The sequence below is a fragment of the Notothenia rossii genome (genome assembly GCF_949606895.1).
Source record: "Notothenia rossii genome assembly, chromosome: 5".
Taxonomy (NCBI): Eukaryota; Metazoa; Chordata; class Actinopteri; order Perciformes; family Nototheniidae; genus Notothenia; species Notothenia rossii.
The window spans coordinates 44,549,409-44,621,497 of NC_136903.1; the positions used below are offsets into that span (position 1 = coordinate 44,549,409).

General features: G+C 42.1%; 2 protein-coding genes and 2 long non-coding RNA genes across 7 annotated transcripts in view; 2 read left to right on the top strand and 2 right to left on the bottom strand.

Annotated features, from left to right (window-relative positions):
- The window catches only part of sntb2 (syntrophin, beta 2), a 64,529-nt gene extending 63,048 nt beyond the window's left edge, over window positions 1-1,481 (bottom strand). Inside the window, exon 1 of the mRNA XM_079681527.1 lies at window positions 456-1,481. Within this exon, the coding sequence (XP_079537653.1) occupies window positions 456-1,185 (730 nt within the window). The 5' untranslated portion in view covers window positions 1,186-1,481. The remainder of the gene's footprint in view (window positions 1-455) is intronic.
- Window positions 1,482-24,017: 22,536 nt separating this feature from the next.
- LOC307040456 lies at window positions 24,018-28,465 on the top strand. Its single transcript, XR_013808498.1, has 2 exons — window positions 24,018-25,945; window positions 26,501-28,465. It is a non-coding gene; the product is annotated as an uncharacterized lncRNA (long non-coding RNA).
- Window positions 26,006-38,694, bottom strand: LOC307040455. 3 transcript variants are annotated; one of them, XR_013808495.1, is made up of 3 exons: window positions 38,556-38,694; window positions 27,258-27,974; window positions 26,006-27,078 (listed from the first exon to the last, which is right to left on the bottom strand). It is a non-coding gene; the product is annotated as an uncharacterized lncRNA (long non-coding RNA). The 3 variants fall into 3 exon arrangements; XR_013808496.1 differs by lacking the exon at window positions 38,556-38,694 and adding an exon at window positions 28,365-28,809; XR_013808497.1 differs by lacking the exon at window positions 38,556-38,694 and having other exon boundaries at window positions 27,258-27,831; window positions 27,914-28,358.
- LOC307040454 (proteasome subunit beta type-3-like) lies at window positions 36,203-44,640 on the top strand. 2 transcript variants are annotated; one of them, XM_079683303.1, is made up of 4 exons: window positions 36,203-36,810; window positions 42,205-42,389; window positions 43,891-43,998; window positions 44,100-44,640. In XM_079683303.1, exons 2-4 carry the CDS (start codon window positions 42,211-42,213, stop codon window positions 44,317-44,319), a joined length of 507 nt encoding a protein of 168 aa, XP_079539429.1. In that variant the 5' UTR covers window positions 36,203-36,810; window positions 42,205-42,210; the 3' UTR covers window positions 44,320-44,640. The 2 variants fall into 2 exon arrangements, with proteins under 2 accessions (XP_079539429.1, XP_079539428.1); XM_079683302.1 differs by lacking the exon at window positions 36,203-36,810 and adding an exon at window positions 40,670-41,134.
- The last annotated feature ends 27,449 nt before the right edge of the window (window positions 44,641-72,089 follow it).

The window sequence follows — 72,089 nt, forward strand, 5'->3', positions numbered from 1 at the left end:
AAGCACCCTTTAGCTATTGTTTTATTTAATGCATGTCTAAAGTAATGGAATGTAATAATAATAATAATACATACATACATGCTTTATATATATAAAATATATTAATATACTTTTTATTGCATATTGCATTTTTGTCATCTTGCTTTAAATAATAATATTTCCATTTAAACTAGCCTACTTTATAGTTGTACTCAACTACATTTAAAAAGGGAAAAAATGTAATTTTACTCCACAACATTTATAACAGCTTTAGCTACTTTTAACCAAACTTGTACTTAAGTAAGATTAAAAATGCAGGACTTTTACTTGTAATTAAGTAGTTTGACAATAATGTATTGGTACTTTAACTTCAGTAAAGCATCTGAATAGTTCTCGCACCGCTGAGGTGAACAGCCTGAGCACATGAGTCTCATCTCGGCCTCTGCAACTCCTCGCTCTCGCGTTGGCCAACTTACCCTCCAGCGTGACTTCTTTCCCCGCCTTCTTAAGCGCCTGGACCGCGAGGTCGTGTGTAGCCTCCCGGAGGTCGTTCCCATTAACGGACAGAATCGCGTCTCCCACCCGGAGAGCCCTGCTCTGGTCAGCGGCGAGCCCCGGGAAGATCTTGGAGATGAGGATGGGCATCCGGTTCTCGCGCCCCCCCTTAATGCTGATCCCCAGCCCGCCAGACTCCTGTTTGACAACCCGAACTTTCCGCACAGCTTCCGAAGGGCCGTCCGCACTGACAGGCATGTCTCCTTGTCTCGACCCGAAGCTGGACCCGGGACTGCCGTAGCTGGATCCGGGGCTTCCAAAGTCAGAGTTTGTGCCGTTATTCGGGTATTTCCCGGGGCTATTTACACCGTAGTTGCCGTCGTATTGACCCCGACTGACACCCCCGAGCCCCGGGCTGCCGCTACGCCCCATAACCCCATGGTTCCGGTTCTGGTGTTGGTCTTGACCCGAGGACGGAACCCAACCATGGTTCCCCGGACTCTGTCCCGAGTCGTTTCCGTTCAACATGCCATTTCGCAGGCCCACCGAAGAGTTGTTGTAGTCCCAGTGGTTGCCCCCCTGGCCGCCAGCCTCCGCTTCGGCCGTTAAAGTCAGCGTTTCTCGGGTGAGTTCGGCGGCCACTCTGATCCAGCGGTCCCGGAGGAGAAGGTCCAGCTGACCGTTTTTGTCTGCTCTGGTCCAAACTGCCATTCCTGATCGGGTAGCCTGCTCCGAGGCGGGCCGTTCTCACACTGAACTCATCATCAACTTGTTCCTCTTTTCAGAGTGCGCACAAGCAGCGACTAGGCTTCACTGGCCCGCAGACACACCCACTCATACACACTGTCTGCAGGCAGGGCAGAAAAAACAGAAAGACTCCCAAAAAAAGAGGGAGAGGAAAAGGAAAAGAACAACTGGCTGTGATGGGCCAGCCTCAGAGGGCTTGTTTTGGAGTTCAAGCTCTAAAACTGTCCGACTTCCACTGCAAAGTTAGCAAGACACGACAGAATATCCGTTCAAACCTTTCAAAACAAAATAAATGCGCCCGAAATGGGTTTTGTGTCAAATTATGGAATAATAAACGGATCAGAAAATAATTGCGTTAACGCAACGGAAGCACACAGCGAGAAAAGAAAGTAGATAAGAACGACTTCAGCTCTCCTAGGATATTGAAAATAAAATGGTATCTCATTCAGTTTTATCTAGTTAAATAAGGGTTACATAAAATGCTATATCAACAAAAGATTAAATAAATACCATTTAAAATATTTTATACCACAAACATACTATTCGTTAGTCGCTAATATTTTTCTTTTTCTTAATAAGGAGTTTATACTTACGATTTGCTATTTTGTTAAGTGTCTTTAATAACCTTTAAAAGAGCCATTTAAACCGCTGTTACATATTACGCTTTATTTTGAAATTAATCAAAACTAACTTCTGGTGTCATTCTATCTCATTCATGCTGTGTTCACGCAGCCTGTTAAACTGCATTGGGAGCCGGATGACAGACAGCCAATAGACATGTTGACTTGAAGATTATTTACTCATGATGATGGAAGAGGCCGTGCATCGCCGCATTACAGATCCACTGACAGCCTGCTTTAATCCAGCACTGTGTTCACTATATCCATCTCTATTGGGAAGGGTTATTGTTCATTTGTAATCCTTTACAATTAATAGTTACCACTTACCCGTGAAAAAAAAGAATCAGTAACATTTTCAAAGTAGGCTACAAAATGATAAAAGCAATGCAACCCGATTACTTATGGGATTAGTTTTGTTTCATAAACATAAAGCAACACTTTCTCAGAATCAAGCAAAACTAAGAGTTTAAGAGAGAAAAAAACTGAGTCAAGCTAAATAAATTTAATTAAAAAAATAAAACTATAAGTTGCAAACAAATCCTTTGTGTGATCATGTAAACTATAAGTATTTTTTCTTTGTTTTAACATAGGTTTTTGTTTGCAGTTCTCTTTGCTTCTTTCTCAATGATCAGACTTTTGCTCTCGCTGCAGCTCTTCTCGTTTGGCTCCCTCATTTTTTGTTTTCGATTCTGACACAAACGTCCAAGGTAGGCGGGACTTTCAGGGGTGCGTCCCCATTGGCTATTCAGTTTTTGAGTGACAGCCCACTACACCACAGCTACTTTGCAACTCGTGCAGCAAACTCCGGAGTCCACTCGGCCATGTTTGTGTTGGTGCCTCCTGGGGAGTTTTCATGAAAATATCGGACTTATCTTATGGATTGCTGTGCATTATACTTGTGTTGTGTAGTTTATACTTTATTCCAACTTTAAATATGTTAATACCTGAACAAACTGCTGCTGTTAAATAATTGTATATTTATTTATTTTATAGATTAAAAAACTAGGGCCGGGACTTTAACGCGTTAATTAAGATGAATTAATTACACAAACATTAACGCGTTAAGAAAATTAACGCATTTTAATGGCACTTATTTTTGCCCTGCGGAACATTTCTCACTGGATGAGTTTCAGGCGTACCGATTATACTGGAGCACCAACTAACGTTCATGACTTCAGACAACAACAAACCACAGTGAACAATAGTCAAACATGAACGAAGAAGCTGATGAGACCGCTTTGGTTGGCCCCGTGGATGGGAAATTTTGTTTTAAAAACGGACGGATGGAAGCGTCGATAAGAGCACGGTTGTATGCAAATTATGCAAAAAGGAATTTGCATATTACCGCAGCACATCAAGCCTCAAGTATCACCTCAATGCAAAACATATAGCAGCTAGCGTGGAAGCTAGCGTTAGCCCGACTCCGAGTACAAGGACCCACACCATAGTTGCCCTCAGAAATCGGGAGCATTTCAAAATGCAAAATTGGGGGGGGAGGGTGCTAGTGGATCGTAGATTAACATTAACATGCTTATTGTAGTTTTAAGTGCACTGCCTTGCGGCCTGTAGCACCGTCCTTGATGGAGCATATGTGTGGACTGGACCTGCATTTTACAGTAAAGGAGTGAGCAGAGAGTAGAGTAGTTGTCGATTCTTTTATCTGTTTTCTGTGAATATCTGCCCACCCTCTCAGACTTTGAGTTGCGCGCGCTACTAAAGAGATGTGTTACCATGGAAACCAAACAATGGTGTAGCTGTATTAAAGTCCGAGTGGAGACAGTCGTGTGTAAATCTGATTTTGTCAGAAATCGGGAGAAATGCGGGAGAAATATGACCCCGGGAGGAAACCGGGAGAGGGCAATGAAATCGGGAGTCTCCCGCGAAAATCGGGAGGGTTGACAAGTATGACCCACACCCAACCCACACTCAACCAGATGACTGGTTTCAGGGCCAGGATAACTAAGTCCACGTCTGAAAAAATAACCAGCTCACTGGATTGCACTCGACTGTAGACCACTTGGAGTGGTAGAAGATAAGGGGCTACAAAAGGTACTACAGATTGCATCGTCTGACACAACATATGAGCTGCCATGCAGAAAGACAGTGACAAAAAGAATCCAGCAGCTTTATGACAATGAAAATGAAGATAAAGAGAATTTATTGGAGAAAGCCGAATGTGTTGCCCTGACTGGGGATCATTGGACCTCGGTAAGCAATTCAAATTACCTCTGTGTGACGGCACACTTTATTGACATCTTCTCACTGTTCTCAGGTCAAATATTTATATGTGATTAAAAATGCGATTAATTTGGATTAATTCATTACAAAACCTCTAATTAATTAGATTAATTTTTTTAATCGAGTCCCGGCCCTATAAAAAAAAACATCGATGTATTTTCAAGCTAAAGGTGATACACAATATAAACGGTATACTGTTATTTATTCAAAGACATATGGCTATGTTTAGGACAAACAATTAAAGACTGCTTTAATTGAACAAATTCTACAATATAAAAGTGGCAGATTTGCTTTATTAAACAGACCAGGGACCTCATTTATAAAGCTTTGCGTAGGATTCACGTGGGAAGGTTGCTTACGAGGACAAAGCAAATAAATACGCACAGACATTTTCCGTTTCATAAAACACTGCGTACCGGCGTAGGCAGTGGCGGCCGGCCCATAGGGGCGCTAGGGGCGCCGCGCCACCTCTTCCCAAAAAAATTCTTTTTAAAAATATATATTTCAAAAATATATATATTTTATATTTTTTATTTTTAATGAACAAGGTAAATATCATACAATTGGTATAGTCAAATGTATAATCTACAATACAATCTTATTTAAAATTGTGTTACGATGTCTAAAGTTACCGATAAGTCACATGTTTCCTGCCTGGCCTTGCCCTTGGCATTAGTTTATCATTACGGGGCGCTGCCCCCGAGCCAAACAGCAGCAACCAGCACGTTGCAAAAGTCTCAATAGTAAACTGTGCCGCCAAAACATAATTTCAGCCAATCAGCGCCGTCAAATATTTTGGTCACGAGAGCGCTCACGTTGGCGCCCACGTTGCTTACGTGCGTTGACGTGAGTTGTTTTTTAGACTCGTGAGGAACTGGGGTAGTATCTATAGTAACGCAGTGTAGGCGGAGCCGTGACGTCATCTTCAATGAGCTCCCCAGAAAAACAACACAGCCGTTAGCTCTTAGCACTCAGAGCTCACAGCTCTTCATATCTGTTCAGAAACTAGACAAAAGTTAAGCAAGTACAAACCACATACTGTCTGTGTCATGGCGAATACAGTCGCTGGTTTATTTATGGTTTTGGTTTATTTATTTTGAAACTCTACATCAGAATGTCCTGATTTTTTCTGAGTGACTAGATGGGGTGTCCTGCTATCACCCTGGAGTGAGATGGATCTATGATACTGGACAGTTTTTGTTTTATTCTCATCTAAAAACAGGGATGATAGCTCATACAATAGAGATTTCAAAGGTCTTTTATTTTGAAACTCTACATCAGAATGTCCTGTTTTTTTCTGAGTGACTAGATGGGATGTCCTGCTATCACCCTGAAGTGAAATGAGTCTTTGATACTGGACAGTTTTTGTTTTATTCTCATCTAAACACAGAGGGATGATTTTTTTTTTACTCTACCGTAATGCATAGGATATTCGCGCACCGCAATATCACGTGAGGGCTGGCTTGACTAGGTTTTCCCGAGTGGAGGCTAGCTTGACCGCAGTTAGTTTAGCATACTCAGCCCAACTCAGCCTGGTTGTTCCTGGCCCTAGAACCACGATTTTATGGGGCCATTACATCACCAGAAGTCCCAATTTAAGGGGTAATTTTTCAATTTTTTTACTCACTATATCAACAGCCCCACCAAAAATATTTTCCACCAGCCGCCACTGGGCGTAGGACTTGCGTGCGGCACGTCCTACGCCGGTTTCCCTTTATAAATCACAATCAACTCGAAATGCGGCGCAGCTTTTGCGGACTTCACGTAACGCCCATATTTGCCTATAAATAGTCAAAGAAACGCCCCGTATTAATATTCATTTTGACTGACTGCATGAAGAAGATCGCAGGAAATTACGACAGAACAGCTAAATAACCCTATCTCCTATTCCTTGACCTCTGAGTGAAACGTCACAGGGTTAAGGGATAGTGGATAGGAGAATTCAAAAGGACTTAGGAGAAGAGACTGCGGTACTTTAGAGAATCCGAATGCAGTTTCACTATCCGACGTGTTTATGATGCACCAGCGGACGTCATTGTGTGCGTCTGCTGCTGTGGGGAAACTATGGAAACTACAGTTTTCTATACAACGGATTACAACATGGATGTTTAATAAGAACGACGGACTAATCTAGAGACTCTGCACCGTGCTCTGATGCTGTTGCTTTACGCTTTAGGAGCAACAGAGAAACATATTCTTCATGACCAAAATTGGAGTTGAAATAAAAAATGAAAGTGAAACTTATGCTCGTCACCCTCTCCCTCCGGTCCACATTAATACAAATGATCCCAATACGTATGATTGTATGAACTATGAAAATATCTTAAAATCAATACAAATGTATTTATTATAAACGTTAGTCTTTAACACCTATCACTGTGTATATCACCATTCAAACATCTTTTAAAAGTTGAACAAACCCCACAGCTCAGTGAAATGTTGACTTTATTGGATAATTTCAGTAAAAACTAACGCTCATATTTCTCTTTTTGATTATAATACTGATGAACGTTCAAAACAAAGCATTTTGGAAACTTACCACATACGTTTTAAAATGCTTAATAAGCACCGTAACTTTCATGATATAATTTCTCCGTCATAATCGTTTGTGTCCGTGAACGGCCGACTGTTGTGTGACGTCAAATGCTGCGGCTGCAAGGCATTGCGGGGCAGCATTTTCTCCTCTCCTTTCGGTTAGGGAGGTCCAGTGGTTCCTAAGCTAAAGGATGTTATAAAGGAAGTTTGAAACCTCCTTTCTAACACAAGTTATTGAGCCGTTTCCGCTCTACATCCTGAACTCCTCCCTTCGATGCAATGCACTTCCGTTTTGGCGGACTGGGTTTGTTTTGCTAGCTAGCTCCGTTGTGCCGACAAAGCACTGATATCGCAGAGACAAAGAGGATATAACAATTACAACATGAAGAAAAGTGGTTCGGGAACTACGTGTGCGGTAGTTGGTTGCAATCACTCGAGAAAGCACCTGAACGAGTGGTTAGATAGAGAGTGCTACGACCACAAACCAGCACCCAGCACCCAGCCATGTTGTTCATTAAATACAGATAAACACAACAAATACTGCATGCATTGTATTTTTTAATATTATATATGAATATTTTCATAGTGATGTAATTGTGTGGGCTGCTTTTATATTTTAATTTGTAATACCTGTTAGGATTAAACATGTGATCTTTCTTGTTGAAGCCATTTCTTTAGTTTCCTCTCAACAATTAATTAATTCAGTGTTATTTATGTACAGTATGAGCTTAATATGAATGATGAACTGTGTTAAAAGAAATTGTAGCACTCTAAGGAACATATGAAATGCAATAATGCAATAATGAAATTAAATTACATCAAACTTTATTTTCACTCAAACAGTACAGGTACATATGATATATTGCACAGCATAAAGAGATCATGTAAATTGTGCATTATGTAAACAACAGACAACTGTTGGCTCCTGTGGGCATGACCTAAATAAGGCAGGTATTTTGGTTTTATGCTGGGCCACGTCGTCATGTTATCCTCCCAGTTTTGCACTGAATTCGGGTGGGGGAGAGTAACGCCATCTCCAGTCAAAGAAGTAGAATCGTGTTCCCAAGCTAGCATCACTGTTAGCATCGAAATCGCTGTGTTTACACCAGTGCCCGTCTGACTGTTTACATCGGTTTACACCGACAGACGCTGTGCAAAAGACTTCCGGCGGAAATGAAGTGCATTTGTGTAGTGTCATGGCGCTACCCGTGTTTTGGCACGTAAACTTGTCTATCATTCTAGAGAATTCGAACGGCACTTATCATGGCTGCCACTGAGGGAGTTCCGGGTCATTTCACTCGGTTAGGAAGGTTCCTAAGCTAAATGGACTATTTGAACGCAACCCGTGTCAGATTTTGGTTCTTTTGGGAAGGTGGAGACAAATCACATTGTTTGGTGGATGCAGTTTGAACCAGAGTAGCAGCATGGAGGTCGGATCGTCACCAAAGATTTATGACAAAATACACATAGGGGAGAGTGGGGTAAGTTGAGCCATTTTTTTGTTATGCTGTCCTCTAAGCAAGGATAAATTACACATAGTAAAAATTAAAACACACACCTATAATTCAGGATGTCTCCTATCAATGGCAATGATAATAATTAATATTTGATCAAGGGCAGGGAAAATATTACTTCTTTAAAAAAAAAGTATTGTGGCTCAACTTGCCCTGGTTGATCCAGGTCAGGGGGTAAATTGAACCACTGTTCAAACCTGGGCATACCTACAACAAATCTTAAAGGTAACTATAAACAATAAATAACAAACCAAATACAAGCTTAGTTTTTCAAATATTTTTAATATACATTTCGATTGAATTGATTACTTTTCCTTTTAATATGTAAAAAAAAAATCAATCTTACAAATGGTGATACAATTTCATACATCTTACCAATCAAACACAGGGTAAATTCAACTTTAAATGTAGCCTTCAATGAGCTCTTATTATCAACTTGGCCTACTTTCATTAACTTCTCCATTGAAAAACTGGTTCAACTTACCCCAAGGCTCATGGTTCACTTTACCCCATAGCCACCAATTTAGAAAAAATAGCCTAGCATTAAAATTCGGAGTCATCTTTAGCTTAATGATTCACATGGTTTAATACGCTGCCAACACATCAACATATACAATATATGTGTTTAAACACAACATTTGACATGACAGCCAGCTGAAAATGTACTTTGACAAGCAAAAAACGTTTTTTTGAAAAAATGTTTACTTACCAGACCACAGTGAGTATCTCTCTTTCACAGGCAATGGGAAATGGGTGGAGCTTGCATAATTTCTGGTCACTTGATTACAACTATAAGGCGTTGCCTGGTTACAGGGGGTGGTTCAATTTACCCACTGGCTCAACTTACCCCCTTCTCCCCTTTTTTTATTTGGTGGTTTGTGTTCCAGCTGTCGATCAGCTTTGCGCAGTCTCCACTGCAGCCTGTGCGTCTCAACCCCCCCGCAGCAACTCTATATCTAGACCCTCCAGAAAAACGCGGGCAAAAATCCTTGATTATGCGGGCTAAATTCCTTGATTATGCGAGCTAAAATCCTTGATTATGCGATTAAACATGCAGGCTTTTTATGTTATTTTATGCGGTGAAACTGCGGGAAGTTGTGAAATTAGCGTAAAGTTGCGAAATATGCGGGAAAAAATTGTCGATCTTATTTATTCTCTCTCACACACAACCTGCCACTAACGTTAAACCCCTTTACTATTCAATTAAACACATTCAATGTTTATTTATTGTAAAAGCAATTGGGCTATTTTAATCTCACACACACACACACTTCTCCGCCTCATTCTGTTTTCATTTACTCGTTCGTTATCTGCAGCTTCAATCTTGTAGGCTACTCACCTCGTTTCTTGTAGCCCTCGAAAGGGTTTTGGAGGTTGATGACTTGGTGAACGTGAGTTGTTTGGCTTTCTTGTCCGCAGCAGCGGAAAGCATTTTCGAATGTTTGAATGAATCAAAGTGGGTCGTCACCGTCAATTTTCTCTTATGCTCCAACACACAGTTGCACGGGGTGCAGAATAGTTTCCCCCCACTTTTTGCCCGGTATTTAGTAGAAATGTTCGTTGGTAAATGAGATGGATTAGATATTTTCATCTTGGTGTTTTCTCTATCGTGTGAGCTCCACACGTTCACTCTATACCAGGGGTGCTGAAGTATTATTGGAGTTATTTGAAGTATTAAAGTAACGTGTTAGGGCAGGAAAGTTCAATCTGGTATATTCATTTTAATGTCACCTTATATAGAATATGTGTTAAACTTGTGATTTCTGCATTGAGTGACTTCTGCCTAGCAGATACCAAGAAGAGGCCCATAGGGTCTCTCTGTTAATTATCAATAGTCCTTGCAATTAACAGGGGAAGTCCCAGATACATTTTCAGATAATGTAGTTAAAGTCTTGTAGAATTAATGTTTATCTCCTACACATCCTGCAGGCCTGGAGACTTGGGTCACCCAGCAGTAACCAAGATAAAAGTCCTTTTGAGCTTATCAATAAAATGTATTCATTCCTAGTAAGCTGACTTTGGGGTGAAGGGAAGTTCAGGGAAGCCATTAAGCCACAAGAACAATTAAACTTCTGTTAATCAACCAAAACTCATGACTTTCAGGGGACAGGACATTCGGACCTATAACAAGGGTCACTTCCTAGAGAATATGTGTGTGTATTTCTTACTGTGATCAGATGTCCTGTATAATCATTTATCAACTATTCCTGTATTGGTGTTTTATTTGATTCCTCGGCTTTTATTCTTTCATATGTGGGTACTGGAGGGCTACAAACAGTGTGGAGAAATTAGCTTAAACATGTTTTATTACTCTATGGGAAATGGAAGCAGCATGTCAAATGATCAGGGAAATCTACTTGTTTTAAATATATGTGTGTGGTTGATTACTTTGTATTAATAATAGCAGTATGTGTAAAGGAAGCTGGAAATATGCAATGTGAAACCTTTTATTTGAAATAAAGATTCTGCAGGGAATATTCTTAAAGAACAATAGCTCAAGTGTCTGGAAGAGCTGCAGGCTAAATGAGTGTGCGGTACTTTTTACTGCTTGAGATCAGAGCTGATGTTTTCCTCTTGTTATTATTGTTTGAGGTTAAGGTAACTCACATGTGTTATTTGTATAATCCAACTATCAAAAACTATATCTTAAAACTATCTTTATAAAATGCCAAAAGTATGTGAAACTTGCAAGGAGGGGTTTGTTATCTCGAATGTAAGGGTTGCCTCTGGCTCGCGCTGATTGGCTGTCTTTTCTAAGTGGAGGACCCCTCGGGGGGGGGGGGGGGGCAGCCGCATAGCTCCTCCTGGGGTTTTGGATATAAGCCGATGTTTTCTTTAGACCAGCCTCTTCTTTTCTTCAAACTGACCAGATCCGTGAGATTGGAGGAAGAGCAGGAAGTACTTCCTTTGTGTTTGTATTTGTATTTGTATTTGTATTTGTATTGTTACTTTTTATCATTAAAACAAGATTATTGTTTAACTTGCATTCTGGGGTTTCTTAATCCCTTCGTTTTTACGAATTTACCCAGCTTATCAAACGACACGCGGAGACGAGGTTGGTTTTGAACATCCTCCAAATCTCCAACAAATGGTGACCCGACGTGTCTGAGTGGGGTGTTTTCGGGGAAGAGACCACCAGCAGCAAGCGGACGGAATAGTCCAGGGCTAAACATCTCGGCTTCTTCTGACAACTAACAACAGAGCTCTGACAATAACAGGTAAACAGATGCCAGTTTAATTCGAAATCTGTGATTTGACCATATTCCAAATTTTAGGGTTGTCAGACGAAGTTTACAGTGTTTTTATAGTAACAGTGCAAATGCGTGTTTTAGTTACAATAGCATATTAAGTGCCTGCAGGCCAGAAGGGTATTACAGTCCCTGCCTTGAGAAGTGGAGGTATCGAGTCCCCACAGTTGAAATAGGATATTAAGTTCCTAACGGGCCAGAAGGGCATTACAGTCCCTGGCTTGAGAAGTGGAGGTATCGAGTCCCCACAGTTGAAATAGGATATTAAGTTCCTAACGGGCCAGAAGGGCATTACAGTCCCTGGCTTGAGAAGTGGAGGTATCGAGTCCCCACAGTTGAAATAGGATATTAAGTTCCTAACGGGCCAGAAGGGCATTAAAGTCCCTGGTTTGAGAAGTGGAGGTATCGAGTCCCCACAGTTGAAATAGGATATTAAGTTCCTAACGGGCCAGAAGGGCATTAAAGTCCCTGGCTTGAGAAGTGGAGGTATCGAGTCCCCACAGTTAGACTGCCTGGAGTAGTCACTTAGTAGTATTAAGTCTCCATATCAGACTCACTCAAAATAACGAATCCACAGCTCGACGGGGCGGGGGACTAGTTATTTATGTTATAAGTGATCCAAAGGAGAGTAACGCAACCTTCAAAAAACAATTTTGAAGTGACCGGACCTCATTAATCCTTTGTTCTGTGAGGGTTGAATCTATGAAGCCAAACGTCACGATAAACAGTTCTGTGAGCCTGGGTACTACTCCATGTCAGCGTCACATCGTTGAAAGACGGTGTTGAAGCGCGCTGAGAGGCTTGCTAAACTTGTTGAAATAAACATCGGACAATAAAAGCTGAATAGACTGTACGGGGAATTTTTCTGTGAATATTTACTGGTCAGATAAAGAAGCAAAGTTTGAGCCTGCTGCTTCCAAAATCATTTCTCCCCTCAGTGAGGTGGAGCTCATTCCTGGTCGGGTGCCGCCATCTGGTGGCAAACAGGGTGTGGCACAGAAAGGACAGACTAGTGGTTCGAGTATTGCTTAATAGTATAGTTTGTTGGCTCCATCTGCTGGACGTATTTTGTAGTATCTCTTGCAATATTGCGTTACACCTGGAAGACGCTTTAATCCAAAACAACTCACAATAACTGCGTTTCACCAGGAACATACAATCAAAGAAGACAGGATCATTAAATTATAATCAGGGTTTATAGGTGCCAAAACATTTCGAGTGCTACTCAAATATTTAACAAAATACTCAGGGAACAGCTAGATGGCGTTTCATTACCAGAGGGGGGTGGTGTTGATCCAGTATGTAGATGACCTTCTCATTGCAGCACCCTCCGCAGCCTCTTGTTTAGAGGCCACCAGGAACCTACTGGTTCGCCTCCATGCAACAGGGTTCAAGGTCTCCAAGAAAAAGCTACAATGCACCCGTAAAGAGGTGACATTTTTGGGCAGAGTTATCTCTCCAGCAGGTACGGGCATGTCAGCAACACATCAGGAGGTTATATTGCATCACCCAAAACCCAGGACAGTCAAAGACATGTTATCTTTTCTGGGTCTCACAGGCTACAGCAGACACTATATCCCAGAGTATAACCCAAGAACAGCTGTACTGAGGACACTGATCAATGAGAAAGGCATGCGCAATCTCACTGTCACACTGGACTGGACACAAGCTGCAGAAGCTGCGTTCATTTCTCTCAAACAATCCATGTCTCAGGTCACCTCTCTCGCCTCTGCATCCTATGCATTGCCATTTTTCCTTGATGTTTCTGAAAATGAAAACACAGTAAATGGTGTTCTATTTCAGAAAAAGGGGGGATGTAGGTCAATACTGATGTACATTAGTATTACACTGGACAGAGTGGAGAACAGGGAACCTCCATGTACAAGACATGCAGCAGGTACAGCACGTATCTTAAACAAAATTTCACACATTGTGATGAGACACCCTTTGACAGTACTGACAACACACAGTATTGTCTCTTTTGTGAACTCAAGTGCATTCACAATGACTTCCACAAGACAGACCAGGTTAGAGAAAACTCTAACGCAAGCACACATCACCTACACACATGAAGGAGTTAACAGCGCAGACACCATTGGCAGCGGAGAACCCCATAGGTGTGAGGAAAGAATCATCCAGGATGTGAAGCTAAGAATAGATCTCAGAGACGAGCCTATGCCACATGCAGAAAACCTGTTCACAGACGGCTGTTGTTTTAGACACCCCACCAAAGGGCTCCAAGCGGCCTACGCAGTCGTGAGTCAAAAAGCTGAGGGAGAGTTTGAGGAAAGATCAACAGGAGAAGTAACAGGGAAAGTCTCAGCACAGTTGGCAGAAGTAATGGGAGTCATTGCAGCATTAGAGCTATCAAAGGGAAAAGACGTAAACATCTATACAGATTCAGCATATGTTCATGGTGTCATACATGTGGAGATGCGCCAATGGATGCGAGCAGGATTTGTAACATCCACCAATACTCCCATCAAACACGAAAAACAGATCAAAAGGCTTGCAGAAGCAGTAATGTTACCCAACAAACTAGCTTTACTTAAATGTAAAGGTCACAGCACGGTGGACAACTATTTGGCTTGGGGTAACAATGCAGCAGACAAGGCAGCTAAGGCCAAAGCCGGGTATATGCCCCAGTTTCAAATGCTGGTCTTAAAATCTGCTGACTTACTGCCCGCAGTAACAGATGATACTCTTAAAGAAGCTCAAGCAAGAGGGTCTCCTCAAGATAAGACAGTATGGTTAGACAGAGGAGCTACCAACAAAGACGGGATATGGTACTCCCCAGATGGGAGACCAGTGATACCCCCAGGATGGATAAGATCAATGCTTAAAGAAGCACACGGCCCAACACATTGCGGCAAAACTCAAATGAACAGACACCTGACTCACTGGTGGCGCCCTTACCTACCTGACATGATAGCTAATTACCTAGAGGAATGTGTAATTTGCTTAACCCATAACATCAGAGCCACTGTAAAACCGCACCAGGGAAAGTTTCCTTTACCTAAGATGGCAGGAGAAGAAATCATAATTGACTACACTGACATGATTGACAAAGTAAGAGGGTTCAGATACTTACTAGTTGTAGTCGATGCATACACAGGTTGGCCAGAAGCTATGCCATGCAGGAGAGAAGATGCAGACTCAGTGATCAAGTTCTTAGTCACTCATTACATTCCACTACATGGGTTTCCTAGGAAAGTGAGGTCAGACAATGGCAGCCATTTCAAGAACCACGACCTACGCACAGTAGAACAGTCTTTAGGACTAAGACACAGTTTTGGAGCTGTCTATCACCCCCAATCTCAGGGAAAGGTAGAAAGGATGAACCAGAACATCAAACAGAAACTCAGCAAAGCATGTGAGGAGACAGGCATGAAATGGTTGGAGGCCTTGCCTCTGGCTCTCATGTCAATTAGGAGCTCTATAAACAAAGGGACAGGCTTCTCCCCATTTGAGCTGACACATGGCCATCAGTTTCCTGGCCCAGGAGCCTTGAGTGTAGGAAAGGAAGTAGAGGTCCTGAGTCCGAAACCTTATTTCCAGCAGCTTAAGGGATTGGTGTCAGGATTTTCCACACAGGTTGCTGATGCCAAAGGGGGACCCGAAAAACACGAGGCCAACACAGCGGAGTTCGTCTGGCTGAAGGTCATCCGGCCCAAGTGGCTCAACCCCAGGTTCACCGGCCCCTACAGAGTGACCCAGCGGACATCCCATGCTGTCCGCCTAGAAGGAAAGGGGGACATCTGGTACCACTGGAGCCAGTGTGCAGCGGGGAAATCACCTGGAAGGACCCTCGACGACATCCGGACGGACCTGGCTATCATCAACGCGGACATCCCTACAGCAGACGACTTGGAAGCAGGCATCAGCGGACTGGAGGAGAAGGACCTCGCGGACATCCCTACAGCAGACGACTTGGAAGCAGGCGTCAGCGGACTGGAGGAGAAGGACCTCGCGGACATCCCTACAACCGACAGCCCAGAAGTCGCCATCAGCAGGCCGGAGCACGAAGACACAGGACTTCACGGGAAGACAGAGGAACCTGCTCCCCTCTGATCAGGTCGCTATAAGCTACACATAGCACCTCATTTACTAACCCATTTTTTGAGGGAAGTGGTATCTTAACCCACAGTTTAAAGTTCTTTTAATAACCCATTTTTTGAGGGAAGTGGTATCTTAACCCACAGTGTAAAGTTATTTTAATAACTCATTTTTGAGGGAAGTGGTATCTTAATCCACAGGTTAAAGTCATTTATTAACCTATAAGAAGACCCCATTTATAAACCCAAATTTAGGGAGTTGTTTTCTAAAAAATCTATATTTAAGGGATTTGTCTTTCTTTTTACCTCATGTAATACTGACACAGGGACCAAAACCTCTCAGAGAAGAATAGAAAATGTCTGAAGGAGCCCTGAATTTCCTGATAACTTGATGGTCACTACTAGTGTTAGGAGTAATAATCTACTTGTTCGCCCTGCTGTATGTACATTGTAACCTTTAAAATCATGGTTGAGTGACCCAGTGGTTCACAGCATTTTTTTAATAACTTGGGGGTTAGAATAGACGTATACTGACACTAGAAGGGTTGGAGCTCACAATATAACTATGTATGGTAACTGGAAATGGTTAGCAGGATTAGCCCTGGTTTCTACTGTGATTGTTACCATTATTTTAATCTTATGTGATTCCATTGACCACCCAGACTCCACTCCTCCGCCAAATGAATCCGTAACTAGAGTCAAACGGGGCCATTATGAGACAGTAGTTACCCCAATGTCTCCTAGACAAACCTTCACTCTCCATGCAGGTAGTGATGGAATAATACAACTCGACCTGTGCAAAATTGCCCCCTGCAGAAGCCTCGACAGTACCTATTCCTACCTAGCCAAATATGTCTGCTTAGCCCCTGCGGTATGTAACAGAACCGTCACAGATACGGTTAAAGGTGCTCCTTACATTTACAGAGGCAGTACATACAGGACCAAAGGCGACCCTTATGTGTCCGTCACATACACATACGGGTGCACCTGCGAGTCCTGGTCCGGTGTCCTAGCAAATTCGGGTCCTGATGACTGGGGATACACGCCACCTTACCGATCGGCGGAAATTGTTAGATCCCTCAAACATAGAATGAAAGTGATTAGGAGAAACCCAAACGTCCCATGCGTTGTCAGGTTTTGTAATCCAGTACGCATAACGCTAAAAAATGTAGTGCTCTCCGACGCTGGACTTTATGTCCTCGCGGTACATGCAGGGGGGGGTTCGCCACAAGGCCTCTTCGAAATTAAAGTTAAACCAAAGGTGGAACGAAACCTTCCTCGTGCAGCATCTAATATTAAATACCTGTCTAAAATTACATGTACGGATAAATGCACGGGGGATTATAGCCAACTTCAACCTCTAGACGTCATCCAAATGGCCACAGGATACACAGATGACAACCTATGGTTAAAATGGGTTGCCCAAACAGCCCAAGAACAAATGGCAGGGGATTGCCTAGCCTGTGCTACGGCCCGCCCGCAATTAGTCACTGACCCTGCGCCCCTGTTTCCCACAGATACCTTGGGGTACAACTGTATGTTACAACTGACTAGGATGGCCAGCCCTCCTAACTGTGCCACCCTAGCCAAACTTTTCCCTCCAATTGACAATGACACTAGGACAGGCCCATTTACGCCTGACATAGGCGCCGGTGGGTACACATGTTTTTCCATGGTTGAAAAGTCCCCACGTTTTGACCTAGGAAATGTCTCTACGGATTGGTGTAACCTCACCATGTCTAGCACTAATATAGGACATTGGGCCAGAGCTGGGCTCTACTATTATTGTGGGGGCCACCGCCTGTTCACCCGTATTCCCGAACTATCTGTGGGATTGTGTGCTATGGTGCGCCTCCAGGCACCCCTAATGTTATTAGGCAAAAAACTGGGGCCCACGGACCCTAAAGCCACCCTTAACACCAACCTAATCACTCGACGTAGGAGACACGCACTGTCCAAACGCCACGCCCCGGGCTCCTTCGATTTGTCTGTCGACTCTCCCACCTACATCGATTCCATCGGAATCCCACGAGGGGTCCCTAACGAATACAAACTAGCGGATCAAATCGCTGCAGGGTTTGAAAGTTTGCCAATTATCTCTGCCTTCTTCCCTGTGACCCCTATCAAAAATGTAGAAAGGATCAACTATGTACATTACAACATACTCCGATTGGCCAATCTCACTAGGGACGCGGTAGACGGCCTGGCTGAACAATTGGGTCCAACGTCCCTTATGGCTGTGCAAAATAGGATGGCGTTGGATATGCTTCTTGCAGAGAAGGGTGGAGTTTGTGCAATGTTTGGGGAGATGTGCTGCACATTTATTCCCAATAACACGGCTCCGGACGGTTCCGTCACAAGGGCTTTAGAAGGCCTTCGCACCCTATCTAAAACTATGCATGAACAATCGGGGGTACACAATTTCTTAGAGGAGTGGTTTGCTAACATGTTTGGTCGATGGAAAGGTTTAATAATGTCTCTTTGTATTTCTGTAGCTACTTTTATGGCCATTTTAATAACATGTGGTTGTTGTTGTGTGCCTTGCATCCGCTCCTTGTGTGTCAAACTAATCAGTTCCACCATTGAAGGAAAAGCTGCTCCTCCCCCACTGTACCAAATGCCCTTGTTGGCTTGGGCAGAGGGTGAGGATGAGTATGATGAAGCGGCAGACAAGGACGCAGTTTGTTAGCGTATTTTGATCTTCCTCCCCTGACACGAGAAACTGTTATGAGGAGCGGTTCCCAAATGTTTGGAGTGCTCTAAATCCCAGCTTCTAATGGATGTATATGCTGTTCGGGAGCAGACACAGTGGCAAGGAATGACATTAGTTGTGTTTCAAATGTCTTATGTGAGTTGGTCTCGTGGGGGGGAGACCAAAAGGGGGATTGAAGTATTATTGGAGTTATTTGAAGTATTAAAGTAACGTGTTAGGGCAGGAAAGTTCAATCTGGTATATTCATTTTAATGTCACCTTATATAGAATATGTGTTAAACATGTGATTTCTGCATTGAGTGACTTCTGCCTAGCAGATACCAAGAAGAGGCCCCTAGGGTCTCTCTGTTAATTATCAATAGTCCTTGCAATTAACAGGGGAAGTCCCAGATACATTTTCAGATAATGTAGTTAAAGTCTTGTAGAATTAATGTTTATCTCCTACACATCCTGCAGGCCTGGAGACTTGGGTCACCCAGCAGTAACCAAGATAAACGTCCTTTTGAGCTTATCAATAAAATGTATTCATTCCTAGTAAGCTGACTTTGGGGTGAAGGGAAGTTCAGGGAAGCCATTAAGCCACAAGAACAATTAAACTTCTGTTAATCAACCAAAACTCATGACTTTCAGGGGACAGGACATTCGGACCTATAACAAGGGTCACTTCCTAGAGAATATGTGTGTGTATTTCTTACTGTGATCAGATGTCCTGTATAATCATTTATCAACTATTCCTGTATTGGTGTTTTATTTGATTCCTCGGATTTTATTCTTTCATATGTGGGTACTGGAGGGCTACAAACAGTGTGGAGAAATTAGCTTAAACATGTTTTATTACTCTATGGGAAATGGAAGCAGCATGTCAAATGATCAGGGAAATCTACTTGTTTTAAATAGATGTGTGTGGTTGATTACTTTGTATTAATAATAGCAGTATGTGTAAAGGAAGCTGGAAATATGCAATGTGAAACCTTTTATTTGAAATAAAGATTCTGCAGGGAATATTCTTAAAGAACAATAGCTCAAGTGTCTGGAAGAGCTGCAGGCTAAATGAGTGTGCGGTACTTTTTACTGCTTGAGATCAGAGCTGATGTTTTCCTCTTGTTATTATTGTTTGAGGTTAAGGTAACTCACATGTGTTATTTGTATAATCCAACTATCAAAAACTATATCTTAAAACTATCTTTATAAAATGCCAAAAGTATGTGAAACTTGCAAGGAGGGGTTTGTTATCTCGAATGTAAGGGTCGCCTCTGGCTCGCGATTGGCTGTCTTTTCTAAGTGGAGGACCCCTCGGGGGGGGGGGGGGGGGGGGGCAGCCGCATAGCTCCTCCTGGGGTTGTGGATATAAGCCGATGTTTTCTTTAGACCAGCCTCTTCTTTTCTTCAAACTGACCAGATCCGTGAGAATGGAGGAAGAGCAGGAAGTACTTCCTTTGTGTTTGTATTTGTATTTGTATTTGTATTGTTACTTTTTATCATTAAAACAAGATTATTGTTTAACTTGCATTCTGGTGTTTCTTAATCCCTTCCTTTTTACGAATTTACCCAGCTTATCAAACGACACGCGGAGACGAGGTTGGTTTTGAACATCCTCCAAATCTCCAACAGTGCCCACACTTTTTTGGCAGGTGAGCTACTTTTGAAATGACCAGCTAACCGAGGTCTACCAACCAAAAATAAAATCCCAAATTGCAAGGGTTGCTGAATAACACGTTTTATTTTTACATGGGATAACTACAATAGGGCTGCAACAAACGACTAATTTGATTATCGATTAATCTATAGATTAATGAAACGATTAATCGACTATTCGGACTACTACTGTGTGCCTTGCACAATTTCTCAAACGCTCTTATTTAGCCATCAACTTTTAGATTTAGTTTGAGGTTGTTTTAGGCATGTGGAAACTAACAATGAAGACAATAAAGATGAATACTTGATTCAAAAATACATATATTATTAAATTAACTTAACAAATTGTGAACAAAATTAACATTGCTTTTTATTTGAATTAAATAAATAATATTTCACATCAAAAGAAACAACAATGTTTTAACAAATCTTATTAAATAATCTGATGACAGAACTGTAAACAGAATAGCTGAAACTTTAACAAAATAAATAACTCAGTTACCTCTAATCATTAACCCATGTTTGTATAATGTAGTTAACTCTGTGTGTTGCTGCTAGCATACATAACACCTGACGTGGAAACGTTACTCGTGGATGGGGCTACAGAGCTACTAGAAAGACAGTCGAACCCGGTGCATTCCTCCGTCTGAATGTGGTGCACTTTTGCTAAATGTTTAGACAAATTGCTCGTGTTACCGCCCTTACATGCTAAACACTTTTGGTGACGAGCATTGTCCACCTCAAGACGGGTAACATGTAACCACACCTTGGAGCGCTTCTCTCCACCATCTCCTCCGTGTGTTGCTGCATGTAGCAGATGCGTGTGTGTAAACTGCACCGCCCCCTTGCAAACAGACGGGGGAGAGAGAGATCTCTTCTGGATTGGAAAGATAGAAAATACACCGACCATAGACGCATTTGTTTGTCTTTTTGCATGTTAGAAACGAGTTGGCGACACTAAGACTAAGAGATAATGTTTGTGTAGCAATAATACATGACCTTTCTCTTTCTCAACTCGCTACTCGGAGGGAAGTCGCTGTCATATGCCTTGTGAACACTCCGATAATGCCTCTCCACGTTACCTTTCTTTGGCAGAGCGACGCTTGCTTTACAAATAAGGCAAATAACCTTTGAATGTGACATCACAAAAAAAGATTCTCCCTCCCATTCTGTGTGGAAGTGGTATGTCTTTAGCTTTTTGCTCGTTCCCGCACTCATTTTGTTGTTTGTCTCTCCCGGCACTTGACTGATTTTGTATCGCTTTGCATTCTGGGTTAACAGACTGGAAAGCAATAGGTCGCTTTTTCTGTCAATCAAGTCAACTCCTGAATTAAGTGGCAGGGAGGCCAAGGGAGGAGGGATCAAAACCTGTTTTGTCTATTTTAACGGAGCTGGATTTTTTTAAATTTATGAATGACTCGCGATCTACCAGCATTGCCCCCGCGGTCGACCGGTCGACCGCGGTCGACGTACTGGGCACCTCTGCTCTATACAGTGTTGTTTACATTCTGTGATGCGCGAGCTGATGACGTCAGGTCAAGACGAGTTAACTTTTTTTTTTCTCAACTTTGTGTGGAAAAATGCGGGGATTATGCGGCCTTTTGATAAATATGCGACCTTTTAGAAATCTGCGCCATTTTGCTGATTATGCTGTAAATTCTGCAATCGCAGAATCGCGTTTTTCTGGAGGGTCTAATATATCCACCAGTTTAAGGGAAATAAAACTAGTGTGTTGAGTTATCAGCTGCCAAATCTACCAAATATATGGTGTTCTTAGCTTCCATACCTCCTGTGTTTTATGAGCGACTTATCAAGTCTTAGCAAACGGCATAAAACATGATAAAACATGATAGTACACTGTAAAACATCACCCCATTTAGTTATGTCAAGTTACATTGTCTCTTTTAATTCAAAGAGCTCTGACAAGTTTTTGATTTTGAACTCAGCTTTTCTAGTTTTAGAAGGTTAAACTTACATTTATTCACTGTCTTGACAACTTAAACATTTTGTCACATTGACTCAACTTTCCTTAGCAAGTTATCAGTTGAAAAAAGAAACGGAAGAAAAAGGCGGGAAGGCAGGTTTGAGAGCCACAGAAAAAAATGTATGCTTCCACATTTGAGTTTTAAAAAAAAAAACTCCTCCCTAAACTGAATGCAATGTTTAAGCATGGATGTAATCAACTGGTATATCCTAAAGATGTCAGGTTTGAATTCGGACTAAAGTAAAGGCACATTTTGATCTAAATGAGGACTACTTCCGCTGGCGGAGGAATTCTGTGCACCTGCAGCGGTGATCCAACGGAGGCGGAGTGATACGTTAACCTACAGTCTGAAACATGGTTGCGTTCCAACAGTCCATTTAGCTTAGTAAACTTCCTAACCGAGTGAAATGACCCGGAAGTACGTCAGTGGCAGCCATGTTAAGTGCCGTTCCAATTCTCCAAATGAAAGGAAAGGAGGTTTCAAACTTCCTTTATAACCTCCTTTAGCTTAGGAACCACTGGACCTCCCTAACCGAAAGGAGAGGAGAACATGCTGCCCCACAATGCCTTGCAGCCGCAGCATTTGACGTCACACAACAGTCGGCCGTTCACGGAAACAAACGATTATGACGGAGAAATTATATCATGAAAGTTACGGTGCTTATTAAGCATTTTAAAACGTATGTGGTAAGTTGCCAAAGTGCTTTGTTTTGAACGTTCATCAGTATTATAATCAAAAAGAGAAATATGAACATTAGTTTTTACTGAAATGATCAAATAAAGTCAACATTTCACTGAGCTGTGTGGGGTTTGTTCAACTTTTAAAAGATGTTTGAATGGTGATATACACAGTGATAGGTGTTAAGGACTAACGTTAATAATAAATACATTTGTATTTATTTTAAGATATTTTCATACAATCATACGTATTGGGATCATTTGTATTAATGTGGACCGGAGGGAGAGGGTGACGAGCATAAGTTTCACTTTCCTTTTTTTATTTCAATTACAACTTTGGTCATGAAGAATATGTTTCTCTGTTGTCCACGTTCATAAAGCATAAAGCAGCAGCATCACAGCACGGTGCAGAGTCTCTAGATGAGTCCCTCGTTCTTATTAAACATCCATGTTGTAGTCCGTTGTATAGAACACTGTAGTTTCCATAGTTTCCCCACAGTAGCAGACGCACACCACGACGTCCGCTGGCGCATCATAAACACGTTGGATACCGAAAGTGCATTCGGATTCTCTAAAGTACCGCAGTCTCTTCTCCTAAGTCCTTTTGAATTCTCCTATCCACTATCCCTTAACCCCGTGACGTTTCACTCAGAGGTCAAGGAATAGGAGATAGGGTTAGAATTTAGGAGCTGATTTTTTGATTATCGGAACGCAACCCCGGACTGTATCTGAAAACCGGCTAGAACCGTTACGGTTACGGAGGGCATTTTATTTCTGCTGTGCAAGACAGTAGCCTAATGGTAAGTTTTAATGATTTTAAAACCTTTAATTATTTGCCTGATACTACTACGGTTTGAAAAAAAAAAAAGTATGAAGTTATCTGTGGACGTTGTGCTTACTAATGATAGATGAACATATTAAAGTGTAAGCAAATGGGTTTGTTTTTAACTGTTAATATTTTTAACTTATCTTAATTTACTTCGACATTTAGGTTTGCTTTGACAATTAAGTGGTACGCTTGCTAGCTTAAATTGCTATTAGCAACGTTTGCTGTCAGCTAGCCACACATTCAGGGATAAGGGAGCGATACTGTGTCACTTTTAATGGCTGTACGTGCACTTTGGGTTTAATATTGACCAGTAAAAAATACATTTTTTTATTATGAACTGTATACACTTAAAGACGTGTAATGTGGCGCATGCTGCAAACCCTGGAGGCAACTCGAATCTTTGGAGGGAGATCTACCTTGTCTCCTTTTTTCTCTCCACTCTGCGTGTGTGTGTGTGTGTGTGTGTGTGGGGGGGGCAGGGTAGAGGAGACACGGAGACGACATTTGTGTTGGGTTTTCGTGTGTCTGATATTCAAACTATTACTTTATAAGTTTAAGTATCATACCAAAATGTCATAAGAATAGCTTAGCTTTTTCGGGAATAGTGCGGTGCGTAATGTAGTGTGGGCATCCAAGAGCAGGGTGGGTGGGGTGTAGGATAGAGAGAGGGGTAGAGAGAGGGATAGCAGTAGCGCTTGAGTTTAAATCTAATGTATGGATCACGCCACAACAGGTAAGGGACAGCGCCGTATAGACAAGTTTACGCGCCAAAACACGGGTAGCGCCATGACACTACACAAATGCACTTCATTTCCGCCGGAAGTCTTTTGCACAGCGTCTGTCGGTGTAAACCGATGTAAACAGTCAGACGGGCACTGGTGTAAACACAGCGATTTCGATGCTAACAGTGATGCTAGCTTGGGAACACGATTCTACTTCTTTGACTGGAGATGGCGTTACTCTCCCCCACCCGAATTCAGTGCAAAACTGGGAGGATAACATGACGACGTGGCCCAGCATAAAACCAAAATAAACTGCCTTATTTAGGTCATGCCCACAGGAGCCTGTTGTTTACATAATGCACAATTTACATGATCTCTTTATGCTGTGCAATATATCATATGTGCCTGTACTGTTTGAATGAAAATAAAGTTTGATGTAATTTAATTTCATTATTGCACTGTTATTGCATTATTGCATTTCATATGTTCCTTAGAGTGCTACAATTTCTTTTAACACAGTTCATCATTCATATTAAGCTCATACTGTACATAAATAACACTGAATTAATTAATTGTTGAGAGGAAACTAAAGAAATGGCTTCAACAAGAAAGATCACATGTTTAATCCTAACAGGTATTACAAATTAAAATATAAAAGCAGCCCACACAATTACATCACTATGAAAATATTCATATATAATATTAAAAAATACAATGCATGCAGTATTTGTTGTGTTTATCTGTATTTAATGAACAACATGGCTGGGTGCTGGGTGCTGGTTTGTGGTCGTAGCACTCTCTATCTAACCACTCGTTCAGGTGCTTTCTCGAGTGATTGCAACCAACTACCGCACACGTAGTTCCCGAACCACTTTTCTTCATGTTGTAATTGTTATATCCTCTTTGTCTCTGCGATATCAGTGCTTTGTCGGCACAACGGAGCTAGCTAGCAAAACAAACCCAGTCCGCCAAAACGGAAGTGCATTGCATCGAAGGGAGGAGTTCAGGATGTAGAGCGGAAACGGCTCAATAACTTGTGTATAGATAGAAGAGTTACGACAGCGGAAGTCCAAAAACGGTTATCGTCACGTGGTTCATGCAGACGAGGATTGTTCCCCGGAAGTTCATGGCGGGCAATGTGAATGCATTGATAACAGGAGATAGAACTACGATTTTTGGTAATTATTATTGAATAAAGGTTTTGATTTGCAATATTTATACAACATATCGTTATGTGTATGTATTTACATCAATATGTTTTAAAAAATAAAATAGAATTTGCTAATATTAAGTGATAATATTAGGATTAGTGTGAACAACTAGTTTACATGTTAGGCTAACAGTGCCTTGGTTAAAGAGCCTGTTGCTGTTTATAGCTTTGAATTCTTTAAAACCAATATTATCTTCTTAAACTTGTATGGTAATCAGGAGCATCACTTTCTAATGTTTGATATATTTAGAGGGAGGGGATCTAAAGGAATGCTTCAAAATTCAGATTAGATTAATTTCTACCATTTTCTTAAATTCATGGTAGTTTCAGTAATCCCATGGTAATTGAGGACACAAGTTATCTAAATGACTAATGTCATCTTTATGGCTTTCAGAAAAGACAGGAGACCGACAGGTGACTATCAAAGGATTAGCAGCAGCAGCAGCATAATGATGATGTTAAATGTGTTGTTTTAGGAACATCCATTGCAAATACATGGAATTCAATAAAAATTGAATAGCATATCATGCAGTTTGTCTGTGCCTTTTCCTCCGTGTTGTCCTGGTTTGCTGTGCTGCCTCCTAGTCGCCACCATGGTTTGCTGTGCTGCCTGGGGATGCTCAAATCGCTCCGAGAAAGGAGTACGAATGTACGGCTTCCCCACTGACACAGAGCGCAGGAAAAAATGGCTGGCTCAAGTCAGCAGGAGCAATTTCACGACCAACAGCAAAAAAATATGTGAGGTTATTATATACAAACACTGCATTTTCACTTTTTCACAAAACGAAAACCACGCCATTGGGAAAGCTTAATGTTTTGTTTTATACAAAAAAACAGGGAAAGGCTTGAAAAACACAGAGTTGAGACTCAGGGTGCAGGGTGAGGGTCTCAGTGCAGGTATTCAGGCTCCATTGAATCCCCCTCTGGTTCTTGTGCTGAAAGAGGGAGTAACAGACAGGAGAAAGGGTTATACACACCTATATAGCACACCTATTGGATGGGAAATTGCCTTGGGGAGATAAGGTGTGGTCTTTGTTCCCAACTGAAGTTATGGAACTTTATTATTTGTGAGTTTAACAAAGTATGACAAATGGCATCAGTAACAGATGTGATATGAATTTCTATAAAGTTGTCTCACATTCTTGGTCATATTTTATATACAGTATGTAATGAGTATAACATGTCCAGTAAGTATAAAGTGTTTCCTAATACTGTGTATTCAACCACTATGGAATATGTATGTGGGCAGACAAAACTGAGTGGTTCTGTGTGTCAAGTAACCTCAAGTCACTCCGCAGGCACATTTTGATGCAGACCAGTTTGTCAAGACAAAAAAGGGCAAGACTAGGCTGAGAGCAGAGGCTATACCCACCATCTTCGTGCGTCGCCCTGTGGTCAAAAAGAGAAGGGCCCCTGCACCACGATTCACCCCGGGACCTGTATCTACAAAGCCCATAGCTCATGATCACAGCTATAGTGTGAAAGGTGACACAGGTATAATAAGTATGAACTCTTAGTAACAAAAGTCATATTTCTTATTTTTAAGTGGTATAATATTTTAAATGTTCGCAAATCTACAGTGCCATGTCTTCTACTTACATTAGTCTCAAAAATTGAGGGAAGAAGGGATGAGGAGACTGAGAGAAAGGAAAGTGAGGGTGAAGAAAGAGAGGACATGGCTAGTGAGGAGAGACAGGGAGGGTGGACAACACCCACTCAGCCAGCAGCCAGTCAGCATACGAGGGAACCAGCAGCCAGTCAGCATACGAGGGAACCAGCAGCCAGTCAGCATACGAGGGAACCAGCAGCCAGTCAGCATACAAGGGAACCAGCAGCCAGTCAGCATACGAGGGAACCAGCAGCCAGTCAAACAGATCTATTAAAACAATTAAAGAGAAAATTAAAGAGCCAAGAAGGAATCACCAAAAAAGCAAAGTCTGCACTAAGAAAAATCAGGAAGGAAAATGCAGCTCTCAAGAAAACAATGAAAATTAGGGACAACAAATATAAGAAAACGTTTTCAAAAGACCAACTTAAGGCATTAGGCAGACTCACCACAAAGGGGATAAAATGGAGCAATGAGACAATTAAGAAGGCTTTAAAAATCCGCTTTGCGTGCGGACCAACGGGTTACAAAACTCTGCAGGAATTGCAGATTCCCCTTCCAGGAATAAGGACACTGCAAAGAAGGATGCAATGTGTTAAGTTTGAGCCTGGTGTGTAACAGCTAACATCACTGCCCCTCCACCCGTAAAATCACTGCCCCTCCACCTGCCAACATCACTGCCCTCCACCTGCCAGCACCCAGCCAGAGGAGCGCAAATAACAAAAACAAGCAAGGTGTCCCGTCATGTACCTGGAAGTTTGGGTTGGCAAAATGGAGTAAGAGAGGGACTTGAAAAACCTTGGTGGCTTTCTACTCATGTTGTTACAGTTGTCTTGGTTACAGCTCTCAAGTTTTTTTTTGTGCCATTTCCACATCTTTAGAAAATATGAAATAAATGAAGTGAAATCAATCTCTTCTCTGGAGAACAAACTTTGATTTCTCTGTCTTGTGAGTTTGCAGTCTTGCAGTTTTGCTCCTCCACCTGTAACATCACTGCTCCTCCACCTGCCATACAGTAGGTTACTAACACGATTACTTATATAATACAGTGATAGAATACATGTTTAGTATGCTTACTTATATAAAACAGTAGTATTAAACTTACCTTGTGTTTTCACTCTCACTTAAGTCCCTCTCCCTTTGCCATCAATCCAAAATCAGCTGAGCTGCAACATTATACAGACAGGTAATAATCAACATAATCACAAGGACACAATATGGCTCTGCTAAAAACACTCACTCTTACACGCACCAAAGTTATATTTATCTAATATTTAACTCCCTCCACCCCCGCATACAATCCCGTTTATAAGCCCCTCTTCTCTAATTCAACAACGTTGGACGAAATGACATTAAGAGAACGGAATTTACAATTAAAAGGCTGTTCAACGTGTGTTGCTAACTTGATCCGGTATCCTAGCTTTATCTGTTATCTGTAAACGTTCCCTAAATCTACTAATTTAGGGATAATCCACTGACATCCTTTAATACACATGTTAATTTGAATCAGATGTACTGATAATATCCGCAATATAAATCTTTAAACTTCTTCTTACCTTTAAAAGTCCGTCACGAACGGTCTATTATGCTGCAACTCTACAGCTCTGCTAGCCTTGGCGCTAACTTCCGGGGAACGATTGAGAGGCTCCGCGATCCGCCATTGCTTTAAAAAAGTGGTCCATTGGAGTGAACGGAGATGACGTAACTCTCAGTCTATACGGCGCTGGTAAGGGATAATGTGCAGCGACGCGGTCATTATGGGGAAAATAACACCCGACAGGCTGATCGGGGCCCTTTCTCATTTCATCAAATCCCCCTCCTCGACTCCTCGACTCCTCGGTCCTCCGGTAGTGACCCGGAAATGAATTTCAGCGCGCCATGTTGAAGGAGATCTCATTTTTCTAAATGCACTTCGAGGATCGAGCTTCGAGGAGGCTCTCTGGAGGAGCTATAACCGAGGATACACTGATGGGTCCTCCACGGTCCTCCACGACTCCTTCATGGATGCATTTCCGGGAATAGAGATGTTTCAAAGAGTCGTGACGCACGGCCTGACTTATCTCAGCCAATGACAGCTCTGCATGCATCCCCTGGATATTATTGTAATAACTGCTTTCATCGCGACGCGATGTTTACAGAGAGAACAGCTGTGAGGTCCGTGCAGAAACCTGAGCAGTGTGTATAATATATATCACTCAGTATAACAGGCCTACTCTCTTTATTTGCTTTAGTTTAGTAGATATCTACAAACAAAGAGTCGATATTTATCTAAAACCATGTAGTGCTTCACATAATAAAATACACAACGGCTGTAGCCTGTTTTAGGAGCTGTAGGTGCGTGTGTGTGGTACGGTGTGTGCGTAGGTGCAGCGGACAGACAGGTCTCAGTTGGTTTGGTGTCCTCTGCTTACTTTTAATACTTGTAAATAAAACTTTTGGCCCGTAATTTATTTTCCTCATTGGAGCGACCAAAGAGGGGAGATTGGGGTATATCCAGTCTCTGATAGTGTTACGTTATTATGCGAGTGCTCTTTTTGATTCTGAAATTGTATATATTTATATAAATATATACTGTGTGTGTGTGTGTGTGTGTGTGTGTGTGTGTGTGGCCTGTTATTGTCTCATTATACCGCACTGTGAATGAATTAAAAGTAAATATATAAGTCATCATGAACACATCTGTCCATCAGACAGAGTGCTGCTGTGTTTCCTGTCATCATTAATGGACGTCTCTTTAAAATGACTGCTCAGAGGAGAGGAGTTCTCATTTCTCTAACCGCCTGCTTCTTCCCCTCCTCTCTCCTCGGTTCCCCTCCTCGGCTCCTCCGCTCGCATCTCCTGTGGGCGGGACTAAGTGTCGAGGATAGGAGTCGAGGAGGGGAGTTAGAGAAATGAGAAAGGGCCCAGGAGCCGGGCCCAGGAGCCCGACGCGAAGCGGAGGGATCTAGATCTGCATGAAGGGTGTTTTTACTTTCAAATTCTAGCGCACTCGAGCTGGTTTCTCCAAAATTGCATACCTCACCTTTAAGTTGCTGATAATACTATTACATAAGTAATGGAGTATAATATCATATACTCCATCATTTCATTACAATTGAGGACTTTCAATGTGGTACAACTATTATTACTGAACTATAGGATACTATACTTCAACAACATAAAGCATGTAGGGCTACTATTTCTTGCCGTTATGTTTTGGATTCCTCTCTTTAAATTACTACTGAAATATTTCCTGGAAGGACTAGATGCCATGGTTCCAAGTCTGTTGGAGGCTTACAAAGCTGCTGTAGCATCTGGAAGAAGGTTGGCCATGAGTGGTGTTCTGCAGTGTCTTCAGAAAGAGTCAAGTATTTTACAGAGAAACTATTACCAAAAATGTGCAAAGATAAGGATTCTAGCTTGGCTATCATATTTACCTATCCTTGTCTTTTCCCCCCCTGGAGGACACAAACCAGAACAGAAGAATGGCTGCCCTACTCGGTCTTCCAATATTTATTGCAGAGGATTCCTGCAACGTTATCAGGATGTGTGATGTAAGCAGGGGTTAAATTGGGATTTGATATGTGGGGGGGCTCCGTGTGGAAGGGTGTGGGGGGGTGTCGAAGATCTCATGATTTTACCTTAAGGGCTATACTGTATATGAGGCCCTAAAGCAACTTCTCCATTATCTGTATCAAATGCAAACATTGATGCCACCAAATGACACAATACAAATAGCAATTACTTAATTTTAATTCATTAGATCTTAAATTATTAATGTACACACAAAAATGTTTACAAATATCCAACCTTCAAATTGCTATTTTAAATCATCATTGCTCTGCACACTTGCTAGACAACATTTTTGATGAAATCTCAGTTATAGGGCTGCAAGATTATGGCCAAAAGTATGCTGTACATTTCACTGTAAACAATTTAATCATCACCAAAAGTCGATGTTATTATGACCGATCAGAACTCAGTTTTATGCACCCGCATACATACATTTAGCTTGGTTTAGGAAACGGGCTCCGTGTTACAGGACGGGTCGCGTGGTTTCGCGGCTCCGCTGCAGACTCCGGGCGGGCGGGCGGGGTGGCTACGGGCTGCCACTCCTGATCGGAGCAGAGACACACGTTCACCAAGCCAAAAAACTATATCCGGTGACAGAGATCTGCTATTTGAAAGTAAAGTCAACACATATCGATCGACACTAAATATAGTCTATATTAAGAACGAAAAAAGTTTTAACATATCGTTTTTGGTATATGAGAAATTTGCGAGGGTGATGATAGAGCATCGTCCTATGTGCCGGGGCTTAGCCCCGGACAGCCCCGGCCCAATTTAACCCCTGGATGTAAGTTACTATATTACTATATATTATACATTTACTTTTCTCTCGCTTAATTTGAGGTTTTGCCATAGCCAATATAATGCTCATTGTTACAATATTGTGTATTGTTTAAGTATTACTATTGTTAATTTAGGAATTGCAATAATTAGGCTACTGAAAAAATTATGACCTTGCAATTTGTCGTGTTTTTATTTCAAGTTTGGAACAGTCAATTAAAATGTATGTGTCTTTGTTATTTGGCTCATGAAGAAACCCTCGATGTGATCCTGAAAGGAATGCAGGTTGGACTGTTGATTGGACATGAAGGCCCTCTGCTTGACTCATTTCCTCTGGAAGTCTTCAATGTGGCTGTGGTGGTAGAAGAGAAGATCATCCTACATGACCTCCGAGATGTGCCCACAGGCTTCACCATGTTAATGGGGCAATCTACTGCCTCAACCTCGAGTACCCCCGCAACATGAAATACTCTTTTGAGTTCCTTCAAAAGGTCGTCATGACCATCAAACCAGACCAGTGCTCCGCAAGAATCCATGGACTCAGAAATAAACTGCTGAGATATCACCTCTAAACAAATGACTGTGTCATAGCTCCTTGAAGAAGGGAGTTTCTGTTTTGGACTGTTATTCAACATATTGTTCTTGTTTTCAGCAGTGTAGTTTGTAAAGTGCATGTGTGCAGATATGAACACAGCTGCTGAGATTGTTAACAAACTAATGCACATTTCAAGCCCTTATTGAGAGGAAACTGTTTTTGGGGTCTCCTACATTGTTCAACTAACATTGTTCATCTAACAAACATAATTTGTGTATCCAGCAATATAGTTTGTACAATAGAGCAGGGGTTCCCAAAGTGGGGGACCCCGACGGGGGGTCGCGAGATGATTTCAGAATCCTCTTGATGTGACCCCTGAGGTGTTTTAAAAATATATATTTAAAAAATATATTTTCTAATTATTATTATTTGTATTATTATTAATAATAATAACGTGTGCATAGACATTTTGTATTATGTAAGTCTGTTTAATAGGTAAGCGGGACAAATAAAGAATTTTGATTCTGACAGATTTACGACAGTATCATTTGCAGCTCAAAGGTCACTTTACAGCACCACATTAAATATCAGAGACGTAAAACACACATCAACTATACTAGTATATTTCTTCTGAACAGCTCTTTAATACATTTTTCAAAATGAAACGTTGGTTAATACCAACTATTGAGAAGGCAGACAGGCCAGCGGAGAAGGCAGCGGAGGAGAGCGGAGAGCCGCCATCAAAAAGGCCGTCGACTTCTTGCGCGGGAAGAGGAGGAGGAGACGACAACCGTAAGGCGGTCCATGAGCAGTCTGACCAGCCTTCATCCAAGTGTCGCAAGTATCGAGAGGAATACATCCAGTACGGATTCACATGCCTCATTATCAATGAAGCACAACATCCCCAATGGGTAGTGTGCACTGAGGTTCTTGCACATGAGAGCTTAAAGCCCGTAAAAATGCTCAGACATTTAAACACGAAGCACCCCTCTCTTGCTACTAAACCAGCAGATTTTTTCCGCCGAAAGCAGAGAGAATTGCAAGGCCAAAAGAAAGTTATAATTAACCAAGCAACAATCCCTACCAAGGCTCAAAAGGCATCATATGAGGTGGCATATTTAATTGCACAGGCAAAAAAGCCACACACAATCGGGGAAACCCTAATTAAACCTGCTGCTATCGCTGTGAGTAAGGCAATGCACGGGGATAAACAGGCACGGGAGCTGGAAGCAGTGCCGCTGTCTGACGGGACCATATCCCGGCACATCACGGACATGGCCCAGGATATCAAGTGTCAGCTGATTGAAAGAGTGAAGAAAGGGACATATGCTTTGCAGTTAGACGAATCCACAGATATGTCAAACTCTGCCCAACTGCTTGTTTTTGCCAGATACAGTTGTAATGGAAAACTTGATGAGGACATACTATTTTGCACCCCGCTGGAGCTAAAGTGCACAGGCGAGGACATTTTCACAAAACTTGACAACAAAATAAAAGAGGGACTGTCTTGGGATGAGTGCATCGGTGTGGGTACAGATGGTGCTGGAGCAATGCTGGGGAAAAAGAGATGACTAAAAGCAAGAGTCTTACAAGTGGCGCCCCACGTTATCTTTACGCACTGTATTATCCACAGAGAAGCTCTAGCAAGTAAAACGCTTAACCCAGAGCTTAAAAGTGTTCTTGAGACGGCGATAAAAAATGGTCAACTACATCAAATCCCGTCCACCAGGCTGTTTGCCAATCTCTGCAACGAACTGGGATTGGAGCATCAGGGCCTGCTGTTCCACATAGAAGTCAGGTGGCTTTCAAGGGGAAATGTTCTCAGTCGCCTGTATGAACTGCGGGACGAGGTGCGCTTATTTCTCACAGAGCATGGGTCCCAGCTCGCTGACCACCTGACAGACCCTGACTGGTTAACAAGGCTGTCTTGCATATTTGACAGACTGAACGGACTTAACCTGTCATTGCAAGGTGAAAACACAAGCATCATGTCCTTGAATGATAAAATCTGCGCATTCAAGAGGAAAGTGGATCGCTGGACTGCGCGAGTTGAAATGGAGAGGATTGACATGTTTACTGAGCTGGAGGAATTCATAGAGGAAAATGAACTTAGTGTTAACTCTGTGGAGAAGTCTATCACTACCCACCTGCAAGCCCTCCTGGAACACTTTAACAAGTATTTCCCAGAGGAAGCAGCTCCGGAAAAATATGACTGGATAAGATCGACAATTTTGTTTGTGTTTTAAGCAACTATTAGGCAAATAAATTAATAACCTATCCGTTTGAGAACCCCTTGGAACCCCTTATCCCATTTTGATGGTTGACATCTCATTTGAACAGTGAAAGCCAGAATGACAGCAGGGGTGAATTTCATTTTATAATTTTGCAATAAGTCAAAGATCTGTTTACTGCATATTATACAAATGCTTGTCATGTAGGCATACTGGAGATGGAAAGGCTTCAGTCAGTGTTGTAACTGAGATTCTTACCGTTCCAATGATGAATGGGATGTGTAGGAGCAGGATCGGCTCCAGAACATCTCTCTCTCTCTCTCTCTCTCTCTCTCTCTCTCTCTCTCTCTCTCTCTCTCTCTCTCTCTCTCACCTGAAAGCAGTGTGCGAAATACGGGGGGATCCGGGGGAGCTCGACCCCCCCGTTTAACACCTGAGCCCCCCTGAAAGCCTCAACAGCAACATTTAGGGGGGGTCTGAAATTATAATATGTATTTGTCACTTGCAATGGTCACTAAAATGTTTTTAAGCCTACTATGTCCAGTATTCATAATTCAAAACATTTATTCACAAATAACTTCTATTTTGGCTGTCAAAAGCAGAGCCAGCCGCTTGACACGGGTACGCTGCGTGACGCGGACACAAATTATGCAAATTAGCCATGCGCGGCAAAGAGGAGAGAAAGACGTTACATTGTCTGAGAGAAAGCTAAACCAAAGTGTTTCACTCGCGCACTTTGGGTTCACATCCAAAAAAGTGACACCACGAGATGACCAAGAGACACCCAGAGATGATGCTGATGACGCAGCAGCTAGCACAGCACTCGCTACCAGAACCGTTAGCGAGTCGGGGGCTCCTGTCCCGCCCAGTCACTCCCCAGAAGGAGGTGAAGTTGAGGCAGAGCGCTCAGAAGACGCAGCAGGTGCGGAGGTAGCTGCTACTGCTGCTAGTGACTTTCCGCCGGGTGGTTGGACAACGAAGCAGGTGGGCGAATGGAAAGACCGCAACCCTTGGCTTGACATTAAGGCTGGAAAGTTAGGATGCTTAGTGTGTAGGAAAGCAAAAACGTTGCTACTCTCAGAAAAGGGACCGGGTTTACACCTCTCGGAAGAATGGATCAATGGTGATGTTACTAGCCCTGATGCAAAACAGCTACGAAAGAAGATATACAAACACAGGGACAGCCAGGCCCACACAAGGTCAGTGGAAATAGTACAGATGAAAGACAAAGAAACCCTCCAAAACTGTTTCATTGATGTACAGTCCGATTTACTCAAGAAAACAACAGTCTCGTTTAGAACAGCTTACACCGTAGCAAAGGAAAAGCTATCTTATAAAAAGCTCAACCCCCTCATGACAATGCAGGAGCTGAATGGAGCCGAAGTTGGGAATATCCACAAATCTGACCATGCATGCGCAGAAATAATAAGTCACATTGCAAAGGAAATGCGCCGCAAGTTCGTCTCTAATGTGAAAGAAATGGATTCAAAGGTATCAATCACAATTGATGAAAGTACCGTTCACGGTCGTCCCTATCTAATCATTTACGTAAGATGTGATGTCAGTGGTAAGGGGGATGTAGATAATGTTTTCCTGGATATAGTGGAACTCACAGATGGGGTCGATGCTGAATCAATTTATAACTCGATGATGGCGAGTCTATATAAAGCTGGAATGGATGATGACTTTTTGAAGACGCACCTAATAAGCATAGCCACCGATGGGGCTGCAGTGCTCACGGGAAAAGCCAGTGGGCTTGTCGTCAGACTCAAAAACAATTTTCCGAACGTGCAGTCTGTACACTGCCTGGCGCACAGACTAGAACTGTCAGTCAAAGATGCTCTTAAAGATGTGGGTGGCACTAATCACTTTGAGATATTTATTTCACATTTATACTCACTCTACAATCAGTCAACCAGGAATTCCAGATTGCTGGAAGAAGCAGCGGCCGAGCTCAACATGGAAATACTGAAAATAGGTCAATCAGATGGGTTGCCAGCAGCTTTAAAACAGTAAAAGCTGTATGGAAAGATTTCCCCGCACTAGCACTCCATTTTAAAACATCCAGTGAGAACGCATCACGTAATGATCTTGAGAGGCAAAAATACAAGGGACTTCTCAAGCACCTAACCAACTCAGGATTCGTGGAAGATTTGGCTGTCATGAAAGACATCCTGCGTGAACTCCAGAGCCTGTCTCTCAAGCTGCAGAGAAGAGAAATGACACTTGTGGACTCAAGTGTCCACATCAAACAAACTATCAATGTTTTGACCGCCATGAAGACGACCGGGGGGAGATCAACGAAGAAGGCTGAACAGGGCGTCTCATAGGGCTTTTTTAAGGACGTAGAGCTGACAGAAGGCAGGGGGAAAATAAACAAGCCTCGTTTTTATGAATCGGTGGTTGCTACTCTAACCAAGCGCTTACCGGAGTCAAGCTTGGTCCAGACGCTCAAAGCTCTTGATAAGCGCTTTTGGCCAGGAGAGCGGGAAGACTTGACTTTGTATGGCGAACAAGAAGTACACCGTCTGGCTAAATCGCTCGGAGAACCAGCCGGGGACGCCGTGGGGCAGTTTAGAGACTGGAAATTGCAGGGCACTCCACCGGGCAAAACACTGGAACGGCTATGCATAGCAAGTCGCACTTACCTCCCCACGTCTGCTGAGTGCGAGAGAGGCTTTTCCGCCGTGAATAACACCGACAACCAGAGCCGCAACAGGTTGCGCGAGGAGAGCCTGTCTTCGCTTCTGTTTGTGGACCTAAACGGACCCCCTTTGGACAAATTCGACCCAGTGCCGTTCGTGAAAAGCTGGATTAGAGCAGGACATCGCCTCTCTTCTTCTTGGAAACCAGGACGGCAACGAGAAGAAGTCGAGCCAAGGCATCTTTGGTCTATTCTCACTTAAGGTAAAAGACTATTTTTTCGATCTTTGCTGTGCATAAGATGAGCGTGTGCGTATGTCCTGTGTGGATTCCGGGGTTAAGAAGAAAAGCATAATTAGCCTTGGCGTTCAAGTTGGTGTGTGTGTGTGTGTGTGTGTGTGTGTGTGTGTGTGTGTGTGTGTGTGTGTGTGTGTGTGTGTGTGTGTGTGTGCAGGCCTGCCCCTCCCTACACGCAGATCACACAGACTGTGTGTGTGTGTGTGTGTGTGTGTGTGTGTGTGTGTGTGTGTGTGTGTGTGTGTGTGTGTGTGTGTGTGAGACCAGCTCTGCTCCCATTTCCTCGCATAGAATCGAAAACAGATGGTTCTTTAACGGTCGCGTATTAATTCATATGAACGTTAGAATATATAATTATTTGACAGCGCCCCGGTTGAGAAACGCTGCTACTACTGATTGTCTTGGATTGCATCCATGAAATATTGTATAGGCCTACTGCATATTGAGAAATCTTCGACCGGTATATTGCGCAATAAACGGGAGATGGGGACCCCCCGATTATTGACGGGTATTTCGCACACTGACCCCACCCATTTTCACATAAACATGACGTGTTGCTATAGCAACGCCTTTTGTCTACTGCGGTTCCCACTACTGACTGTAGTGAATGAGTGCGCTCCCGCTCACCGAAGACTGCTCGCGCTGGGCTCCGCAGCAAACAGCTGTGGGGCGATTTGAAAGTACGTTATGCTGGCCGGGGTGTCTAAATAATGCTTCCGGGCCAGCGGGCCATTTATAATGTCGAGCCCTGTTCATATGAACAGCTGAGACTCCACAGATCAGGTCAGAGGGCCTGGCGATCCACTAGCAAAACAAACATGCAGTTGGCTATTAACCTTACTGTTTTTACTCACAGTAACCAACTAATAATTTTCATAAAGTGCATATTTATTCCAAACTCACAATATATATATATCCTTCCAGTAATAAAACGTAATGCACAATGCAATGGTACACAGTATCCAAAGTCTTTAGGCACTGGTTGGAGGCATTCATGTAAAGCAGATCGCCAGAATCCAATACTGGTAAAAACGTTACAGAGATCAAATGTTTCCTTGTCTGAAAGGAGAAACCTAATTTTAAAACAACATTTTCAGTGTGTGACTTGAAAGATAAGTTCTGATCAATAATAAAACCTAGATATTTGTATGTAGTGACCCTTTCAATGTCAATGTCAGTCCCTTGAACAGTATAAATGTTGGGGAGAAAATAAGTTAACTTTTTGCCATTTGAAAATATAATGAGTTTGGATTTGTCTGCATTTAATACTAACTTGAGTTGAGATAAATTAGATGGAATAACATCATGAACAATAAATAACAGTATCATCTGCATAAAAATGGAAAGCAGCCTTTGATAAATTATTGCAGAGATTATTTACATATATGGTGAAATTATTGCTCGGGTTCCATCTACTTTCAGTGTGTAAAAGGAGTCTCCTATTTCCTCCACGATAGCCTCAGTCACCACATTGCTGAGTGTACTTATGAGTTCATTTAGCATTTCGTGACAAGTGTAAGTGGCGTTTCGAAGGATTGATTTCACTACATCAGCCAATTTGGGGTCTTTTTTTATCGTATAGTCCAGCAGGGAGAGGAAAAGGCCACTGCCCCCAGGGAGAGGGGCAGTGACATGTTATCAAAAGCCTCTATCTTCCCTCGTAAAGGCAGCTGGTTTTCCACCAGAAATCAATAAGAGAGGAGATATAATACCTGTTTTTTCGTAGTTGGTCTGCGTTAACAAGTGTAGAAATCTCCTTTCCAGTGCTGGCACGCCTCTCGCTCCTTCCACATTGCATAGCAAGAGAGATGCTCCTTTGAATTTGCATGTTTCTGAAATCCCTTGTCTCTCTCCACCGCATTTTTCCAGATACGGAAGCCAACAGACATAAATGCATCCATTCTCCGGGTTTTGCTAGACTGCCGACAGCAGAAACAAAATGCAACATCGGCCTTGACACTGTATTCAAGCCAGTCTCGGTTGTGATACCAAGCAGAGACAGAACGAACGCCTCCTGCCAGTGAGGATGGTGTAAGGGTACTGTTTTAAGAAGATTTGTTTGGGCTGATCAGTTCCAATATTGTCTATGGGTTGTTGAATTCCAGCGCTAACGTTAGCTGCAGCAGGTGGATGGGCTTGGCTAGCAGGTTGGCTGGTCGAAGAGCACGGCTCCAGCTCTTCAGAGGTGGTGCCGCCGGCGATGCTGGAGATGGGTGCATTATTCCCTTCGTTTTCAGGAGGTGGAGGAGTTGGAGGAGGCCGTGTAGCAGCCGCACTTTGCAGCCATTTACGTATATCCATTAGTTTATTACTGTCCGACAGTCCGAGCATTAGCTTCGTCTCACTGACTTTCTAATTATGCGCGCATTTTTTGAATTAATAACAACAAATCAAAGGCCGGGGTCATTGGTCAAGAAACACACCAATCACCAGTGAGCACACCTCAGGCTGTGTTTTTATTTATATTCTTTATTTCTGATTTATTTCACACAAAAAAGATTTAGTGGAAACGTTTTCACTTATAATATGATAAAAAAATTAATTTAAAAAACGGCAAAGTGGCAGGGCTTGCCTGGCCTGGCAGGGGGGGCACAGTGACTCATTTGGGGGGGCATGACCCGCGAATGCCCACCCATGACGCCGACCCTGTGTAGGAGCCACATATGAAGCCATTTCTGTGTTTGTTACGATACATGTTTTTGAGTCACTATAGGTGCTGGGCGTGTCATTGGATTTGTGTGGTGACGTTTGTGCTTATATCCGGTTGTTTTTACCTGCGCACTTGGTAATAGATGGACATCCACAGTGTTTTTTCTCTTGTTTAGTCCCTCGCGGCACTTTGTTTAAGATTACTGCCGCAATATTAAGTCAACAAAAAAGACTTGTACCACAGCGTGGATCTACGGAAATCGAGGATACGGAGATTCCTAGGATCGATCTGTGACGCAGTGGAATTAAAAGGAAACATTGAAACGCCGTGTTCGCCGCTGTATTGGAGAGCGGCTTAAGGAAACTTCAGCGTACTGCCGGGAGGATAAAAAAAGACTGACGGACAATCCACACAGCAGCAGGAGCGAGCGGTATGTAACTTCTTCATTCATGCTGTGTAAATGTTTGTTAGAACACAGTGCGAATAAGTTACTGCTGCGTGTCCATTGGGGACTGACGGCCCGTCTACACTACAGGCATAAACAAATCTTGAAGCTGGGCGTGTCTGAAGCTTGGCAATTTTTTGCGACCAACAACCAATCACATGAATCTCCCGCCCCCGACATACAAAGCAATAGCAATGCTAAAACGAAGTAAACTGGATATAAACTCTCCAAACAGGCGAAAAACCTACTAGTTTCACCCACTGTCTCTGCCACCTCCCTCCATGCCTGGTTCCTCCGGTTTGTATCCCGGTAAATAGTTCTGGTCGTAAAGAACCGGGTGATTTGCTACCGTAATATCTCGTTTGGAATATGAGGAAATGAACTGCGGTCTGGCTCTCCCAGCTTGCACGCGGTTTGATTGGCTAGCGCTTGCACTGGCGGGATTTGCATAAACGGGATTTGATTGGCTGATGCCAAGCATCGAGCCTCAAAAGTTGAACATTGTTCAACTTTTGATGCCGATAGATGCTCGTGACTCTTGCAAAGCCATGCCATGCTCCCCACAATGCAGTTCGGCGAAGATTAAAAATCTTCTACGTCACCCCATTCAAGTGAATGGGCGAACCGTTGAAAGCATTTTTCGATGCCTGTAGTGTAGACGGGCCGTGACTTGTTGCTTGCGTGTGTTGGTTTTTGCCGCTAGAGGTTGTGTGGATTGGAGCATTTATTGTTCATTCATTAAAACATTAAAAGGATATGTCAATAAGTGGATCAAATTCAGATGTCAATGTGGCAAAAATGGATGAACAAAAGAGAGAGTCGATACTCACTGCCAAGGCTTTGGCAAATAAAATGGAAAAGCTCCAAAAGGAACGTCAATCAAAGGTTCACAAAATGAAAAGTGTAATTAGAACAATGAAGGATCTCATGCAAAGGGATGACAACGCCTCACAAATACAAACTCAACTTGAACATTTAATTCAACTGGTTAAAGAAACCACCCTGTTACACAAGTCTGTAATATCTTGGTTTCAGTCACGTGACTTCTATGACGCGCGAAATTCAAGTGGAGGTCAGGAAGTGAAAACGCAATCATTCATCAACGCAGGAATCATGGAGGAAACCGACTATGTCAAACAATTAAATGAACCTGCAGGCCGCAGATATCGTGAAAAAATCACAACACACTCACAATGGTAAGAGCACCAGACATTAGATCACATGCCAATGTGTTTTTAGGTAAATGGTCAAATGTAACTAGTATTTAAGGGTAACAGTTACAAGAGATGGCTAAGCTAATGTTGGTAGCCAGCTAGCTTAAATAGACTTCTCCATCCTGCTTAAACTTAGCAAATATTCAATGAAAACATATTTTAAGTTTGGGGTTGCAAGTAACTTCAATCTCACAACTCTAAACATTTCAATATATTCAATGTTGTAGTTAATTATACAAAACATTTCATTGTGATGGTAGCCGGGGCATAGCTGCAATGCTAAATACTTAGCTTACTTAGCTGCACACGAGCTAACGTTGTGTCTTGTAGGCTAACTTAACTGTTACAATCATTCCCCGAATTCCCTTTAATGGCATTATGATTCAATAAATCCGGTTCACTTAAAGGGCTGATGTTGCGTTTGGGTCAACATCAGCTAACGTTTGGTTAATTAGACTTTGCTAGTTTGGTTAGCTAAGGCTTCAACCTACTAAGCTAGTCAGCAATTTGTTAATGTGAGTCCACTGACAGCAGACAACTGCAACAACTTCAACAACCCAGCAACGAGGTTTCACTATACATCATTACATTTAAACATGTATAACGCGGGATAATAAAGACTTTGGTTCAATAATAATGTTCTACAACTACACTTTTTATTTTATCTTACTTTTATTTATTTTGATCGTTGAAATGATTTTAGATGAACGTTATGCTCCATGTTTACACATTTGGGTGGTTGGAAATAACCCTGAGTCATGTTTTTGGTCCTTAAATGAAATACATAGATTTCAGTCATTTATTTTGAGGACAACATTATTCAGTATCTTATTTGCATGTTGCAAATAATACATATTCTTAGGATATTCTTTACATGTTATGCTGTATAGAAGGGCCTCAACTTAAACTTAATTTTTATTTCAATGAATGTGCATAAAAATGAGCTTTATGTTTAAATAGTTTGATTTGTCTCTTTAATCAGTTGTTTGATCTATCAATGGTTTAAGCTCTGACTAACTTAACTCTTCTTACGTTTCTCCTTCTTCATCCAGTCTATTATGTCCTATAACGGAGGGGCCGTCATGGCCATGCGAGGGAAGAGCTGTGTGGCGATAGCAGCGGACTGGAGGTTTGGCATCCAGGCTCAAATGGTCACCACAGACTTACAGAAGATCTTCCCCATGGGAGATAAGCTGTATATTGGGCTGGCAGGACTGGCCACTGATGTTCAGACAGTGTGAGTGTGTAGACCTCCACCTTGTTCTCTCAAAGTGGCTAAACAGTTGTGAACACCAAGGTACTATGATGACAGGATTGATATTTATAAAGCTACAACTCTCAGATCTAGACTAAGTAAGACTTCTCATTTAGAGAAAGCCTGGAGTGTCAAGTACAATACTACACCTATAATGTTTATACCAACAACAAAAGTGTTGTAGTTGAATAGTATTACTATTAGGGCCGGGACTCGATTAAAAAAATTAATCTAATTAATTACAGGCTTTGTAATTAATTAATCGCAATTAATCGCATTTTTAATCACATTTAAATATTTGACCTGAGAACAGTGAGAAGCAATTTTTTTCACATGGATTTTAGTATACCATTGAATAATGACTGAATACATAAGCTTAAGCAACAAAACATTGTTTATTTTTTGCAAGGTGGTACTTAACAAAGACCAACAGAAAAGTGCAATCTTTGCCATAAAGTGTAGCAATAGCATATTTAGGAATATAGTACATTTCAGAGATTCAGGTAGCCTATAGGTAGGCAGACCTTCTGTAAACTATAACACTTTGTTTTTTAAGTAAAACACAATACTTGCAAGTACATTCAGAACATTGGAAACCCTGACTATTAGAAAACATCTCTCTGTTGCTTCTGAGGCCATAACAGACTTTGTTGATTTACCAACAGTTGATTTAAAAAATCTAATCAATTTCAGTCCAACTCTCTCAATAACCTTGGCCAAAACAATAAACAGTTCAACATAAAGTGCCAGTTGCACCAACAACATAATAAATAGTTCAACATAAAGTGTACCATTTAAAATAAAATTAAAAAGTGCCAGTGATTGACCTCAATCCCTCCTATTCTTCCAATATCCTGATGAAAAATAAAATCTCTCTGTTGCATAGGCCACTGTTTGATCAACGCGAATTGGGTGTGGGTCCTTGTACTCCGAGTCGGGCTAACGTCCACGCTAGCTTCCACGCTAGCTGCTATATGTTTTGCATTGAGGTGATACTTGAGGCTTGATATGCTGCGGTGATATGCAAATTCCTTTTTGCATAATTTGCAAACAACCGTGCTCTTATCGATGCTTCCATCCGTCCGTTTTTTAAAACAAAATGTCCCATCCACGGGGCCAACCAAAGCGGTCTCATCAGCTTCTTCGTTCACGTTTGACTATTGTTCAATGTGGTTTGTTGTTGTTTGAAGTCATGAACGTTAGTTGGTGCTCCAGTATAATCGGTACCCCTGAAACTCATCCAGTGAGAAACGTTCCGCGGTGCAAAAATAAGTGCGATTAAAATGCGTTAATTTTTGTGTAATTAATTAATCTTAATTAACGCGTAAAAGTCCCGGCCCTAATTACTATGCATTCTAATAAATAGGGGAGAAAACATTATTAGAAATTCTGCTATCCATAGCTTTGAAATAAGTTAGATTTGTGATGACTGAATTCAATGTAAATATCTGAGGATTGATGGACGTCTTTGCCTTGTGTGTAGATCCCAGAGGCTTAAATTCAGACTGAACCTGTACGAGCTGAAGGAGGGTCGCCAGATCAAGCCCAAGACATTCATGAGCATGGTGTCCAACCTGTTGTACGAGAAGAGGTGAGTGCACTGAACTTAATATAGACCCATGTCCACATTTAAGCTGCTTACAGTAGGCACAAATACCTGCATAAATGGTAAATATGTCATGCTCTCATCAGGTTTGGGCCATACTACATCAAGCCTGTGATCGCCGGAATAGATCCAAAAACCTCCGAACCATTCATCTGCTCCTTGGATCTGATTGGCTGCCCCATGGTGACAGAAGACTTTGTTGTGAGCGGAAGTTGTGGTTCTCTCCTTGTTGCATTATTATTTGCACAGTGGCAGCTCTTTAACCTGCATTACAGTACCTTCAGATTCACTGACCACACTCACTAGAGAAAGTAGGGCTGTGTGATATATTGCTATTGTAAAAAACATGTTTACTGAAAAGATTAAATGATACTAGGAAGACTGAATAATACATGGTTTCTTATTTACAATAACCCTCAATGGCCATACATGGGAGCGTCACCAGACCAATTGTCATCTCTAGAATATTGTTGAATGAATTAAGCCTGAATGTAGATGAAAGTTGTATATTGATTAGGGCTACACAATTTACAACACACAAAAAGATGTTTACTGAAAAGACTTGAACACAAGATGTTTGAACACAAAAAGATGTTTACTGAAAAGATTAAATGATACTGAATAATACATGGTTTCTTATTTACAAGACTACAGCTCCATGACTTTACTCCAATGGGACGACAGACACTGACAGATTAGACAAGGCACAGCAAATGACCCCAATCTTGTCAATTAATGCTAGTGCCTCACCTGGTTTTGTTAGCATGTGCTCTATGGGCACAGCTCTGCTTTGCAGAATCGGATATTTTCTTCTGACTAATCCTATGACTCTTTCGACATGAATACGCACATTAGCTATTTTTCTTGTCTCTTCCACCTCGTATGCTGACAGCTGACTTTCCCCCCTGGTGAATGCAGGCATCTTTAGTGAAGCACAGTAAAATCCCACACTATCGCCAATATCGAACCCACGGTCTGCTAGGACAATATCTCCAGGTAACAGGTTTTTTAGGAGCCCACTCTGTATTGTGATCTGTTTATCACTAACTCTTCCTTCCCAGGCACAAGATATGTAAGTGACATAGCCTTCGGGAGCAACACCAATCAGAAATTTAACAGAATGGTGATGCTTGTAGTTGGACCATGTTTGTGCTCTAGCTAGTAAATTAGAGGGCCTCTCAATAAAAACTTCAAAACAGTCAACAATCACAGCAACTCTACATCCAAATGCCTGTCTGAATCCCATTGGCATTGTAGCTTGAAGTACATGTCGCTCTGGCCACTCAATTATAAATTCTGTATTCTCATGAAGTATGTCAATTATCTTATGCCAAATTCTAGAAGCAGTGGAGAGAGAGATGTTGAACCTGAAAGCCAAATCTTTCAGAGGGAGATTTAGTCTCAGCCTCAGCAAAACTAAAATGAACTGTTCAAATTTGGAGAGCACAGACATAGGGCCACAGGTGATGTAGGCCTCACACAGTTGAAAAACCTGAAGTAAAACTAAGAAGTTGGGGAGCCCGGTGTAAAACTTTGTCTTCTCTTCGTTGTTCTCAAAGGACTCCTGGTTGAACTTTGTATCCAGTGCCTTTGTCCGAAGATCTCCCAGCTCTGTTGTGTTCTGTCTCAGAACATCCTCTATCCTCTCGATGTCCTCCATCGTTAAATCAGTCTGGCATCTGCATACAATATAGCAGTAGCAAGCATAATTAGTTATTTAAAATAGTCAAATATGAATGTGAATTGTTGTGAAGTTATCTTTTTGACAACCTTTTTACACACATGCAAGTTCTCTGTTCCAATTATTGCAGATTCTCAAGTCAGTACTCTATTTTCTAAACCTAAACCTAATTCAAAGTTTGCATTGATTTTCTGACAATCACATTTGTAATATTTAAAATAATGCTGGTGGTTAATTTACCTTGTTGGTCATTTAATATCCCACTGGTGTCCTCTGGTTGTGGGCTGTCAGACGGGGGTTGCGTCGGTTCTGGGCTCTCGGTTGTCTGCAGGAGATCCAACAAAGCCTCTGCACATTCTGATTGTCTTTGTTGGTCTTCCTTGAGCTCCATCCTCTGCTCTCGTCGAAGAGATGCCTCTGATCTGGGCTTACTTGTTGTGTGGTAACCGAGGCTAACAGTGGGAGCCCAGTCTACCGACTCAACGTCACCCAAAGCGCTAGGGCACCCTAAAAATTCCCAACAAAGTCCATATTAGACTACAGGTAACTTAAACATGATCAGTATTACTAAGTACATAAGCATTTAACCACAACCCAATAATACATAAACAAAGCCACAAAAACCAAGTTAGCTAATACCTCTGATGAAGTGGTCGCTGCAGACACGTGCATTAGACGACTCTGCTCCTCCCGACCGCAGATGTAGGTTTGAAAGCCATTTTTTCCGGCGTTCTTCAGTTAGCTTCTTAAATTGCTCAGCTTTATGGACGACAACCTTAGGCACTCGGTAAAACCTCTTGTTTTTCTCTCGGCCAGATCGATTGGAACAACCGAAAACTACACAACACACCGGCATTTTCACAATGGTAACAGCAGCTAGATCCTCTGTAGAAAATTACTTCCTGACCTCCAATGGAATTTTGCGCCAAAGGAACGCAGCGGTGTGACGTCAAGTCAAACCAAGCTATTCCTCTTCTTCCTGCAAACGAACAGGAAAAACTAAATGTATGGTTTGCCAAGACACTGAAAAACAATAATGGATTTATTGACGATGTCAAGCAATGGCTTTCTGAAACTGGGAGACAACCGAGCAGCACCATTGCACATGTTCCCTCAATTGAGATATCTGATGAACACCAACGAAGTATGTCTCATGTTTCAAAACAATCTGGGAAAAACGTTGAAACTTCTGAAGCACAAGACAAAATAAAACCAAGCGACAGTGTTTCAAACATAGGAAGCATTGGGTCTTGCAAGCGGAGCTCTGCTGTAACCAGGTCCAGTGTTTCAACTACATCATCATGCATCAAAGCTGAGGCTGAAATGGCCGCTCTCATGGCCTGACAAATGTTATTAAAAGACAAGCATGCATTGGATGAACAAGAGGAAGAGCTCAGGAAAAAGAAGGAACAGCTCAGGAAACAGAGGGAGCAACTGAAAATGGAAGTGGAAATAGCCGCCTCAAGGGCTAAAATGAATGTGCTAAGGCGCTCTGGAAGGTCTCGTGCTGCAAGTAACACATCTTTGAGTCCCAATGGCATGCATTCTTATTTGGAAAGGGGACGAAAGGAAGCCACACTCAGTGCTGGAGTAAAAACATTTGTGCCTGACACAAACAGGCCTACAGGTGGCCAGTCTGACGTACAGTTTTCGCACAGAGAACATGAAGTAGAATATGGACATCTGCAACATCAAGCCACAAGAAGCTCAGAGGCCAATATACATCAAAGTTCATCACAATCACATCCACAGTTACAGCACCAAAGCAATCACCCAGCAGCACTGGCACCAAGCAGCGGTGCTCAGAATCCTTTAATTAATGTCTTGGAAAGACAAAATGAAATCACATCCATGTTGGTTCAGCAACAGTCTCTTTCTTTTCTGCCTAAAAGAGAAATACAGATTTTTGATGGCTCTCCATTTCAATATCAAGCATTCATAAGAGCTTTTGAGCACAGCATTGAGGAGAAGACTCACAACCCTAAAGACTTTCTGTATTTTCTCGAACAGTACACCAGGGGGCAGCCTTTGGAGCTTGTCAGAAGCTGTCAGCATATGGCCCATGACAGAGGATTAGCCAAAGCAAAGGCTTTGCTACAGGAACATTTTGGTAATGCACAGAAAATTGTTTCAGCCTACATGGAAAAAGCTCTTTCATGGCAGCCAATAAGAGTAGAAGATGTACGAGCTCTGCAAGCTTACGGTCTCTTTCTGAGAGGATGCTGCAACGTCATGGAAGAGTTTGAATACATGTGTGAGTTGAACATGCCTATATGCTAGCCATCATAAAAAGGTTGCCCTACAAATATAGGGACAAATGGAGAACTCTGGCCTATGACTTACAGAAAAGGAGAGCTACATTCATGGATATTGTTAACTTCATTGAAAGACAGGTGGATATTGTGAGCGATCCACTGTTTGGAGATATACAGGATACTCCACCAGCAGCCAACAAAGATGTGAGAAAAGCTAAGTTTGTACCTCGTTCAAGGATGAGGGGAAGCAGCTTTGCTACTACTATTACGACAGCGGAAAAGAAAGCCGGTGAGCCAGATTGCACTCTCTCCATAGTGCCTATTCAAGTAAAGTCTAAGAAGGGACATAAAACATTCATAACATATGCCTTCCTGGATGCTGGGAGCTCAGCATCATTCTGCACGGAGCGGCTGATGAACAAACTGAATCTCAGGGGAAGAAGAACAGACATTCTCCTTCGGACAATGGGTCAGGAGAAAATAGTTGGAAGTCACATTGTTTCTGACCTGCATGTGGCTGGATTAAACAGCAGTCATTATTGTGAACTGCCTGACACCTACACCCAGAAAACTATGCCAGTTCATCGATCCAACATTCTTCGGCAGAAAGACCTTCAGAGATGGCCTCACCTGAAACATGTAATGATTACTGAGATTGATTCAGATGTGGACCTGTTGATTGGAACCAATCAGGCACTGGAACCATGGGAAGTTATTCGGAGTGTAGACGGCGGCTCATATGCAGTCAAAACTATGCTGGGTTGGACTGTCAATGGACCTCTCAGAGGAGACAGGAGTAGTGAAATTACTTGTGGACAGCCAGATGTCACTGTCAATAGGATATCTGTTGCAAATCTTGAAGATCTGTGGAAGCAGCAGCTAAAGGCTGATTTCCCCGAATGCAGTCAGGATGAGCAGATGGGACCGTCAAGAGAGGACTGTCACTTTATGGAGTACGTCACAAAGTCTGCTAAGTTAATGGATGGCCATTACTTTATTGGCTTACCTTTAAGGAAAAGGGATGTTAGTATGCCAAACAACAGGAGAGTAGCAGAACAACGTACACTGAGCCTCAAGAGAAGGTTTGATAAAGATGTTTCATTTCATGCTGATTACACCGCTTTCATGAATGACATCCTTTCGAAGGGCTATGCAGAGAAAGTGCCAGTCGTGGATCTGGAACGCAGTGACGGCAGGGTATGGTATATAGCACACCATGGTGTATACCACCCAAAGAAGAAAAAGATCAGGGTCGGATTTGACTGTGCAGCTACATTCCAGGGAACATCGCTGAATGCGCAGCTCCTACAGGGACCAGATCTTACCAGCACACTGGTTGGACTCATGACAAGATTCAGAAAGGAACCTGTTGTACTCATGGCAGACATTGAAGCCATGTTTCATCAGGTTCGAGTACCACCTGAGGATTCAGATCTGTTGAGGTTTCTCTGGTGGCCAAATGGAGATCATCATCAGAACTTAGAAGAACACAGAATGGTTGCACATCTGTTTGGAGCTACATCGTCGCCAAGTTGTGCTAGTTTTGCCCTTAGAAAGTGTGCAGAAGACCATCGGGAGCAGTTCAGCCCCAAAATAATCAACACTGTCCTGCGCAATTTCTATGTTGATGATTGTCTAACATCCGTGGTCTCAGAGGAGGAGGCAGTGGCACTCTATCATGACCTTTGTGCTCAAGGGGGCTTTCATCTCACAAAGTGGATTAGCAAAAGACGTATCGTGCTTGCTGCTATACCTTCGATGGAGAGAGCGAAAGAAGTTAAGGATCTGGACTTGGATAATGACACACTCCCTGTGGAAAGAGCAATGGGCGTACAGTGGTGTGTTGAGTCAGATGTCTTTAAGTTCAAGATCATGATCAAGGACAAACCCATAACCAGAAGAGGGATCCTTTCCATGGTCAGCTCAATATTTGACCCATTAGGAATATTGGCACCTGTGGTCCTATCAGCCAAGATGATTCTTCAAGACTTGTGCAGAAGATAACTTGGTTGGGATGATATTATACCAGCCTCAGCTGCACAAGAGTGGAAAAGTTGGCTGAAGGAGCTCTGCAATCTCGAAGAGTTTAAAGTTGACAGATGCCTAAAACCGGTGGATTTTGGGGAAGTGACCTCTGCTCAGCTACACCACTTCACAGATGCAAGCGAAGACGGCTATGGAACAGTGACTTACCTGTTATTACATAACATCAAAGGACAAGTGCACTGTGTCTTCATTATGGGAAAAGCTAGAGTGGCCCCATTGAAACCAATAACCATCCCTCGAATGGAATTGACGGCTGCCGTGGTTGCAAGTCGTATGAACAAGATGTGTAGGAAGGAGCTGCAAATGCAACTTAAAGACTCCATCTTTTGGACTGATAGTACTTCCGTACTGAAGTACATCAGTAATGAGACCTTAAGGCAGGGGTCGGCAACCCCTGGCACACGTGCCAGCATTGGCACGCGGCACCGTAACAAGTGGCACACTAGGAATAAGTGGAATAAGTGTGCAAAATATTTAAATTGTATTTTCGGATCCTGAACGAGACCGCCACCAGAGCGCGTCTCCCCGTTACCTGCAGAAGGAAGCTATGCACGCAACGCAGCCCCGCTCTCTTTAACTCCAGGTGACTTTCTGCCGCTTTCCTCCGTGGTGCAGTGCTGATCGTTTCACCACGGAGGAAAGCACTTCACTAATTGCAGTACCCATAAGGAGCTGTACAAATGCCGCAGTATTTGTGTGGCTGTGTATTTAGTTGAAAGCCCAGTGGCGATCTGCTCATCTCTCATCGAAATAATATGCTACAAAGGGGCGGACTGGCCATCTGTGTGTTGAACTTTCCTGTCGGCTCCGAGACCGTGGTCGAGGAGGGCAGAAGAAACAAGCTTCAGGTTCAATAACTCACTTTAGCTTAAATGACTGGAGGGAGGCGAGCTCTCCTTGGGAGGCCGTTGCATTTATTTAGCTGTTCTTCTGTTTCACAAAATACATCACAGACCTCTGTTTTTCTGCTTCCTCGTTTCACTTCCAGAAACATACACACGTTCTCTCACTGTCGCTCTACCATCCACACACACACATTCACAAGCCACACCCTTTTCTCTCTCTCTGTCTCTCTCTTAAAGGGACAGCGATCTCATCTCACTCTGCATGACCCTAATATCATAACATGTGTGCTCTGGAGAATCACAGAACGGACGTTCGTCCTTATTATTATGCCGTTGAAACCAATTATTTAAATGTGTTTGTTAAATTCGGCATCATGTAAGTTGCGCTGACAGGTCCACACACTGCTTCCCCGCAGCGAGGCTCCCCCGCCCTCCTGCTGATACCCCCCCCGTTGATAATTCTCGATCGTTGGCACGCGGCTGATAACAATTTTTTTTTTAAATGACACTTCATATCAAAAAGGTTGCCGACCCCTGCCTTAAGGTTTCGAACCTTCGTCGCAAACAGGGTTTCAAAAATACGCAGCGTATCAAATCCATCTCAGTGGAGATATGTTCCCACCGCAAGCAATTCCAGGGGAGTCAAAGTGGAAACGCTCCTGAAAGATGACACATGGGTGTCTGTACCTCAGTTTCTCACTGGACCTGAAGAACAGTGGCCTGTGAACCCTGATGGCTCTGAAATGGCACCAGAAGACCCTGAGGTCAAGATAAGTCTGAATGTGAACGCTGTGCAGGTTGAAAAAGAGATGGATGCTGTAACCCGATTGATCAATCACTTCTCTTCTTGGATCCACCTGAAGAAGACGGTTGGTTGGATCCTTAGGTTGAAAAACCTGCTGCTGTGCCTTAGTCGGAAGAGGAAGCAATTTAGTCTGACTCTTGCTCAGTCTGGCTTGAATAAGCAACAACAAGGCCGAGAGATAAAAAAGGAAATGCAGACTATCAAGGCTCAGGTGGTTTCTGGTTTTCTTTCTATTGAGGACCTCCGAAAAGCTGAGAAAGAAATGATCTGCTTTTGCCAAAGAAAAAGGTTTCCTGATGAAATCAAAGGCTTGCAAAAGGGAGAAGGTGTGAAAAGGACTAGTCACATCTACAAGCTCAACCCAGTACTTGAAGATGGTGTTCTGAGACTGGGAGGACGTCTCAGTAGAGCAGCAATGTCTGAAGAATTTAAACATCCTGCTATATTGGCAAAAGATCTTCACATTTCTGACATCATTCTATGGCAAGTACACCAAGATGTGGTACACGGTGGTCGTAACCACATGCTATCTAGCCTGCGACAAAGATACTGGATTCCTGGTGCTAGTGTGGCTATAAGGAAAACCCTGTCAAAATGTATTGTTCGTCGGCGACTAAATGGAGCTCCAGGAATGCAGCAGATTGCAGATTTACCTCGAGACAGAGTTGATGAACCTCCATTCACTCGTTTTGGAGTTGACTATTCATACCAGGAGATATTGTGCTCATAGTCGATGACTCAGCACCTCGCAATTCATGGCTTACAGGAAGGATTGTACAAACCATTCCAGACAGAAGAGGACTTGTACGTCAGGTGCGAGTGAAGACAAAAACTAACTATCTGGACAGGCCTATCACAAAGATCTGCCTTCTACAGGAAGCAGAAGAGCCGTGAGGAAATTAGTGAACTTCATAGACCTTGACATTGACGTTTTTTCCAACTTTTTACTAAGTGATAGTAAAGATCACTCCTTCATAGGCTAACAAACTATATATTTTTTATTTTATTTTCTATTTTTTGCCGAAAGAAGAAAAGGACACTTTAACAAAGGACGTTTTTATCCTTAAAGAGCTTACGAAATGAAGGACAATACTGTTCTTATTACGACAATATTTATACTATTATTAATGGGAAATCATGTCATTCATGACAATATGCCCGCTGTATTTATAAATCGTGGTTTATTACAACTTTCCATGCTCGCTTCCGATGTTACACGACCACTCCGAACAAAACAGCTTTCGCCGGTTAGTGACGTCACGCACGTCACGAGTAGAACACTTGTTGAATAATACACTACCTATATGGCTGATGTTGGACTCTGGAGACAGAATCGGACAGGATTTTATTGAAAAATAGTAAATAAATAATAATGACTGCTGAAAAAAACAGCTTAGATAAATGTACAGTAGCTGGTCAGCCAGTAGATATTAGGCTGGAATGGTTGGCTGGAGAGGGGTTTTGGACACTTTCGCTGGCCAGGATGGCTGGTTTATCCATCTATCACCAGCTTATGTATAATAATAGTATTAAATATACCCTGTTGGGAGCTTACCAGGATTCCAGGTGACCAGCACACATTAAATACTGGTATGATTATTTAAACAAGAGAACATAAATATATTACAAAGATTCATTGTGTCATGTATTCTGGTATCTACCAAAATAAAGACATTGTATAGTGTTCATAACAGTATTTTAATTGAATAAATAGCTAGTTAATATAATAAAATACACAGTAACAATACAATAATTACACAAATAACAACCAACCTGCAAATCAACCTACACATCAAAATAAATATATTATCTAAAATATTACAATACATTACAAATTACAATTGGTTGGCATAGACGTTACAGTCAACAATTGCTTATGGTGAATTACAATGGCAAAAACAAATGGAGCTAGTGTACACGGTGCAGCTGTATTATCTGGGAAATAGAATAATCGGATCAGGATTCGGTATTGGCAGACAATCAATATCAAATGAATCGGATCATTATTAGCATCTGATCACCTTTTGTCGACTTGCATCCTAAATACAAAGATAACTCCACTCGTCTCCTACCACTCTTACCTCTACTAAGCCTTGGTAGAACTAGTGTCCGAGTCATAGGGTCCAGAGGCCTGTACTACGAAGCTGGTTCAACCTAACCTGGATATGTTTGAGTTAGCTGGTTGGCCTAATCCAAAACATACGCGCTCTCGCTAAACTGTACTACGACGCGGGTTATCAAGTGGATCGCTCAAGCCAGCCGTGTCCTATCTAGTTAGGTGCGCGTTCACATGAAAGGGGTGGTATTTGGAGCATTCGACCAATCACAAACATGGACAAGCGTACTGACAGCGCAGCGTCATACTTCCTGAATGAAAAGACAACTATATAATTAGACAAATATAAAGAAATTAAACTTTAACTCTTTCCTGCAACGGCAATTTAAACTGTATTTCCTTTCTCCTGTGACTTGATCGCTTTAAACTCCGCACACTGAGCTCTGATTGGTCAGCAGGCGGTGCTTTCACTGAGTTGATCTCTTAGCCTGCAACCTAACCTGCTCCGGGGCAGGTTAGCCGCTCAGCATAAGTTACCATGGAGAGCTAGCCCGCTAAAAAGAGAACCAGCTTCGTAAGACCGGAAAGCCGGAGTTTTCCCTGAAGTTAGCCGGCTATGCGAATATCCTGCTTCGTAGTACAGGCCCCAGGACTGACTGAAGACATGTGGAACAGAGGACAGGCATGGTTCCATGTACAGGAAACTGGAACTTTGAACAGGTGTTTTCATCCTTTCTGCCTGAAGATTCACAAGTTCTTGATCAGATGTTTGATGTGGGCTGGCATGATCCTTTCTGCAGCGATAAATAAAGAAAACAACGAAAACATTTTTAAATAATGGTAATGATGGTAACAACAATGATATTAGTATAACTATTTATATAGCAGTTACACAATTGCAAAGTGATTCTCACAACAAACATAAAGAACAAAACAATATCAACAATAAAAAAACAAATTATTACAGGAATGTTAAGAGACAAAGAAATGTTTTTTCAGTCATTACAATGCACTGTTGGAAATTACCTTCCAAAGGCTAAATTCAAACTCAATACCATAAATAACATGGGTACCAAAGTGCTTTACCTGATAGAACACGTTCCACACGGAGCAGCAACCATCCAGCTGGGCCTTTTGCTGCATATCATCTCCTCCCTCTCTCTCTCTCTCTCTGGTGTTAGGTTCCAGTAGATTCCCCAAAAAATCATATTAAAAAAGTTAATAACAATGACTTGCTGTTGGCATTGAAATGGATAAGAATCTCACAATTTTCCTGGACGTCAGGAAGGCCAGTAAGTCGTTCCCTTCAAGTCCGTAACCAGTCATAGGAGTTCAAATGATGACAAGAGCAAGAGACTTACATTTTACAATTATATATTTAATTCATACCAGAGCAGTGTGTACATAGGCCCTGTACGACATGAAGAGAACAGATCAAATCCCCTGACAGACTCACACACTTTGGTGATGTCCTCATCTGATAATGTTTCATTTTTTTTTTAGCAGCAAACTAATATTAGTCAAAGTATGTCGGACCCAACTCATTTACAGTATGTTTTGCATCTCCTCAACAATGGTCTGTATAGTTGAGTAGAAAAAAACTGTCCCTACAATTTCAGGTAGTTTCACACACATTTGTAAGAAAAGTTTACAATGAAGCACAAAACCCCTCTTTGTATTAAGCGAGCTGCCACATAAAGTGCAGCTTACCATGCTAACCTTTGGTGAGCTACAGTAAAGCTAACTTCATGCTCAACACAAAACCTTTAACGTGCATTACATTGACAATTTTAAACACAACTTAACTCTCTCTACTTGTAAGATAACGTTTAGTTAACTTACCCTTAAATAACTACATCAAGTTTTTCAGTGGAAACACAAACTGCAGAAAACGTTAGCTGCTAACTGTTGTTAGCTAAGACAGCTAGCTCTTAAGGGAAGTAACATAGCCTCATAGCAAACGTAAGGTTAAGTTAACGTAACGTTGTAACAAAGCAAAACGAACCTTCGAGAAAGCTTTTACTGTCTCTCCTTAGCGGGCATTGTTGATTGTTCGAAACACGATCTCTCGATGTGCTGCCCATACATCGTCGGTGTCATCGACCTCGGGTTACCTGGTCTAGCAAAATTCCGCCTCATACGACGCACTTGTTTTGTCCATATACGCAACATTTGATCATTTTTTGGCCACAAAAACATCCCATAACCAGATGTTGAGACGGCCCCACATCCCCATACAATCGCTTGCCAATTATTCTTGGCGTCTTATTTCTGTTCATCCTTTGTCATAATATTTGTCCCTTCCATGCATTCAAACGGGACAGAGCTCAGCTGTGTTCTACTCATGACGTCACCGCCGGAAATGGCCGAAGTTAATGTTTCCGGCGCAACGCACGATTGTTACTAACTGACAACTTTTGTATGCTGTTATAATCGTTATTTATTAAAAATAGATCAATAATAAAAAAATCATTTGGCACATTTCACAATACAAATGCAACCTCTATCATATACTAAGCCCACTAACAGGTGCTAAAAGCATTTCGTAAGCTCTTTAAAAGTGTTTTCCTTGATTGTCTCCTACATCATTTTTCAGTTGTGTAATTATTATGTTGATATAATTAGGGGCCGGAATGTAGGAGCCACATATGAAGCCATTTCTGTGTTTGTTACGATACATGTTTTTTGAGTCACTAAAGGTGGTGGGCGTGTCATTGGATTTGTGTGGTGACGTTTGTGCTTATATCCGGTTGTTTTTACCTGCGCACTTGGTAATAGATGGACATCCACAGTGTTTTTTCTCTTGTTTAGTCCCTAGCGGCACTTTGTTTAAGATTACTGCCGCAAAAGGATGTATTAACCTGTTAAACCCCGAGCCTGTTTTTCAGGTTTCAGGATCGAAAATGACATTCCCAGAACAAATGACCATATCTTCCCTTCTAAAAGGGTTAAATTAATCATCTTTTTTCTCAAAGTAATGATAAACCTGTCAGTTGGATGAAGAAGAGTCAGATTCAATATAGATGTTTTTTATTTTAAAGAAAATTCAGATTGAACATGGTAAAAAACTGTAAATTATAGTGTCCGTCCAAAATATATTTTGTACTTATAGTGAAAACTAACCTTGGATGATGGGTTAGTAGACTAAAAGCTTTAGGAATCCAAAGTACAACATATAATAAGTACCCTGTATCAAGATGCAAAACAAGTGATATTTGACATTTTTAGACAGATTTAGCAAAAAAAGACTTTTCTGGGGCCATTTGGGGGTATTTTTCATATCTCTGGCTCCCCCTGCTGGATTTTGACATGTTACATCTCTTTCTAACCGTCAGAGCCAATGGAATCGAGGGGAACTCCCATATAGTCCTTATTTGGTCATGTGTGTGTATTATACTGCCCCATAGCCTAGACCGGAAGCAGCAGCCACTCTGGTGGCTACCATTAGCAGCTAACATTTGCTCTGCGATTTTTACATAAAAATGGAATTATGGATTATAAATAATTCCAATTATTGCCCAGGAACTTTATCAACCTATGGATTAACCGATTCAGCCGCGTTTTTTCTCGTTTTAATGCCATTGAACACGTCTTTTGATCAGATTAACAGCTACGGTTAGACGATCTCCCTAGAAGCTACGTAAAGGTACGCTTTGTGGTGTCTGTCTTTGCTTCCCCTGTCGCAAGTTCGGATCACTCAGTGATGATACTATATACCTAAATAATCTGTGGAACCTCAGCTTTAATCGGAGATCTTGTATGTGCAGCTACGATAAGTAATAAGGGTACTTTTATCTTGAGTTCTGTGCCAATGTCCGTTAGCATTTTTCGCTAAGGGGTCATTTAGATGCTTCTTATGAGACTTGTGTTTTGTTTTGTTAAAAATGGTTTATATCGTCAGTTAGCTGAGATTATTAATTATTATTATTTAATATTAATCTGGTATAACACATGAATAGGTATTAAGATCCCCTGAGACACAGTGTCCTGAAAAGAAAAAAAAACAGGGTCCCCGCCGGCGGGGACCTTGGGGCTTAATTGGATACTTGGATTTAGCGCCTTTCATGAGACCCAAGGTCGCTTTAAAAAGAAGAACAGGAGTATAAACAAACATAACAAAAGGCAGTCAGACAAAACAACAAATAGATTTGGGGCCAAAGGCCTTGGCAGACAGATGGGACTTGAGGGCCCTTTTGAAGGCGTCAAGCGTGGGGATGTTGCAGATCTCCACAGGGAGAGCGTTCCAGAGAGTGGGGGCTGCCATACTGAAGGCTCTGTCCCCGAAGGATCGCAGGTTGGTGCGGGGGGCCAGAGTCTGAAGACCGCAGGTTCCGGGGTAGGGCATGTGGGAATTGTATTGATTTGATACAAGCAAGCCAGTGTTTCATTGTGTACTTTCAACTACAGTATATGGTCCGGCAAGTTCAGCATTCACTGGGATGAATATAAAATAAGACACTGATACCGTTTTCCTCAATGAACATTTATTGAACAGAACATCATGTGGAAAATAAGAGCTGGTCAACTTAAAAAAATATTGACCTGAAGGAGTTTAAAGCCTATTTAAAAACTCCTCGGAATCTTTCACTGAAGTCCTTCAGCCTTTGCTGCGCTTCCTCACTCATGTTCTTGGTGAGGTCATGAGAAGAAAGTTCCATCTCACTGATAAGACAAGATGGTATAAAGAAGTCATATATGTAATATTATAAATTCACATGCATCAGGGGTTGTACACTTTAATGTGTCCATTCACTAACAGACTCTTTAGGAAGGAAGCTGTAAGGCCTCCTGTTATAGGAGTGGTCCTCGTCAGTGTCCAGGGGCATCTGTAGACAGTCAACCATTATTTTGACAGTGCTTTACATGCACGGTTTAACTCCTCCAAAAATGATCCAGGCTTGATTCAGAATGACACAGTATCACACAAAACAAATGTTGCATGTACCATAAGTTCTATGTAGTATGTGTTTTAGGAGTAGTAAACCATTCTGAAACAGGCACACAGCCAGTGGCGGCCAGCCCATAGGGGCGCTAGGGGCGCCGCCCCCCCTCTTCCCACATGTTTGATTGTCATTAAAAAAAAAATGTATATATATATTTCCCAAAAATATATTTCTTTTATTTTTATTTTTATTTTTAAAGAACAAGATAAATATTATATAGTTGGTATCAGTAAAATGTATAATCTACAATAAAATCTCGTTTAAAATTGTTTTACGATGTCTAAAGTTACTGATAAGTCACATGTTTCCTGCCTGGCCGCAGCGTGTATCATTACCCTCTCTCGTCCGGGCGGTAGAAAGGAGCCCTCAGACAGAGCAGCTTCAGCCAACAAGCTGACAGTTGCTATCTGTAAACTATGCCGCCGAAACATAATTTTAGCCAATCAGCGTCGTCAGATCTGATGCTCAAAGGGCGCCCTTTCAGCGCCCTGGCCTGTGTATCTGTGAGTTGTTTAGACTCGTATCCAAGGTGACGCTGCAGTGGGGGATGGCTGCGACTGCAGATGTAGACTCCGGTGCTAGTGGATCGCCGGAGCTGTAGATTAACATTTGCATGCTTATTGTAGTTGTAAGGGCAATGCCTGTGGCACCATGCAGCATATGTGTGGGCTGGACCTGTATTTTACAGGAAAAGAGTGATCAGAGGGTCGAGTTGTCGATTCTTGTTCAGTTTTCATCTTCCTCACCCTCTCAGACTTTGAGTTGCGCGCGCTGCTAAAGAGACGCGCTACCATGGAAACCAAACAATGGTGTAGCTGTATTAAAGTCCGAGTGGAAACAGTCGTGAGTAAATCTGATTTTGTCAGAAATCGGGAGAAATGCGGGAGTCTCCCGCGAAAATCGGGAGGGTTGGAAAGTATGACTGACACACACACACACACACACACACACACACACACACACACACACACACACACACACACACACACACACACACACACACACACACACACACACACACACACACACATGGTTTTGTCACCATTTCCATAGCCCCACCAAAAATATTTTCCACCAGCCGCCACTGCACACAGGGTCATAGATACTTTGAGCGATACACTGACCATGGTGCTGCTTGCATGCGTCCTTTTACGACTGATCCTGAATGTAGGTGCGACATTGTCGCTAAAGGCCCGGACACACCAATCTGACAATAAAGAACTGACACAGACGGACCCCGACAGTTGCGTCGCCTCGCGTCTCTGCGTTTTGGCCATGTGTCGCACTGAAACACACCGCAAAGACTTCAGCCGACGGCCAAGACGCACGTAGGAACCGCGTATGCGTAAGTGGCAATAACTCTCCTTACCAGCAGGCGGCGGTAGTGTGTATTCGTCATTCAAAACAGGCAACAACCGGAAGACAGACTGCGTGATAACCGAGAGAAGAAGAACAGACTGCGTGATATAAACAAACAACAAATAGCGTGTGCGTTCCATTTTCCCTCTACAGCGAGAAGCTCATGGGGCTTTCCCGAACCTGTGTCGAGAGTTGGAGTTCAATGAAATCTCAGATTAGCTTTCTTAATAGTTTGTTTGGGTCCCTCACTTCCGTTTCGCTTCTCATGCACTGATTCGCTAGCTGAACAGCCAATCAGAGTGATTTATTTTGCCGACTGCCTTTGGCCGGGTTTTCGGTCGAAAAGGCGTCGGCCTGGCTGAAAAGACCCGACGGTGCGGGACACACCAATCTGAGTAGGGCGTGTCGACGCTCATCGTCGGCCTGACGCCCACCGACGCCGATAATCGGCCTGGTGTGTCCGTGCCTTAAGGGTCACCCTGCCTTCCTCACTATAGTGAGCAAACTTCTTTCCATACCTGCAATTAAGACACATTTTCTTCACCAGAAGGTTGAATTTTAGAGCCAGGTGTTCATTCCCAAATCTTCTTCATAATACAATTACAAATTCAAATGTTTTTGTAGCACTGCAGCATACCCTTCCAGTCCAAAGTTTTCCACCAGGATAACACATCACCATCTTCTTAGGAGAGACATGTCATGCTAAAGAAAGAGCATACATTTTCATTAAGTTTGTTATAGCATTTTAATGTGACTACTTTCCTTAATACTTACAATGCTGAAGTCAAAGCTGGCCTCCATGGTAAAATACCAGGCATACTGTAATGAGAATTTTATTAGCACATGCAAGACATAATGTACACGTGACGGCTTATAACTCAGTGAGAAAGTAGTCACACACCTCCAATAAAATGTGGAGGTGATAATGCCACAAGAAAGATGCACGAGAGGCCTACCTATACGTGAACATTCCTTAAATCCTTTTATTATTGCACACCTTTTTATTTGCAAGTGCATAAAGTGAGAGAACATTGGGATTCAAACAGAATGTTTGTCAGGTCTAAGTGGTGGTGAATCACTATTGCATGTATTTACAAATGAAAGGTGTTAAGGAGCAATCAATTGTGCCATATCAAGGCCTTATCCTTACTCACCATTATCATTAAGATACCACAGTCATTCCCATGGGTCTGCTTCGGAAGCCCCTGTATGAAGAAAAGTTAGTAAGAGCATAATAGCCAATTGTGACAATACGATAGTGACATTGCAAACACCTCAAAATCCAGAGCAGTCTTCTCTGTCCAGGATCCTGCAATGATTTGCTGTGCAACACCCCTGCGAAAGCAAGAGCAAAACTAGGTCAAACATCAGAAATTAGGAGTGAAAGAAGAAAAAAAAGAGGGGGAACCAAACGTTGTTGCTTCAGATTCAGAACATGAACCGCCAACTGTAGTCCACAGAACAGGGAACAATGTTGTTGAAAAATAATAGCCAATAACACGTTCAGACCATGCAAATAAAGTAAATCATGTTATTGGAAAAAAGTTCAACGAGGAAGATTTATCTCGGTCTCCCTTTTGATTACGTTTGACACTTGGCTATTTCATTCAACTTCAGCTTTAAGGAAGCCAATATTTTCTGACTATAACAATCCTTCCATACTTAAAGGAGCAGTAGGTAAGTTTGAGAAACCGGCTCGAGATACACTTTTTTTATATTCCATGGAATGCTCTTAACTTCCCGATAGCACTGAATATCTTCAGTGCTTTGACAAAAAATCCATTAAAACAAATGTCATCTATGGAAGACGTAGTACTGTAAAAAGCACGACCAATCATTTTAGCAGGCCCGGCTAAAATAACTGGATGGCCTACCTGCCTGTCAGCCTTCCACCTGTGCACAAACTTATCTCGTGCCCTCATTGGTCATGTGCGCGTTCCTGTGTGTTGGAGGAGGGGCTCTGTAAAGAAGTGGCAGATTTTCAATTCCAGCACACTCGAGGCTGTTTCTCAAACTTACCTACCCCACCATTAAGGACTACAGTGCCTCCTGTTTGAACTTTTCTTTTTTAAACATAGTCTTAACATTATAGGCAGGTCAGGGTAATGTGACCACCAGAACACACACATCCAGGGTAACCTTAATAGATTCCTGTAGGGCTCACAGGGGAAACCCCCTGTTCTTCTGAAATATCGCGAATCCAGAAAGAACTGTTCTTTCTGGTGTGGCCTCATCACCTACAGGGAATATGCAGTCTGGACAATAAGCAAATACTACACTTTGCGGGTAATAAAATTGCCTCAACAAATTCACAAGCAAATGGCATGATAATGAAGGTTAAAGCTAAGAAATGTACAACCACATCCTTTCAATGTACAACTGGATGTCATATGCTGCATACAAAGTCTGTATATTTTCAGTGGGCATAATGAACTGGAACCCACAGTGGAATGGTCAGGGTTTCCCTCTGATCAGCATCCTTCTGTTGAAAATGTAAAAAGTAATTTAGTAATGTGGTGTTGGAAAATCGGAAGACCTTTTAGTTAAGTGTTTGGAAACCATTTAAGTTTAGTATTTAGAACCAACACAGCCAATGTGCACATATCCAATGAGGGGCATGCCAATTGTAAAGTTAAGGATAACATCTTGTCTACATCTCGGTTCATCATGTTTAATATTAGACTGAAAATATCTGCTCAATCATTTCACTGACTGGGAAATTAAGCAAAGGATCACAGTTGGAGGGGGGGAGCCACGTTGGGGGTAGATGAAGGTCGCTAATGAAAACCTCCTTTCCCTGTATAGAATTCAACCATACCTAAAATTATGAAATGCTAAAAAAAAGGTATGTAAAACATGTCTGAGTACCAGCTGTATTAAACACAACTATGCATGTAAGCCATGACCTTTTCACCAAATCACATAAACTTTTCAGTATAAAGATATATTGCATAAATAAATAAACACACCTGCATATGAGCCATGTCTTGGACCAGCCTTAGGCACCCATTTCCTACCTGTTGATATAGTTTACAGACAGTGTCAGACAACTAATTCCTGACATATTTTTATCAAAACATACCTTAACCACTAAATTGGACAGTTGTAACGCACCATTGAGTCCATGTCTCTATGGAGTCCAAGGGTCAGCAAGTTACTCCTGGTCAGGCAAGTTGGTCCATCTTTGATTATTTTCTCCCCATCTGGCCTATTAACATCCAGGATATAGTTGATCTGGAAATGTACAAATAAGGAAAACAAATAACAGAGCATGAAGATCAGTCATGTTCCAAATTAATATATGCTAACTGAACGTCGAGCATGTCAAGCTAAGAGCTAAGATATATGTATTCCATTCCCTTACATTTAATATTTAAAATACAAATCAGCAAAATATTCACAATTACACTGCGCTAAACAGCCAAATCAACAAACAAACGAGAACCTAAATTGTAATTATATCTAAAACCACAACACGTTAATTACCTGTACTCGGTGCGCCATATTGTTTGTTGTCTGTTGTCTGTAAATCTCCAGGGCCGTTTCTCAATCGCGAGGACACTGGCTTGGTAGTCGCATACTTCCAAGTCACTTCCTTCAGAAACGAAGCAAGTATACTTCCAAGCAACGGCTTCGGAAAACAAAGAAGAATGGAACAGGCTAACAAGTGTGTCACTCTCTCTAACGGTTTCAACATAAACTGTACCGAAAATAAATACCTCACGATGTCTATCTAATTATGAACTTGCTTTACTTTCACGGAACACATTTTTGGTGATAACAAATGCAACAAAGTAACATATTTACCAACACATGTTCTACGCCACTACATACTTACATTTAAATGTGCGCTGCGCTGCGTCGGTTCAGTCATTATCCGCAAGGGTTTTTGAAATTGGTCCGTGCGCAAAGCATTGTGGGGATTTGAAGGACGCGAAGTCTACCCATGTGCAGCCTCGAAATTACCCCCAAACCAAGGACGCGGCCTCGGTGGAATTCCAAGTATGCTGGAGATTGGAACAGTCCTTCGGCGGCACTCGATGACGTAGTATCCTTGAAATATTGGCTTGGAAGCCAGTTTCCTCGCGATTGAGAAACGGCCCATGTCTCCTTAAATACCCTTGCGTCAGCGTCTCACGTGTTGGGCGTGCTCTCTTCTGACCATATTTGGAAATACAACTTCCTACAACTTCCTACAGGTTCAACCTCCACTGTCCGCGGCCACAGCTGGACCCTTCTCATCATTTGTATAGGCTAGTTGCACAAGATGTCGTCTATCAACTTCCGGTTCATTGAGTGTGCGGTTGTAAACTTCCGGTCTACGGTAGAGCGGTAGAGGGAAGAGCGATAGATAGCGTATGGATAGCAATAGATAGCGAGAGAGATAGCGTATAGATATTATATAGGCACTATTTTACACTCGATGTCTCCAAGACCTACCGAAGGTTAACATCAGTGATGTACATCGGCTGGTACAAGCGGCAGGCTCCGCCCCGAGGAGCAAAAGAGAAAAGGGGTTCAAGATGTAGCTACATATCCAGTTACATCGACAATTATGAAGGTAAGTGACAAACAAAGCTGTAGTTACTGGCTAACTTTGACAAATTGACAGTCTTGATACAGTGTAAAGCGTTTTAATGATGTACTATTACGTTTTTTTGGATAACACGAATGATGTCCAATTCCCCACAGTTTCAAACAAAGATCTACCTTCAGGGAGAATGAGCATCAGGGCTAGCTGTTACAGGTCCATGTGAAAGCATGAAAAGCCTTACGATCTCAGAGTAGGGAGGAAAATAAAAAGTGTTCATCGGTTCAAAGCCTCAATCAGGTTCATGTTCACCTGTGATTTAGGATTCAAATAAGCCGAGCTAGCTGACGTGTTGCAACAGATTACATAGTGACAATACATTTGCTCACATCAACTGGTAGCTAGCTATGTGTGTTGAAGTATTATTTGAGTTATTTGAAGTATTAAAGTAACGTGTTATGGCAGGAAAGTTCAATCTGGTATATTCATTTTAATGTCACCTTATATAGAATGTGTGTTAAACTTGTGATTTCTGCATTGAGTGACTTCTGCCTAGCAGATACCAAGAAGAGGCCCCTAGGGTCTCTCTGTTAATTATCAATAGTCCTTGCAATTAAAAGGGGAATTCCCAGATACATTTTCAGATTATGTAGTTAAAGTCTTGTAGAATTAATGTTTATCTCCTACACATCCTGCAGGCCTTGAGACTTGGGTCACCCAGCAGTAACCAAGATAAACGTCCTTTTGAGCTTATCAATAAAATGTATTCATTCCTAGTAAGCTGACTTTGGGGTGAAGGGAAGTTCAGGGAAGCCATTAAGCCACAAGAACAATTAAACTTCTGTTAATCAACCAAAACTCATGACTTTCAGGGGACAGGACACTCGGACCTATAACAAGGGTCACTTCATAGAGAATATGTGTGTGTATTCCTTACTGTATAATCATTTATCAACTATTCCTGTATTGGTGTTTTATTTGATTCCTCTGCTTTTATTCTTTCATATGTGGGTACTGGAGGGCTACAAACATTGTGGAGAAATTAGCTTAAACATGTTTTATTACTCTATGGCAGAGGTGCCCAGTACGTCGACCGCGGTCGACCGGTCGACCGCGGGGGCAATGCTGGTAGATCGCGAGTCATTCATAAAAAAAAAAAAATCCAGCTCCGTTAAAATAGAAAAAACAGGTTTTGATCCCTCCTCCCTTGGCCTCCCTGCCACTTAATTCAGGAGTTGACTTGATTGACAGAAAAAGCGACCTATTGCTTTCCAGTCTGTTAACCCAGAATGCAAAGCGATACAAAATCAGTCAAGTGCCGGGAGAGACAAACAACAAAATGAGTGCGGGAACGAGCAAAAAGCTAAAGACATACCACTTCCACACAGAATGGGAGGGAGAATCTTTTTTTGTGATGTCACATTCAAAGGTTATTTGCCTTATTTGTAAAGCAAGCGTCGCTCTGCCAAAGAAAGGTAAAGTGGAGAGGCATTATCGGAGTGTTCACAAGGCATATGACAGCGACTTCCCTCCGAGTAGCGAGTTGAGAAAGAGAAAGGTCATGTATTATTGCTACACAAACATTATCTCTTAGTCTTAGTGTCGCCAACTCGTTTCTAACATGCAAAAAGACAAACAAATGCGTCTATGGTCGGTGTATTTTCTATCTTTCCAATCCAGAAGAGATCTCTCTCTCCCCCGTCTGTTTGCAAGGGGGCGGGGCAGTTTACACACACGCATCTGCTACATGCAGCAACACACGGAGGAGATGGTGGAGAGAAGCGCTCCAAGGTGTGGTTACATGTTACCCGTCTTGAGGTGGACAATGCTCGTCACCAAAAGTGTTTAGCATGTAAGGAGGGTAACACGAGCAATTTGTCTAAACATTTAGCAAAAGTGCACCACATTCAGACGGACGAATGCACCGGGTTCGACTATCTTTCTAGTAGCTCTGTAGCCCCATCCACGAGTAACGTTTCCACGTCAGGTGTTATGTATGCTAGCAGCAACACACGGAGTTAACTACATTATACAAACATGGGTTAATGATTAGAGGTAACTGAGTTATTTATTTTGTTAAAGTTTCAGCTATTCTGTTTCCAGTTCTGTCATAAGATTATTTAATAAGATTTGTTAAAACATTGTTGTTTCTTTTGATGTGAAATATTATTTATTTAATTCAAATAAAAAGCAATGTTAATTTTGTTCACAATTTGTTAAGTTAATTTAATCATATATGTATTTTTGAATCAAGTATTCATCTTTATTGTCTTCATTGTTAGTTTCCACATGCCTAAAACAACCTCAAACTAAATCTAAAAGTTGATGGCTAAATAAGAGCGTTTGAGAAATTGTGAAAGGCACACAGTAGTAGTCCGAATAGTCGATTAATCGTTTCATTAATCTATAGATTAATCGATAATCAAATTAGTCGTTTGTTGCAGCCCTATTGTAGTTATCCCATGTAAAAATAAAACGTGTTATTCAGCAACCCTTGCAATTTGGGATTTTATTTTTGGTTGGTAGACCTCGGTTAGCTGGTCATTTCAAAAGTAGCTCACCAGCCAAAAAAGTGTGGGCACCCCTGCTCTATGGGAAATGGAAGCAGCTTTTATGACAGGGACGAGAGAGCTGGGGCAGGGGACATTCTTCTTGAGATTTTCAGCATGTCAAATGATCAGGGAAATCTACTTGTTTTAAATAGATGTGTGTGGTTGATTACTTTGTATTAATAATAACAGTATGTGTAAAGGAAGCTGGAAATATGCAATGTGAAACCTTTTATTTGAAATAAAGATTCTGCAGGGAATATTCTTAAAGAACAATAGCTCAAGTGTCTGGAAGAGTTGCAGGCTAAACGAGTGTGCGGTACTTTTTAACTGCTTGAGATCAGAGCTGATGTTTTCCTCTTGTTATTATTGTTTGAGGTTAAGGTAACTCACATGTGTTATTTGTATAATCCAACTATAAAAAACTATATCTTAAAACTATCTTTATAAAATGCCAAAAGTATGTGAAACTTGCAAGGAGGGGTTTGTTATCTCGAATGTAAGGGTCGCCTCTGGCTCGCGCTGATTGGCTGTCTTTTCTAAGTGGAGGACCCCTCGGGGGGGGGGGGGGGGGGGGGGGGGGCAGCCGCATAGCTCCTCCTGGGGTTTTGGATATAAGCTTATGTTTTCTTTAGACCAGTCTCTTCTTTTCTTCAAACTGACCAGATCCGTGAGATTGGAGGAAGAGCAGGAAGTACTTCCTTTGTATTTGTATTTGTATTGTTACTTTTTATCATTAAAACAAGATTATTGTTTAACTTGCATTCTGGTGTTTCTTAATCCCTTCCTTTTTACGAATTTACCCAGCTTACCAAACGACACGCAGAGACGAGGTTGGTTTTAAACATCCTCCAAATCTCCAACAGTGTGTAGCATGAAGGGGCTACAGATTTATTTTCGTTTTGTAACCCTCTCGTGTAAAATGATAAATACATTAGCTAAACCCAAACTTAGCTTTCATCAAAGATTCTTAATGAGAGGTTGAAAACCGTCTCTGCTTTCATGGAAACCCCAGAAACTGGTTGTGACGGCTGCTGTTCTTTACTGAATGGTTAGTATAATCCATGAAGGGTCCAATTATTTGTATTGGCCAGTGTTAAGTAAGTGCTGGTTTTGTACCCTACATCTACGTATGTTAAGCTGTTCAACGTTCTACTAACACTATTTTATGTAGTTATAATATAAGATAATACATTGAGAGAACTGAGACAGGCTACACAATTGTATCCGTTTGAATGTCCTTAAATTACAGCATTCCAAACAGCAGAACTTCTGTGTATGTGATGTGACTGACAACCTGACATGGTTTAGCCTTTTCCCACACCTATTACTTGCCTGATCAGCCTGCTCTCAGCTTTCTCATTTGTCTGTGTTGTATTGAAGCAGTGTCCTAAATGTAAAATGACTGACATTTTGTTTTAAGAACTGTTCACCTGTGGAGATTGCAGTGGCAAAGTGTTCCTGTGTAGCTGGAACAGCACTCTGCAACCACAATGTTGCACTGCTGTTCCAGACCGCACACTACTTCACACTCAACCTGGCTGCTGTACCCCCTGTCTTTATGGCGTTATATTTGTGCCTCTATCCTGAACACGCAATGAAACATGTTGAGCATAGAAAATGCGATTGAGCGCGCACTTGAACATTTTTGAGCACAGAGAAATATATTTTCTCTCATAAAACTCCTGCTCCGTGACTTCCGGTTTACACATGAGGCGATAAGCAGCTAAGAAGAGGAGCTCCCGGCCAAATAAGTTCAAAAAGGAAGAAAACCCCAATAAATGTGATTCGAAGTTGGAAGAATAGGTCATGAGCAAATTAGTAAATAAGAAAGGAATGGAGAAAAAGACGAAAGCCGAAAAACAGCCCGGAGAGATGCAGGTCCAGATGGAACACAGTCAGCCGCTAACGGCTAACGCTAAAGCTAGCAACGACGAGCAACCTAGCTGGGTGTCGGCGCTGCAGACTAGCTTAGATGCCATGCGGGATAAACTCGAGAAAGCCCAGCACAACATGGATGCTAAACTGGATCAAATTGGCAGCCGGATGGAAGAAAATCTAAGAGGAGTACGTGAAGAAATGGGACAACTGAGAGAATATATGGACAAACACGGAGAAGATATGAAGCAAGGGCTTGATAGCTTCAGAGAGGAAACAAATAGAAAATTCGAGACCGCCGAGGCGGAGATGCGGGCCCAAAAGAAGGATATGGAGATCCTTGAAGAGCGTACGGCTGGGGTCGAGGAGTGGAGTACCGACGTCCAGGACATTATTACGGCCTCTCTTGAACAACAAACCAAGCTCCAAGATAAGCTGTCCGACATAGAAGGGAGGTCGAGAAGAAATAATATACGAATCTGGGGGTTGAAGGAGGGAGACTCGGTCTCCGAGTACGTCGATAGGTTAATTCACAAGGAGCTGGGAATGTTGGAGGATATTAAGTTGGAGATTCAAACGGCGCACAGGGCACCTGCTTCAAAACCACAACCAGACAAACCCCCAAGAGCCATTATTGTCAACTTCTTGAGGTTCGAGGTCAAGGAGAACGTCATTAAGACGGCCTGGAGAACGGCAATGGAAGTGAAGGGACGGAGAGTGACATTCGACCACGATTATTCTTCTGAGGTGGCGGTTAAACGTCGGAAATATGCGGGGCTCAAGAGAATTCTCAAAGATAAAGGGATTCGTTTTCAATCTCCAATGGACACACTGAGGGTTTACTGGAACGAAGGAACGATAGTGTATAAGAGTGCTCAGGACGCGGTGAGGGCGATGCGGCAGAGAGGCTGGCAGGTGCCGGACCCGGGAGTAGAGAGACCTACGCTGCTGCAGAGACTGGAGGCAGCGCGCAAGTGGACCAGACTTCGGAGACGAGAGCGGGGATACAACAACGAGATGGGAGTGAGGGAAGACCGGCACCGTATCGAGGGTGTTGATGAGTAGTCTATGAAGGAACAAGATACGGCGTTGAAAAGACAGAAGGATGAGGTGACGGGCCACGGCGATCAGAAAAAGACAGCACAGACACAAACAGATTTAACCAAGTTACTTATAAATGCTATAGCCTTTTATTTTGTGCCACTTTGAAACACTGCAGTGGGTGAGTAAGTAAGATTGTTATTTGTTTTTATAAAAGGAACCTGTATGGACATGTATGCAGGCTGGGGAATTATTTATCTATAACATTTTACGATTTGATTCGGACTAATTTAAAGAAGTGCTAATTCACTAGAAACATAGAATCACCTCCATCGCCAATACAGAGACCAGGGGTTTAAAGACTATATCAAAAATGTTCACAAAGTTCCGGCCGGGAGCTCCGGAGTTTAAACCACACGCTGGACAATTATAGTGAGCTTGGGAGATCAGCCACAGGAGAGATCTCCGCCACTAGGGGGGGCCCTCTCACTAGGAGAGGCCTTACCTTCCACCCACCAGCGGGGGAAAGGGGGATATTTTTAAAAACCCCGAAAACCTTGGAAGACCAAGTTCTGATGTTTAATTTGTATTTGTTTAGCTTAGCGGTTGCTGCTACTATATATATTGTGTTTTGTGACATGGAGGGAACGAAAAGATGCTTTGAAGGGAAATATAATGCAACGTAGGGGAATCAAAATGGTGTCGTTAAATGTCAATGGTTTGAACAATCCGATTAAAAGGGGAAAAGTATTAACCAAATTTAGAAAGGAGGAGATGCAGGTTATCTTATTGCAAGAAACTCACCTATCAGTACAAGAACATGAAAAACTGAAAAGGTATGGATATAACAACACATTTTATAGTTCATTTAAGCAAGGTAGGAGAGGGGTGGCTACACTAATTGGGAACTCAGTAAAATTTGAAATAAACAAAGAAATATATGACAGAGAGGGGAGGTATGTGGTGATCAAGGGGAAAATGGAAGGGCAAATGGTTACACTAATTCATGTTTACGCCCCACCGGACAGCGATAAGACTTTTTTTAAGGAATTGTTTGATATCATAGCTGTGGAAATGGAAGGAATCCTGATTTGCGGGGGTGACTTCAATGTGGTACTAAACATTGTCAGATACATGAACATACAACTGAGGGAACTAGGAATCACAGATATATGGAGAGATATACACACACTAGATAGAGACTACACACACTACTCACACCCACACTCAGTCTACTCTAGGATAGATTACTTTTTTATGTCAAAGGGAGATAAATATAGGGTAGAAGACTGTAGAATAGGTGTTACAGACCTGTCTGACCATAGTGCAATATATCTAACATTGAATCTAAATGGTAGGAGGAAGAACACTGTCTGGAGATTGAATGTGGGTCTATTAAACAATAAGGGGTTAGTGGAAGAAATAAAGAGAGAGATAATCAGATATAATGAGGAAAATGATAACGGGGAAGTAGACCCAACTATTCTGTGGGATGCACTAAAGGCAGTATTAAGGGGGAAACTAATAGCACAAACAGCACACCTTAAAAGAACCAGACTGGAACTCTATCAAAATTTAACTGGGCAACTAAAAGAATTAGAGAGGCAACATAAAAATACAAATGACCCAGAGACACTTAGGAAGGTTAAGGACATTAGAGGGAAGATAGAAAATATATTATTAATAGAGGTGGAGAAGAAAGCTAGGTTTGTAAAGCAGGCATATTATGAAGGGGGGCCCAAAGCAAATAAATTATTGGCTAGAAAGATAAGGGCACAACAAACATTAAACACTATACATAAGATTAGGAATCCTAAAACCAATGAGTTACTTAGAGAGCCGGAGGAAATAGAGAGAGCATTTGAGGATTATTATAGGACACTATACGCACAACCAACTGCAGCAGAGGAAGAGAGTATGAAGGCATTTTTAGAGGGGCTGGACCTACCATCGATAGGAGAAGAACAGAATAGGTTATTGAACTCAGATATTACAAAAAAAGAGATGGGGGATGCAATTAGTAGAATGAAAAATAGTAAGTCACCAGGCAGCGACGGGCTGCCATCCGAATTTTATAAGATATTCAA

Excerpts from the sequence above, each read along its gene's own strand:
- LOC307040454 (XM_079683302.1), top strand. Across the intron at positions 42,390-43,890 it reads GCCACTGATGTTCAGACAGT|ATCCCAGAGGCTTAAATTCA; the intron begins GTGAGTGTGTAG and ends CCTTGTGTGTAG. Across the intron at positions 43,999-44,099 it reads AACCTGTTGTACGAGAAGAG|GTTTGGGCCATACTACATCA; the intron begins GTGAGTGCACTG and ends TGCTCTCATCAG.